At 46.6% G+C, this 72,089-nt stretch overlaps 2 protein-coding genes across 2 annotated transcripts in view; both read left to right on the forward strand.

The window, feature by feature from the left end:
* Positions 1-2,334: 2,334 nt before the first annotated feature.
* On the forward strand, positions 2,335-56,028 carry slc39a4 (solute carrier family 39 member 4). The gene is made up of 12 exons (XM_055665516.1): positions 2,335-4,333; positions 21,721-22,017; positions 28,386-28,596; positions 29,657-29,850; positions 34,229-34,406; positions 36,240-36,412; positions 37,542-37,679; positions 38,700-38,807; positions 43,142-43,184; positions 49,007-49,159; positions 50,176-50,363; positions 51,637-56,028. The coding sequence occupies exons 1-12, from the start codon at positions 4,112-4,114 to the stop codon at positions 51,766-51,768; spliced, it is 2,037 nt and encodes a 678-aa protein (XP_055521491.1). The 5' UTR covers positions 2,335-4,111; the 3' UTR covers positions 51,769-56,028.
* A 10,787-nt stretch (positions 56,029-66,815) lies between these two features.
* cpsf1 (cleavage and polyadenylation specific factor 1) overlaps positions 66,816-72,089 on the forward strand; it is an 86,980-nt gene continuing 81,706 nt past the window's right edge. Inside the window, exons 1-2 of the mRNA XM_055665526.1 lie at positions 66,816-66,988; positions 71,334-71,487. Of these exons, the coding sequence (XP_055521501.1) occupies positions 71,344-71,487 (144 nt within the window). The 5' untranslated portion in view covers positions 66,816-66,988; positions 71,334-71,343. The remainder of the gene's footprint in view (positions 66,989-71,333; positions 71,488-72,089) is intronic.

Genomic DNA, 72,089 nt, shown 5'->3' on the forward strand with positions numbered 1-72,089 from the left:
AATATTCATACTGCTGGGATGTAAGCTGCCCAAGCAAAATATGAGGTGCTGTTCCTCCATTTTGCGCTGATGTCAGTGTTGGAATGGTAGGAGGAGTTAAAGTGTTTAGCAACCAGGAGATCAGGTAGGTTTAGTCGGACTGAGCGGAGGTGTCCAGCGACACTCCCCTGCGCTTGGTCTCACCGATCTATAGGAGTCTACACCTGGAACAGCGAATACATAGATGAGGTTGGAGGAGGTGCAAGTGAACCTCTGCCTCACCTGGAAAGACTGTCAGGGTCCTCGGACGGAGTCGAGGGGGAGGTATAGGGGGCAGTTGTTGCATCTCCTGCGGTTGGAGGGGAAGGTACTTGGGGAGGGGTGGTTTCGGTGGGAAGGGACGAGTTGACCAGGGAATTGCGGAGGGGGCGATCTCTGCAGAAAACGGGAAGGGGTGGAGATGAGGAGATGTGGCTAGTTGGAAGTGATAGGTTGAATAAGTTAGGTCTTTATTCTCTGGAGCGCAGAAGGTTAAGGGGGGGACCTGATAGAGGTCTTTAAAATGATGAGAGGGATGGACAGAGTTGATGTGGACAAGCTTTTCCCTTTGAGAATAGGGAAGATTCAAACAAGAGGACATGACTCCAGAATTAAGGGACAGAAGTTTAGGGGTAATATGAGGGGGAACTTCTTTACGCAGAGAGTGGTAGCGGTGTGGAATGAGCTCCCAGTGGAAGTGGTGGAGGCAGGTTCATTGGTATCATTTAAAAATAAATTGGATAGGCATATGGATGAGAAGGGAATGGAGGGTTATGGTATGAGTGCAGGCAGGTGGGACTAAGGGGGAAAAAAAATTTGTTCGGCACGGACTTGTAGGGCCGAGATGGCCTGTTTCCGTGCTGTAATTGTTATATGGTTATATGGGTTAAGTGGCGAAAATGTTGGAGGATTATGTGTTGTATGCGACGGCTGATGGGGTGGTAGGTGAGGACTAGGGGGACTCCAGCCCTGTTATGACTGGGAGGAGGGGGGAGCAAGAGCGGAGCTGCCGGATATCGGGAGACTCTAATGAGAGCCTCATCTATGATGGAAGAGGGGAACCCCCGTTCCCTAAAGAATGAGGACATCTTCGATGACCTGGTCGTAAATCCTCATCTCGGTCGCAGATGCAACGTAGAGGGAGGAATTGGGAGCAGGGAATAGAGTCTTTGCAGGACGCAGGGTGGGAAGAAGTGTAGTCGGATAGCCGTGGGAGTCAGTGGGTTTGTAATAGACGTCAGTTGATAGTCTGTTTCCTGTGATGGAGACGGTGAGATCAAGAAACGATAGGGAGATGTCAGAGATGGGTTGAACCCCATACTCTGGTGAAGCATGAGATTGTGTTCCTCCAATTTGCGTATTGGGGGAACAGCATCTCATATTTTGCTAGTCAGCGTGGACTCGGTGAACTGAAGAGGATGTTTCCATGCGGCATTACCTTATTAAACTAAATTAGAATATGCTGGATGAAGCAGGGGTTAGATTATGGAACAGTGCAGCACAGGAACAGGCCCTCTGGCCTGCCATGTCTGTGAAAGTTAAACTCATGTCCTCTGCCTTCACGTGATCAATACCCCAGCCTATCCATATGCCTAAGCTAAAAGCCTATTAAATGTCCCTATTGTATTGGCCATCAGCCCTGGCAAAGCGTTCCAAGAACTCCGTGTAAAAAACTTGCTCCACACATCTTATTTTAACATTCCCCCTCTCACCTGAAAGGTTCTGCTGCCGATGCCTCTGTCATTTTATAAACCTCTATCAGGTTTCCCCCTCAAACTCTGACAGTCCGGGGAAAACAATCCAAGTTTCCCCCACAAACTCCTTCTGCAGTTGTACAGAGCCCTAGTGAGAACACACCTGGAGTATTGTGTGCAGTTTTGGTCCCCTAATTTGAGGAAGGACATTCTTGCTATTGAGGGAGTGCAGCGTAGGTTTACAAGGTTAATTCCCGGGATGGGGGGCACTCTCATATGCTGAGAGAATGGAGCAGCTGGGCTTGTACACTCTGGAATTTAGAAGGATGAGAGGGGATCTCATTGAGACATATAAGATTGTTAAGGGTTTGGAAAGGAAACATGTTCCCGGTGTTGGGGGAGTCCAGAACCAGGGGCCGCAGTTTAAGAATAAGGGGTAAACCATTTAGAACGGAGACGAGGAAACACTTTTTCTCACAGAGAGTGGTGAGTGTGGAATTCTCTGCCTGTCTGTGGAGGCAGGTTCTCTGGATGCTTTCAAGAGAGAGCTAGATAGGGCTCTTAAAAATAGCAGAGTCAGGATATACAGGGAGAAGGCAGGAATGGGGTACTGTTGGGGATGATCAGCCATGATCACATTGAATGGCGATGTTGGCTCGAAGGGCCGAATGGCCTATTCCTGCACCTATTGTGTATTGTTTATTGTCTATTTGTCCAACTTCCCCTTCTAACTTACAGCATCTAATCCAGGCAGCATCCTGGTGAACCTCCTCTGCACCCTCTTCAATGCCTCCACATCCTTCCTGCAATGGGGTGACCAAAACTGCGCGCAATACTCTAAATGTGGTCCAACCAAACATCCCATGAAGCTGCAACATGACTTTGTGCCTCTTTTACCCAATGCCCTGACTGATGATGTTAAGCATACCGAATGTAAGCTCTTTACCACTCTACTGGTGTTGCCACTTTCAGGGGGTTATTAACTTTGGCCACAATGACCCCTCTGGAAAGAGAAACAGTTTGACCTTCCTCAACACTCGTTCGGTTGCAAGGTTTTAAATAGCTGTGCCAGTTCAGAGGAAGGCTCCCAAGCATGAAACAATAAGTGGTTCCACTTTCCACATACGCGGCCTGACAGCTGAGTTCATTCAGCATGCCCCGAAGCTAGCAGCATTGAAAAACAAAACTCTTCTGTGGTCGTTTCAGATTCCACCATCATTGTTTTTCGCGTTGTCAGTGCAACCTGCAATTTCCAGCCTGTATCCGATCCCCGCCGGAGTCCCGGATTCCAGATTAACCCACCTCTGAAGGCCTCCAAAGTTAACCGGAAATATTTGGATGAGCCCTGAGGCTTAATTATTAACCTTACTGTAGTACACAAAACCATGAGGGGCATGGATAACGTGATAACGCTCACAGTCTTTTTCTCAGGGTAGAGGATTCTAAAAACGAGATGGCACCGGCTTAAGGTGAGAGGAGAGAGATTGAAGAGGGAGCTCAGGGGGCAACTTTTTCACACTTTTTCAGGGTAGGCCCATAGCTGGAATGAGCTGCTAGTGGAAGCTACAGAAGCAGATACAATCACGACTCTCTATAGATGTGTGGACGGGAAAGGGTTCATTTGGATATAAGCTAAATGCATGCAAATGCGACTAGCCCAGAACGCCGTGCTGATCAGCATGTTCAAGGTTTTATAAAACAATGAACAATAATCAAAACAAAAATCTGCACCAAGTAAAAACTGAAGTGATGGACGATAATGAGAAGGAAGGTCACCACCAACAAAGGGGGAAAGAATCACGAGTGCTTTATTGTTATGTGCAGCTGGAGTGGAACAATGGGGTTCTCACTTGAATGAAGACGGCTATTTGAACCAATACAAGTGTAGCTACGAGTGTAAGTGGACATAATCCAGGGGAAGGATGTTTGACATGGCATTGTTTGGTGCTTTCCCATGTTTTTGGTTATGAAAGGGACGGATAAGGTTCGGCGTGTACGTCGGTGAAGCCCTTTCACGGTGGGTGTCGTTTTTCTCTTTTTGGAAACATATGTTTACTGTCCTCCTCGACCTGTTGGGAGTTAAAATGAAATGGCTCATAGTCAAGGTGAGCATGTTCACCTCCAAGGGCCGTAGAACTGGTTCTGTGTCAATCAAAAAGCGAGATTAGCAAACCTGGGAGTTTCCTGTAAGTTGTGAATGGTTTGACATCATTAATCTTTCCCGAGCCAATCAAGAGCAAGGAGGAGGGAGGGGGGCCATTTGCCACTTGGTTAGATATAAAAATCATCAGCTTAAACCAGCAGCCCATTTGAAACTCTTTGCCTCAGGATCTGGTCTGGAAGACTTTGAGTGAAGTTGTGTTGGAGAGATTCTTTTCCTCTTTTTATTCATTTGCTGCATGATGACTGGGCTGTTTGCTCTGCTCCCTGTGCTCCTGGCTGCCCTGAAGCTGGCTGCTTCGCAAGGAGACGAATCTCCCTCTGTTACTGGGCAGGAGCTCTTCAGAAGAGTGGTGGACCTTCTAGTGCCAGGGGAGGACATCCTGACTGAGACGGCAGTCACCTCTTTACTAAGTGTCTTGGAGAACCGTGTGCAGTGTTCCGAGGTGCCGTGTGAAAAGGTAAAAGCAAAGCTTTCCGATCACTGTGTTTTAGGGACAAACTCCACTGCAGACTGCTGGTGCCACCTGAAGGCCACTCAAAGCACTCACTTTGCTATTTGGTTAGTTTTAAATTAAAAAAGCGACTGAGAATATAATCACCTAGTATATGTGTTCTGTAATGGTGTGGATTAAGATTCTGCAACTCAAATCCTCCTGTTGTGATTTATGAATGAATGTTAACATATTCTGGAGATGGGAACTGTTCAGATCCATTGAGTGCAGAAACAAGAGGAGTTAAAGAAGGCAAAAATCTATTCCGGAACTTTGCTTCCTTTGTTTCAGCTAAAGAATTACATTTTCCTAAATGGCTATGTTGGGCTTAGTTCATTGCCACACAATATTAATTGACTGACTGCTGGTGTGGGTGGAGGGTTGGGGCAACTGGGGAGTTGCACCATTTTGGACGTTTGGACGATGTTGAACGTTAGTACCTCCAACAATGTAAAGCACTTTGGTCAACGAGAGTTGTTTTTTAAATGTACTATAGAAATAAAAGTGACTTGACTTGAGTTGAAGAAGGTTCGTAGGAGGACCTGCTGGAAAGGGGAACAAAGCACAGAATGACAGAGGAATTCAGCGGGTCAGGCAGCATCCCTTCAAAATCAGAAGAAGGGTCCCGACCCGAAAAGTCGTCTGCCTATTCTCTCCGCAGATGCTGCCTGACCCACTGACATTGTGAATTATTAATAACCCATTATCTGTTATTTGCACTTTATCAGTTTATTTATTCATGTGTGTATATATTTATATTATGGTATATGGACACACTGATCTGTTTTGTAGTAAATGCCTACTATGTTCTGTGTGCTGAAGCAAAGCAAGAATTTCATTGTCCTATACAGGGACACATGACAATAAACTCACTTGAACTTGAACTTTTGCTCAATGCTTAAGATAGAACTGCAGATGCTAGAAAAATCAAAGGCAGACAAAAATGCTGGAGAAACTCAGCGGGTGAGGTAGCATCTATGTAGAAGAAGGAATAGGCGATGTTTCGGGTCGAGACCCTTCTTCAGACCAGACCAGGCTATTAGTACCAGTCTGAAGAAGGGTCTCGACCCGAAACGTCGCCTATTTCTTGGCACCATAGATGCTGCCTCACCTGCTGAGTTTCTCCGGCAGTTTTGTCTGCCTTTGTGTTTTGCATCGGCAATCTCTTGTGTGAACATTTTACTGCTAGTATCGTGTCACGAATGAAGGACCATAGATCGACAAAAAAACTAGAGGAGCTGGTGTTGTTCTCCTTGCAACTGATTTCAAAGAGATTTTACTGATCAGGACGAGGTCTCAGAGTAAGATAAGGAATGATCTTTCTTGTGGAAGGAAGGCCGGTGAAGAGAAAACACAAGTTTAAAATAATTTTCACAGAAATGAACCAGTCGAGACCTATTTCTGCAGTGAGTCTAGAATAGGCTTTCTGAAAGTGTAAGATCATAGAGAATTAAAGCAAAGAAACAGGCCCTTCGAGACTGAACCTAGTTAGTTTAAATCACATTGTCCATCAACTACACAGCTACACAGTCGTAGGGAGAAGGTGCGCATTCTACAAAGGTAACTGTGGAGGTTGGGATCAGTCCAAGGACACCGGAGCTTTGAAATAGCAGCACTACTGTGAAACGTTGTTTGTCTTCTCCGAGAGCTTACTATGACCTTTCTGCATGTTGGTACTGTGTCATTGTTTATCTTTTTCTAAAATATCGAGAGTTCAAAGGCATTTTGTACCAGGAAGGCATTTCGACACATTAGTTCGCTGACAAATCGTCCATTGCACCCAAGTTTAACAAAGGGAACATTTTTAAAAGAACAGCGAGTGGCCACAGAACTGTGATTCATTGCAAATTACTAAACAACAACTGAAGAACTCAACAGGAAAGGAATGCAATTCTTCCACAATGTTAAGAAAGTATTTGGCCAGTACCAATCGTTAATCAAATAGATTGGAGAGAGGAGGAAAGCTTTGATGGGGGGAGGAGAGCCTGGAAGTTACGGATGAAGCTGCAATTCTCAGCCCTGAGAGATCCAGGAGCAAAAGCTGAAAAAAAAACATACCCAAAGTGCTGCGTCAGGTAGCGTCTCTGTAGGGAAATGGGGAGGCGACATTTTGGGACGGGACCCTTTCTCAATCTGACGTTTCCCTCCATAAAAGCTGGCTGGCATCATTCGGCACTTTGTGTATTTTGCGCAAGATTCCAATATCTGCAGTCTCTCTTTTGCTTCCATTCTACCGACTAAGAACAAGCAGAATGTGAGCAAAATTTAATGGGGAAGGGCAAGTTTTATTGTTACTCAGTTGTGGGGGGCTGGAAGGCACCGCCAGGGGTAGTGGTGGAGACGGACGAAATAAGTGGCGTTTAAGAGGCTTTTGGATATGTAGGGAATGGAGGGATATGGATCATGTGTAGGTGGAGGAGACATCATGTTCGGTGTGGACATTGTGGGCCGAAGGGCCTGTTCCTGTCCAGTACTGTTCCATGAAAGGAACCATTTTATCCACTGAAAACAAGTTAAAAGTACGTATGTGATCAAACTTATTTGTTCTGAAGGATGCGACGCCTTTTGTTCACTCACAAATCTTCACAAACATGGAGGGAGTCCATTAATGAGTTGAGAAAGCAGCAATGGAAAGCCTAGCAAATAAGCGATGCAATACTTACTTACTTACTGCCTATGATGCCCCCTGGCATGTAGGGCAGCAACGAAGATCCTCCACTACTGTGTGTTCCGGGATAGCTTCTGGACACTACCCCAGGTCAAGTCCATTGTTTTCATTTCCTCCTCTACAGTTCGAGACCAGGTGGTTTTGGGTCTCCCTCTTTTCCTTTTCCCTTCCGGTGTCCAGTGCAGGGCTATTCTAGCGATGCTGTCTGGTTCTCTTCCTTTTGGATTTCACCATTGACATTCATCGTAGCATCTGTCGATAGCCCTGGAAGTCCATCACGCCCAGTAGTGTCGATTCCTTCAGTTGCTGTTTCCGTAACATATTTGTTATACGAGACAGGGTTGTTAGCCCTGTGCTCAACCTCCAACCTGGAAGACCAGTGGATCGCTCTTTGTCTCGCCTCGACCCTTCGATCTGTCCACCACGGGAGACCCTAACAGGAGATGAACTGTCTGCGAGGCTGCTGCTGGCATAGCTCTAGGGTCACTGAGAGACACACAAGCTCCCCGACCACGACAAGGTTGCAATCCAACGGGGACGCAAAAGGATCACGTAATTAAAGACACAAAGTGCTAGAGTAGCTCAGCGGATCAGGTAGCATCTCTGGAGGACATGGACAGGTGATGTTTCGGATTGTGACCCCCTCTTCAGATTGATGAGAATCAGTCTGAAGATGGGTCCTGACCCAAAACATCGCCTGTCTATTGAGAGGTGCTGCCTGATCTGCTGAGTTACTCCAACATTTTGTGTTTTCCTTTGTAAACCAGCACCAGCAATTCCTTGCACCTGCATCATGTGATTTGATCGTGCTGGGTCTTGGAGCAGTTTCTGGTTCAAATCCATGGCAACAAATCAGCAAAAAACAATTTGTCAAAACTCAGTTTGTCAAAATGCCAAAACCTGTCGTCAAAAGGTTAAGAAAATATTAATGTTTGCTTTTGAGCCTGGTGCCAATGATTGTGTGAACACCTTTCATAGTCTTGGCCACAATTTTAAACAGACAAAAATGCTGGAGAAACTCAGCGGGTGGGGCAGCATCTATGGAGCGAAGGAATAGGCGACGTTTCGGGTCGAGACCTTTCTTCAGACTGATGTCGGGGCAGTGAGAGAGGAGGTTGGGGGCGGGAAAAAGAAAGGAAGAGGCAGAGACAGTGGGCTTGTGGGAGAGCTGGGAAGGGTAGGGGAAGGAGGGAGAAAGCAAGGACTACCTGTAATTGGAGAAGTCAATGTTCATACCGCTGGGGTGTAAACTATCCAAGCGAAATATAAGATGCTGTTTTCCTCCAATTTACGGTGGGACTCACTCTGGCAATGGAGGAGGCCCAGGCCAAACTGGGAGGTTTGGAATCGGAGCTGGAATTCCACGAGATACAAGATGCGCAGGCAAGTCCAGAGAAAACAAACCTGGCGTGGTAACGGGTCTGGGTTATGACGTGGTATTACAGAGGGGGGGGGCAGTGAGAGAGGAAGTTGCTAAACTGTCTTCGGAGAGAGGAGGAGAACATCTTCAAAGTAGACATCCCTTGAGGAGATCTCGCAGTGGAGTAGACGAAATGTTTAAGAAAGAACTCCAGATGCTGGAAAAATCAAAGGTATAAGAAAGAACTGACTCACCCGCTGAGTTTCTCCAGCATTTTTGTCTACCTTCGATTTTTCCAGCATCTGGAGTTCTTTCTTAAACATTTCGTCTACTCCACTGCGAGATCTCCTCAAGGGATGTCTACTTTGAAGATGTTCTCCTCCTCTCTCCAAAGACAGTTTAGCAACCTCCTCTCCCACTGCCCCCCCTCTGTGATTCCCCCTTCCCACCAACTCTACGGCCACATCGTAACCCAGACCCGTTACCACACTACGTTTGTTTTCCCGGCACTTGCCTGCGCCTCCATCTTGGATTCCAGCTCCGGTTCCAGACCTCCCAGTTCGGCCTGGGCCTCCTCTATTGCCAGAGTGAGGCCCACTGCAAATTGGAGGAACAGCACCTCATATTTTGCTTGGGTAGTTTACACCCCAGCAGTATGAACATTGACCTCCAATTTCAGGTAGTCCTTGCTTTCTCCCTCCTTCCCCTCCCCTTCCCAGCTCTCCCACAGCCTACTGTCTCCACCTCTTCCATTCTTTTTCCCCGCCCACCCCCCCCCCCCCACATCAGTCTGAAGAAAGATTTTGACCTGAAACGTCAACTATTCCTTCGCTCCATAAATGCTGCCTCACCCGCTGAGTTTCTCCAGCAATTTTAAACAGTGTGATCATTCTTCTGCTGTGATGTCATCTTTGAGAGACGATTAGAGTGATCAAGAAATCCAGCAGAGTCCTGAGCAAAGATCCTGCCCAAGATTCCAGCATCTGCAGCATGCCGCCTACATTAGAGGATATTAGCTACAGCGAGAGGTGGGACCAACTGGGATTGTTTTCTCTGGAACGTCGGAGGTTGAGGGGCAGACCTGACAGAAGTATTTAAAATAGTGGTGAGTGGAGGGAAGTTTAAAGTAGATGTGTGGGGCAAGTATGTTTATCCAGAGAGTGGTGTGTGCCTCGAACGTGCTGCCAGGGTTAATCGTAGAGAAATATGCAATGGCTTTTAGATATGCAGGGAATGGAGGGACCACCAGGGGCGCCGGGAGATGGCAGCCCTGCTGGCAGTCCGTTCGTTTTTTCATCTTTTGTTATTTTTGGCGTCTGTGAAGAGTTTGTTTTAATGTATTTGTTTTATATTGGGGAGAGGGTCGGGGGAAACTTTTTTTCAAGTTCTTACCTTCCCGGAGATGTGATTGATTTTGGATCACATTCTCCGGGCTCTGCGGCCTACCATCGCTGGAGCTGGGAGCCGCCTCGGACTGTCGTGAGCTCCACCGCGGGGCGCGGACTTAACATCGGAGCGGATCCCTTGCCTGGGATCGCTCCCACCGCGGCCTGCGGACTTGCCATCAAGGGCCGAGTCGGGAGTTCCTACGCCGCAGAAGGCTCGACCAGCCCTGACGCGAGGTTTGATCGCCCGGTGCGGGGGAGCTGACATCCCCCCGGTACGGGAGCAGAACGCCTCGACGCGGAGGGCCTGAACGCCGCCGGCTACAGGAATCAAGACCGTCCCGTCATCGGAGGGCTCGGGGCACACGACCGAGGAAGAACTAAGGGAAGGACTTGAACTTTATTTCGCCTTCCATCACAGTGAGAAATGTGTGTAGGAGTCACTGTGGTGGATGTTCATGTTAAAATGTGTTTTTGAGTGATCTGTTGCTTATAATTATATGACTGACCTGGCCAATGAAATTCCTCGTATTCTGATTTTGATTCTGATTCGGATTCTGATATGGATCATGTGCAGGCAGAGGAGATTAGTTCAACTTGGCATCATTTTTGGCATAGGCATGGTACCGAAGGGCCTGTTCCTGTGCTGTACTGTTCTATGTTGTGTCCCCAATGCTTCTTATGCACACAAAGTTGCCCAGTTTAATGATCATAAAAAAAACTGCAGTCATGGAAGAAATTGGACCCTGGCAGAGATATCTGTAAATTGAAAGCCACGAGTGAGGTCCCGGAAGCCTGATGAGTGGATACTGTTACAAAAGGCTGCAAGAAAAATCTTGGGGACAAGAGACCACTAAACACACTATCAGTGGCGGGCAGGTTACTGGAGGACATTTTGAGAGATGGGATCGACATACATTTGGAAAAGCAAGGACTGGCTGGGCATAGTCAGTATGGCTGTGTGTGGTAAATTATATCTCACCAATTTGATTGTGCTTTTTGAGGAGATGACCAAGAAGATTGAGACAATGTCTCCATCGACTTTAGCAAGGCCTTGGACAAGGTTCTTCACAGCATGTTAGTCTGGAAGATTAGATCAGATAAGAAACAGGATGAGCTGGCCAAATTATTTTCGCTGATTGTACACACAGGACAATAAATTAAACTATCAAATGGATCCAAAATTGGCTTGAAGGTAGGAAACAGAGGGTGATTGTGGATGATTGTTTTTATAGATGGTTGCTTTTCAGACTGGAGATCTATTAAGAGTGGTATACAGTGATCAGTTTTGGGTTCACTATTGTTCATTATTATATTAACAATTTGGATGTAAATGTTGGGAGCAGGTTTCGAGGTAACATAAGTAATGAATGTACAGCGGAGAATGAAGATGATTATCTCAAGTCAACTAGAGAGGGTGCTGAAAGGTTTTACAGAGGATGTTACGAGGGCTGGAGGGTTTAAAGAGAGGTTGGGTGGGCCGGGTCTTTTTCCTTGAAGTGTGGAAGGTCGAGAAGTGAACTTAGAGATAAAATGTCACAAAGGACAGAAATAAGGTGAACAGCTCCGGCCTTTTTCCCCAGGGTAGGGGATCATACACTGGAGCATAGGTTAAAGGTTAAAGGTGACGGGGGAAAGATTTCAAAGAGGCCTGAGGGACAGTAACATTAATGTTCGGCACCCTTCTTCAGATTGGACTTGTAGAAGGGTCCTGACCTGAAATGTTGTCCATCAATTTCCCTCCACGGATGCTGCCTGACCTGCTGAGTTCCTTCAGCACTTTGTTTTTTGCTTGGCTGCAATCAAATCTCTTAAGTCCAGAGGATAAGGATTGCCTAAGTATAAAGGATAAGTGTAAAGGATTGCCTCCTGGCCCCTGCCTCACCCCTCCTTCCCTCTTATAGAGGTATACAAAATCACGAGTGGAATAGATCGGGTAGATGCACAGAGTCTCTTGCCCAGAGTAGGGGAATCGAGGACCAGAGGTTCAAGGTGAAGGGGAAAAGATTTAATAGGAATCCGAGCGGCAACTTTTTCACACAAAGGGTGGTGGGTGTATGGAACAAGCTGCCAGAGGAGGTAGTTGAGGCTGGGACTATCCCAACATTTAAGAAACAGTTAAACAGGTACATGGATAGGATAGGTTTGGAGGGATATGGACCAAGCGCAGGCAAGTGGGACTAGTGTAGCTGGGATACCGTCTGCCGGTCATGCACCCGCGGGCATAAAACCAACTACTGCACTGCTCAGTACATGAGATGTCACACCTGCGGAGGGATCGGACATCTTTCCAGATCCTCCGACTGCCCGGGAAATACCCAACAGCGGCCCACGTCTCCGACAACATGACCGGCTAATTAGACAAAAGTCCGGGGACCTGGAGCCGTGACGTCCGTGACGTTGAGATGACCGCATTACCGCTGCCTGAGCCAGTGGACGGCGACTTTGACGTATTCTGACGCATTGACGCCGTTATTGAGTCGACGTGTGAATGGGGGCCAGATGTGCAGCATCAACAATGTGGACGTTGAGTTCAAACTTGACTCTGGAGCTCAAGTGGACATCCTGCCAGAGCACTTGTTCAGAAAGACTGGTCTTGCCTTACTGAACACGAACGTGACACTGAGGTCATACTCTGGACATACAATGAAACCCGTGGGGCAGGCAAAGGGGAACGTTAAATTAGGTAAGAAGGAATAAAGGGTTGTCTTTCAAATAGTGAGGGGGAATGTGAAACCTGTGGTGCGTGGGTCTCAAAAGGAAGCACGAAGTCCAGTGTTTTCAGAGGCACCTTTAATTATGTTCCTCCCGGTTGTAGGGAAGACCAAACAAGAGAAAGATGGCACCCAAACCCCTGCCTTTAAACCCTCTGGCTAAGGGCCGCCTCCGGACTGAACCATTCCCGTGCCGAGGGGTTCGACAGTATGATGGCACGACCCTTGGGAGCCGCCACAGGACCTCCCCCCCAGAACCAGAGGCACAAAACGCACCGGCGGGCGCACGACCCGGCCGCCCGCGTGCGGAAGTCAGCAGATCGTGGGGCTTGCGGGGGCATAGGTGGCGGGACGGGTCGAGGGAATGGTCGAGGGACCGGCGGGAGGACAGGTGGAGTGACAGGCGGAGGGAGTCGTGAGGGGGGGCGCCCTCGAGGCCGAGGTTGGGCAACCAGCACCGGTTGGTCAATGTCCAGGTGCGCCGGCTTCAAACGGTCAATCGACACGGCCTCCGGCCGGCCCCCCATGTCCAGGACAAAAGTCGACTGCCCGTGTTCCAGCACCCGGAACGGGCCCTCGTACGGCCTCTGGAGTGGCGTCCGGTGGGCATCACGGCGCAGGAAGACATACGGGCAGTCCGTGAGGGCCAATGGTACGTGTGGGCGAAATGTCCCATGGCGGGACGTTGGGACGGGTGTGAGCCTGCCAACTCGCTCGCGAAGGCGTTGAAGGGTGGAGGAGGGCGTTCCCTGTTGCTCCGGCGCCGACGGCACGAACTCCCCGGGCACTGTGAGTGTCGACCCATACACCAGCTCCACCGATGATGAGGCCAAGTCCTCTTTGGGAGCGGTCCGGATGCCCAGCATGACCCACGGCAACTCGTCCATCCAGTCCGGGCCGGAGAGTCGTGCCTTCAATGCCGCCTTTAGCTGCCGGTGGAACCTCTCCACCAGACCGTTAGCCTGCGGGTGGTAAGCCGTGGTGTGGTGCAGCTGCACCCCCAGCGTGCGAGCCATGGCTGACCACAGCTCGGAGGTGAACTGTGGCCCCCGGTCGGAGGAGATGTGCGCCGGCACCCCGAAGCGAGCAATCCAGTGCGCGGACAACGCACGAGCACACGTAGCCGTTGAAGTATCAGCCAGCGGAATGGCCTCCGGCCACCGCGTGAAGCGGTCCACCATTGTAAGAAGGTGGGTGATGCCCCGGGACGGCGGGAGAGGCCCTACAATGTCTATGTGGAGATGGTCGAACCGCCGGTGAGGTAGACCAAACTCCTGGAGAGGTGCGCGGACATGGCGCTGGATTTTTGCCGTCTGGCACGGAATGCAGGTGCGAGCCTAATGGGCAACCTGCTTGCGCAGACCGTGCCACATGAAGCGAGCTGCCACCAGTGCCGTTGTCGCCCGGATTGATGGGTGAGCCAGTCCGTGGATGACCTCGAACACTCTCCAGCGCCAGGTGGCAGTGACGATGGGGCGCGGCTGACCGGACAACACATCGCACAGGATTGTCACTCCCCCAGGACCGAGAGGGACATCCGCAAGGCGGAGGCCGGAGATGGCAGTCCGGTAGGCGGGCACCTCATCGTCCGTGAGCTGTGCCGCCGCCAGAGCAGAATAGTCCATTCCGGGCGCCACCTCGAACACGGCATTTATAGCAGGGCGGGACAATGCGTCGGCCACCCGGTTCTCTTTCCCCTCGATGTAGCGGATAGATGTTGTATACTCCGATATGTAGGCCAATTGCCGCTGCTGTCGTGCGGACCAGGAGTCGGAAACCTTCGCCAGGGCGAAAGTGAGCGGCTTGTGGTCCGTGTAGGCGGTGAACGGGCAGCCCTCCAGGAAGTAGCGAAAATGGCGCACTGCCAGGTACAGAGCCAGGAGCTCGCGATCGAACGCGCTGTATTTCGTCTGCGCACGGTTGAGGTGCCGGCTGAAGAAGGCCAGGGGCCGCCAACCTCCGCCCGTCAGTTGCTCCAGCACAGCACCAGCCGCCGACTCCGAGGCGTCCACAGTGAGAGCAGTCGGGGCATCTTCCCGCGGGTGCACCAGCAGCACGGCCCGAGCAAGGGCCTCCTTCGCGCCGTCAAAAGCTGCCTCCGCCTCGTGGGTCCATTCAACGTTCTTGTGCTGCCCACCCACCAGAAGTTGATACAGGGGCCGCATGATGTGGGCCACGGATGGCACGAAACGATGGTAAAACGCCACCATGCCGACAAACTCCTGCAGGCCACGCACCGTGCGTGGGCGGGGAAACCGACGGATGGCGTCGTCAGGCAGGGTAACCACGCCTTGCGCAGTCACGGGGTGGCCGAGGAAGTCAATCTCGGTTACGCTAAAAAATACCAAAAAGAAAGAAAAAACGAACAGACTGTCGGCAGGGCTGCCATCTCCCCGGTGCCCCTGGTAGTCTATTTTTATGGACCGATTGCGGGCAGGTGGGACTCTATGGTCACTCTATGACCCTAACAAAAACTCAGCCGATGCTGGAATCTGAAACAAAACAAGATGCTGAAAATGCTCAGCTGGTCAGACAGCAGCTGTGGATAGGGAGAGAGGGAGAGAGAAAGTGTTGAATATCTCAGATGAATGACCTTTCCACAGACTGGGTGAAGTCTGAAATCAAATATGTTTTATGTAACAGCGAAGGGAGCGTTATGTGGAACATAATGCAACATTATGTGTGAATCAGGTTGGAGATTAAGAGACACTAAAGTGGTGATAGTGCCAGTTCAGAAAGGGTGGGACAGCAATAAACCTTTACTATATCTCGTAGCTGGCAATATCATATTCAGCGTTTTTATTACAAAATTCACCGTGGTTGCTCAGTTATGAGGAAGAGAAAATTAGTCATTCACCCATGAATAGGTCTCACATAGCACTGTAAAAGACTGCGACCCTTTGTGTGGTGGGAACTAGGGCGAGAGGGTGTGTTGAAATAGAAGATAATAGAGGCAGGAAATACTTAGACCTTATCTGATCTGATCGGCGGTTGTCATAAGTTTCTTCACACGGAGATTTGTGAGTCTGTGGAATTCTCTGCCCCAGGGCGGTGGAGGCCGGTTCTCTGGATACTTTCAAGAGAGAGCTAGATAGGGCTCTTAAAGATAGCGGAGTCATTGGGATATGGGGAGAAGGCAGGAACGGGGTACTGATTGTGGATGATTAGTCAGATTGATCCCTGGGATGGCGGGACTGTCATATGAGGAAAGATTTGAAAAGACTAGGCTTGTATTCACTGGAGTTTAGAAGAATGAGGGGGGATCTTATAGAAACTTATAAGATTATAAAAGGACTGGACAAGCTAGATGCAGGAAAAATGTTCCCAATGCTGGGCGAGTCCAGAACCAGGGGCCACAGTCTTAGAATAAAGGGGAGGCCATTGAAGACTGAGGTGAGAAAAAACGTTTTCACCCAGAGAGTTGTGAATTTGTGGAATTCTCTGACACAGAGGGCAGTGGAGGCCAACTCACTAGATGGATTTAAGAGAGAGTTAGATAGAGCTCTAGGGGCTAGTGGAATCAAGGGATATGGGGAGAAGGCAGGCACGGGTTATTGATTGGGCACGATCAGCCATGATCACAATGAATGGCGTTGCTGGCTCGAAGGGCCAAATGGCCTCCTCCTGCACCTATTTTCTATGTTTCTATGATCACATTGAATGGCGGTGCTGGCTTGAAGTGCCGAATTGCCTACTCCTGCACCTATTGTCTATTGTCTAACCAGGCTTGTCTTCAATGCTCTCATTTTCCTCACCTGTATCTTCTCCATCATTTACCAGGCTTTATTCTACCCCTCTCTCACCCCCCCCCCCCCCCCCCCCACCACAACCACCACCTCGATTATTCTGAGAAGGGCTCCAACCCAAAAACCTCTGCGTGTTCTCCAGAGGTGCTGCCTGACCTGCTGAGTTACTCCAGCACTTTGTGTCTTTTCTTTATAAACCAGAAATCTGCAGTTCCTTGTGTCTACTTCTTCAAACAGGAGGGGGCCGTTTCGGCATGTGGGATCCGAAGTCTTTCCTCTTTCCATATTTTTGCCCCTTGATTCAACCAGACAGTGTCAATTGTTGATGACGAGCATGCAGGCAGAGGAGTTTAGTGTAACTTGGCATCATGTGCCACAACTTGGCACTGGTGCAGACACTGTGGACCAAAGGGCCTGTCCCCGAGCTGTACTATTCTACATTCTCTCCATATTGGCAAAACCAAACATTTATGGAGAAGCAAGTATGGAGGTGCTTGACAAGGTTGAAAGGACCTGTTTTGAGGACAACAGATCTGTATCAAACTGCCAGGTTTAACCGCAATCAGTCTGAAGAAGGGTGCCAACCCAAATGTTTGTCTGCCCATTCCCTCCACAGACGCCGCCTGACCTGTTAAGTTCCTCCGGCACTTTGTATTTTGCTCAAGATTTTAGCACCTTCAGTGTGTCTGAGACCCGCATCAACGTTTCCTTGTGTTGCTGCCACATGTATAGTATTCTTCTCATTACACAACATGTGCACTCACTGTAAAAAGATCAATTGTCTTGTATGAGCATTGACTTCTCCAGTTATAGGTAACTACATGACCTCCCCCCTTGACCCATATACCCCCACTTCTCCCCCCTCCCCCCCCTCCCCCTCTGTGTCTTGCACCTATCTTTCTCCTCTGACTCCACCCACATTCCTTCCGCTAGCTTCACAATTTGCAACTCTTCAATCCATTTGTCTCACATCTTTTGCCTTTTCATCTCTGGCCTCTTGCCCAGTCGTTGGCCTATCAAAAAGCCCTCCTCACCTGCCAGGCCATCTCCTGCCCCTCCTCTCTTCCAGCTTTCTTCCTCCCCACCCCCACAATCTGTCCGGAGAAGGGTTCCCTGTCTGAAGAAGGGTTTCGGCCCGAAACGTCGCCTATTCCCTTCGCTCCATAGATGCTGCTGCACCCGCTGAGTTTCTCCAGCACTTTTGTGTACCTTCCCTGTCTACGTTTGCCAGAGATGCTGCCTGACTTGCTGGAGTTTAGAAGGATGAGAGGGTATCTCATTGAAACATATAAGATTGTTAAGGGTTTGGACACACTAGAGGCAGGGAACATGTTTCCGATGTTGGGGGAGTCCAGAACCAGGGCCACAGTTTAAGAATAAGGAGTAAGCCATTTAGAACGGAGAAGAGGAAACACTTTTTGTTAGAGAGTGGTGAGTCTGTGGAATTTCCTGCCTCAGAGGGCGGTGGAGGCAGGTTCTCGGGATGCTTTCAAGAGAGAGCTAGATAGGGCTCTTAAAAATAGTGGCGTCAGGGGATATGGGGAGAAGGTAGGAACGGGGTACTGATTGAAGATGATCAGCCATGATCACATTGAATGGCGGTGCTGGCTCGAGGGGCCAAATGGCCTACTCCTGCATCTATTGTCTATTGTCTATTGAGTTACTCCAGCACTTTTTATGTTTTTATTTGCCTCACTTGGTTACCACCCCAAGTCTGCATGGTGTCAGCAGAGAAAATTTACGACATAGGTCGGACATTGAGTCTAACAGGCAGAACCTTGTGTCTGGCAAACAGCTGTTCGGTACACAGTTCTTTGACGACAGAGTATAAAGGTATTGCATTCGTGTCCACGAGACCAAGGTCTGCCTTGGCAAGTTCGTTATGGTTCTTCAATATAACACCCGCACGGGATTAGTGATATCATCAGTTCCAGGGACTCGATAAAAGTTATACAACGTCGTTTTATTCTGCAGTGTTGCTGATTCCCCCAAGTTGAAGCTCATTCGCAAGAGATATGGTTCAAAAGATTTATTAGCCGAACTCTGTAACTTGCGAGTGAACCTTATGTGACCCGAACCATGCACTAAAAGATTTAGGTAATTACTGAATTGGTGGCAGCAATGAATGAGCTTATGGGAATCTGCTAACTTCCTTCACTGATTAATGTCTAACTAACTTTGTGGTCTATAGCAATTTGACTTTGTGGGTTTCAAACCGACTAAAACAAAGTCAATAAACTGAAGTAAAAAAGTTATGTTGTCATAAACAATTCTTTACCTTGGCAACTGTGAAAGGTACCGGCAATGTTTGATCGAATGGGTTCCCTTCAGTGACGATCGTACTAGTCTGTAGTCTTCCTGTAAATATACTTTAGGCAGCAGGGATGGAGCAAGTTGATAGCAGGAGTCGCAAGAGACTCTCACTGCTGGAATCCTGAAAATTCAAAGAAAGCCAGCCTTTAACAATACAATAGAACTTTATTCATCCCCGGAGGGAAACTGGTCTGCCAACAGTCAGAACACACAACAAGGTACGCAAAAAACCTGAAATTGAAATTAAATTAAAAGTGAAAAAAACGAAAAAGACAAGCGACTGTTGGCTGGCTGCCATGTGCACAGCGCCTTAACCGAACACAACAAACACACAAACGCAGATTTATCCCCATGCAAGAGGATTCTAAACCGAGAGTGCTCCCCACCTCCCCCACACCGGGTTCTCCCACCATCCCTCACGGCGGTCTCCCCCACGCCAGGTCCTCATTGTCTGCCCCGCCCACCCCTCACGCTCATCGATCGCTGATCGCTGGTTGATCGGGAGGCCCCACAGCCGCCGAGGCTCCTGATGCTGCTGAGGCTCCTGTTGCCGCTGAGGCTCCTGCTGCTGCTGAGGCTCCTGCTGCTGGCGTGGCTCCTGTTGCTGCTGAGGCTCCTGCTGCTGTCGAGGCTCCTGTTGCCGCTGAGGCTCCTGTTGCCGCTGAGGCTCCTGCTGCTGCTGAGGCTCCTGTTGCCGCCGAGGCTCCTGTTGCCGCTGAGGCTCCTGCTGCTGCCGAGGCACCTGATGCCGCTGAGGCCGCACTGCCGGGTCTTGGAACTTGGAACTTCAATTTTTAACGCTTGCAGTAATCTTTTAGTATCTATCCCTGCTGTTATTTACCAACAAGTGAATTTACTGTGGTGAAATATCTCAAAAAACCTCTACTTAAGACAGATGCAAGAGACTGCCGATACTGTAACCTGGTGCAAAACACAAAGTTCTGGAAGAACTCAGCGGGTCAAGCAGCATCTGTGGAAGGAACGGGCAGACGACGTTTTGGTGCAGGACTTTTCTGCGGATGGCTGATGTGGCTTAGTCATTGAGTCATGCCGCTCAGAAACGGGCCCTTTAGCCCACCATGTCCATACTGAAAATCAAACATTCTTCTACACTAATCCCATTTGCCAGCCCTTGGCAATTCAAGTGCTTATCTAATCAATGTTGTGGGAAGCTTTGTCTCCATTTCCCCCTCAGGCAGTGTGTTCTCGATTCCAATCCTGGGGTTGAAGGTGGGGGTGGGGATGGGGATTAAATTCTTTGTTTGTTCTCCCTGTAACTCATTAAACTCATGGAATTCTTTACCCAACAGCAGCGGAAATACATGAGCATAAAGAATTCTGTTCATTACAACCTTCCCAAAAACAGTCAGGCTACAAGTGAGGGCTTTGCAGCCCAACTCTCGATCAAGATAAAAAAACAAAGTATGCACACACGGGTAGTAATACACACTCACAAAGAGGCGTATGGACATACCCACACATATTTAGCATCATGGAGTTATACTGTGCGTAACCAGGCCCTTTGACCCAACTGTGTCGGAAAGAACTGCAGATGCTGGTTTAAATCGAAGGTAGACACACAACTCAGCAGGACTGAGAAGGAATGGGTGACGTTTCGGGTCAAGACCCTTCTTCAGACTGATGTGACCCGAAATGTCACCCATTCCTTCTCTCCAGAGATTCTGCCTGTCCCGCTGAGTTACTCCGGCATTTTGTGTCTACCTTTGGCCCAACATGTCCAAACCTGACAAAGATGTCCCATCTAAGCCAGTCCCCATTTGGCCCTGTCTCCCCCTAAACGTTTCCTACCCGTGTACCTGTCCAAGTCCATTTTAAATGTTGTTATTGTACCTTCCTCAAACATCTCTTCTGGCAGCTGGCAGCTACTCACCGCCCTTGGTGTGGAAAGGTTGCCCCTCAGGTTCTTATTAAATCTTTCCCCTCTCACCTGAAACCTATGGCCTCTCGTTCTCTGTACCATGGGGGGAAAAGTGTGCATTTACCCTACTCATTCCCTTCATGAATTTATACATCTCTATATGATCACCCACAGCTGCTGTCTCTAGAATCTGATAAGATTCTTCAAAGGTTTCATTTACAGTAAAGGTCTGTTCCCTCACCATCAAGGCTTTGGTGGTGCTGGCCAAAGATCCTATAGCAGAGCTTTGGTGCTGGCCAGCCAGATATCCCACACTATTGGATATTACTCCAATTAATGGCCCGCACACACTTTTATTTCACTTTTTGAACATTACTGTGAATCTGGTGAGTTTAAAAGCTGGAGTAACTCAGCGGACAGGCAGCACCTCTGGAGAGAAGGAATGGGTGACGTTTCGGCTTGAGACCCGTCTTCAGACATAGACTTCAAACTTTAAAGGGAGTCCACATAAGGGCATCACACACCAGCTACCTTGTTCCCGAGTCTCTGCGTATCAGACACGGGGCCAGCTCAAACACACACCAGCTCACACACACACCAGCTCACACACACACGCCAGCACCCACAGCACACAGACCAGCTCCAGCACACACCAGCTCACACACACCAGACCTGATGGTCTGAACTAGAGGGCACCATACTCAGAACTAATCAACACACAAACACACACACCCATACACACCAACACACACACACACACCCCTACACACACACACCAACACCCCTACACACCAACACACACAACTACACGCACATACATACGCACAGACACACACAGGCCCCCTACACACACAAACACACACCCCTACACACCAACACACACACACAGGCACAGGCACATGCACACATGCGCACACACACACTCACACACACACAAAAGTGTGCATTCACCCTATTCATTCCCTTCATGAATTGATACACCTCTATATGATCACCCACAGCTGCTGTCTCTAGAATCTGATAAGATTCTTCGAGTTTCATTTACAGTAAAGGTCTGATATTCCCTCACCATCAAGCCTCATGGCTTCGGAGGTTCTGTTTCGTTCGCGGTCTCCTGTGACTGGGTGGGTTTTGCCCGGGGTGCTCCGGTTTCCTCCCATGTCTTAAAGCCCGGCGCATTGGTAGGGTAAATGGCCACATACATATATATATATATATTGGAGATGACAATTTCACTTTTGAAAAATCATTTATTAACAATTCTTTTCCACCTCTTTTCTCCTAATCAGTGTTTTTCAGCTGATGATATTTTTGAATTTGGTGGGAAGAACAGCAGCAACAACAACAGAACACTGACATCGGATGACTTTTTTCGTGTTGCTCCCGGCTTGCTGCTTTTCCTGAGTGACCCACAGAGAGTGTGCCAGGACATACAGTCCAACAAGTGGGTGGAAGAAACAATGGTGTTTGCAGAACATCTACTTAGGGCAAATGAAACAAGCCAAATCCATGAGCTCACCTCTCACCAGGTGGAAGATGTGCTGCAGAAAGTACAAAAGAACTATCTGACAGTGGCCAAGGGTCAGGTAGGTAGGATCTAGTACTTGGCACTTTCTCTGTTCCTCGCCATTCAATTGTGTTTTATCAGCATAACCTCGAACTCTGCACCACACTAAACTAATTAGCCACTGCAACCAGAGTGAGGCAACCAACAAAGATTAGGTGTATCAAAATCACGAGGGGAATAGATAGGATTATTGTGTGGAGTCTTTGTCCCAGGGTAAGGAAACCAAGAAATAGGGGGCATGGGTTCAAAGTGAGAGAGGTAGGGTTTAACCAGAACCTGAGGAGCAACGTTTCCAGACAGAGTGGAGTTATATGGAACAAGCTGACAGAGGAGGTAGTTGAGGCAGGTACAATAGCAGTTGAAGCCATTTGGACAGGAACATGGTTGGGAAAGGTTAAGAGGGATGTAGGCCACATGCAGGTAAATGGGACTGGTTTAGATGGGGCATCTTGGTCAGCATGGATGAGTTGGGCCAAAGGGCCTGTTATGACTCTAGTATTTTACGAGAGGGAGAAAGCTCATCAATTAACTAAGTGTAACTGTGGTGTGGTGGATAGAGCTGCTGCCTCATGGCTTCAGAGGCTCTGTTTCCATCGCAATCTCCTGTGACTGCGTGGGTTTTTCCCGGGGTGCTCCAGTTTCCTCCCACGTCTTAAAGCTCGGCGCATTGGTAGGGTAAATGGCCACAGGTTGGATACACTATACGCCATATGTGCACGAATTTGGGGAGTTGATGGGAATGTAGGGAGAAATAGGCTGCAGGGAAAACTAGTAGGGATTGGGATAAACTCTGTGATTCAGTATAGTGTCGAAGAGCTGAAAAATCTACATATGACAATCAAACACTCTTAAAGCCCTGTCATAGAAACATAGAAATTAGGTGCAGGAGTAGGCCATTCGGCCCTTCGAGCCTGCACCGTCATTCAATATGATCATGGCTGATCATCCAACTCAGTATCCCGTACCTGCCTTCTCTCCATACCCTCTGATCCCCTTAGCCACAAGGGCCACATCTAACTCCCTCTTAAATATAGCCAATGAACTGGGCCTCGACTACCCTCTGCGGCAGAGAGTTCCAGAGATTCACCACTCTCTGTGTGAAAAAAGCTCTTCTCATCTCGGTTTTAAAGGATTTCCCCCCTTATCCTTAAGCTGTGACCCCTTGTCCTGGACTTCCCCAACATCGGGAACAATCTTCCTGCATCTAGCCTGTCCAACCCCTTAAGAATTTTGTAAGTTTCTATAAGATCCCCTCTCAATCTCCAAAATTCTAGAGAGTATAAACCAAGTCTATCCAGTCTTTCTTCATAAGACAGTCCTGACATCCCAGGAATCTTTACTGCCTGCTGCACCTGCATGCTTACTTTCAATGACTGGTGTACCATGACACCCAGGTCTCGTTGCATCTCCCCTTTTCCTAGTCGGCCACCATTTAGATAATAGTCTGCTTTCCTGTTTTTGCCACCAAAATGGATAACCTCACATTTATCCACATTATACTGCATCTGCCAAACATTTGCCCACTCACCCAGCCTATCCAAGTCACCTTGCAGTCTCCTGGCATCCTCTTCACAGCTAACACTGCCCCCCAGCTTAGTGTCATCCGCAAACTTGGAGATATTGCCTTCAATTCCCTCATCTAGATCATTAATATATATTGTAATATATATTATACTGTCCCACGGTACGAGTTCATTCCAAGAGTTCTCCCGAGTTTTTAAAAAATCAAACTTGTGGTAAGCACGGAGAATGAACGTAGCGGGTACGTCGGAGCTCGGGGACGTCTCTTAGCGGCTCGTATCGCTAACGGCAGGTACTCGGGAAGACTCGCTAACGGCAGGTAAGCACGGGAAGACTCGTGAAGATTTTTCAACATGTTGAAAAATGGCCACGAGAGCCCCGAGTACCGACGAGTGGCCATTACCGTAAATCTCCGAGTAAACCTCGACCCAAAACGTCACCCTCGCCACGTTCTCCAGAGATGCTGCCTGACCTGCCTTTATACTCCAGCACTTTGTGTGTTGTAGACCCGCACCCGCAGTTCCTTGTTTCTCCAAACACAAGTGCAACAGGCAGCGTAAAGAGACAAAATACCAGAATGCAGAATACAATGTGATAGCATTACAGAGACAGTGCAGGTAAAAAACTGTAAAATCTGCATTGAGGTAGGTTGGAAGATCAATGACACATGCTAGCTTTGTGGTTGCTTAGTGGCAGGCACCATGGCCTCTCTCATTTACAACTCCTCCTCCAGAATTCACTTTACTAGCATTATTTGTTCCTCCTTCACCATGCGCTATTTCTCCCCTTTTGACATTTAACGTCTCCTATTCTCCACCTTATCAGCCCTTCACTTTTATTTCCTCCACCCATTGTATCTGCATTGTAAATCTTGCTTATCTCCATCCAGCCTTTCCAAGCAGCCATGAGAAGTCGTTGACCTGAAACCTTCACCCTGCTTTTCAGCTGCTGTCTGACATGCTGAGCATTTCTTTCCAGCATGTTTCTTTTTTGCTTTTAATTCAAAATTAATCCCTTATATAAAATTGTTAAGGGTTTGGACACGCTAGAGGCAGGAAACATGTTCCCTACGTTGGGGGAGTCCAGAACCAGGGGCCACAGTTTAAGAATAAAGGGTAGGCCATTTAGAACGGAGATGAGGAAACACTTTTTCTCACAGAGTTGTGAGTCTGTGGAATTCTCTGCCTCAGAGGGCGGTGGAGGCAGGTACTCTGGATACTTTCAAGAGAGAGCTAGATAGGGCTCTTAATGATAGCGGAGTCAGGGGATATGGGGAGAAGGCAGGAACGGGGTACTAAATGGGGATGATCAGCCATGATCACATTGAATGGCGGTGCTGGCCTGAAGGGCCGAATGGCCTACTCCTGCACCTACTGTCTATTGTCTATTGGCTATGATTTGCTGGGAATTGCATTATTGTTACATTACCTGAGTACGAGGCATACATGTTTCTATGGAGAGGCATTTAAGAGGATTTTCGATAGGCGCATGGATATGCAGAGAATGGAGGGGTTTGGAATCTGTCTGATCAGATTAATAGAACATCGATGTAGAACAGTGCAGCACAAGAACAAGCCCTTCAGCCCATAATTCTGTACCCAACTTGACACCAAGACCAACTCGTATTACACATAATACATAGAAACCTAGTAAATAGGTGCAGGAGTAGGCCATTCGGCCCTTCGAGCCCTGCACCGCCATTCAATATGATCATGGCTGATCATCCAACTCAGTATCCTGTACCTGCCTTCTCTCCACACCCCCTGATCCCATTAGCCCAAAAGGCCACATCTAACTCCCTCTTAAATATAGCCAATGAACTGGCCTCAACTACCTTTTGTGGCAGAGAATTCCACAGATTCACCACTCTCTGCGTGAAAAATGTTTTTCTCATCTCGGTCCTAAAAGATTTCCCCCTTATCCTTAAACTGTGACCCCTTGTTCTGGAGTTCCACAACATCGGGAACAATCTTCCTGCATCTAGCCTGTCCAACCCTTAAGAATTTTGTAAGTTTCTATAAGATCCCACCTCAATCTTCTAAATTCTAGCGAGTAAGATCCCACCTCAATCTTCTAAATTCTAGTGAGAAAGCCGAGTCTATCCAGTCTTCCAGTCTTTCTTCATATGAAAGTCCTGACATCCCAGGAATCAGTCTGGTGAACCTTCATTATCTTCACAATCCATATCCCTCCATTCCTTGCATATACGTATGACAATCCAAAATCCTGTTAAATGCCACTGCCCCAACCACAAACCCAGGCAGCGTGTTCCATGCACCCACCACCTTCTATGTAAAAAAAACTGCCCCGCACATTTCCTTTAAGCCCTGCCCCCCTCACCTTCTCCAATATTTGATTTTTTTCCCATGCTGTGAAATAGATTCTGACTGTCTACCCTAGCTATGCCTCTCATAATTTTACACGCATTACTTCCATCAGATCTCCCCTCAATCTCCATCATTCCAGTGAAGGCAATCCAAGTCTGTCCAACCTCTCCCTGTAGCTGATATCCCCCCTCCCCCCCCCAATGCAAGCAACATTCTGATCAAATCAGTGTACGGGCATCGTAAACAAAGTTATTCACTGTATCTCGGAAAACACGACAATAATGAACTAATACCTACAATGAACCAATGCCAAGTAAAAAAGATGTTTTGTAAGCGGATGGGTTATTGATCACGCAGATGCCATTGACCTGAATAGTACAAAAAGTTGGATCAGGTTCATCACCATTGCATTTGCTAGACAGGTCATGTACCTGAAGTAGGGCAAAAAATAAATGTCATAATTTTAATCCAGGGAAATGTCCATACTAATTTGTCAAGATGCAAATCAATTTGATCTATCATAAGGTCATAGTTGAGTTCCAGAACTAGGCCAACCGGCCCATCAAGTCCACTCTGCCATTCAATCATGGGTGATCTTCTCTCTCCATTTCCTGACTTCGCCCCATGAGCCCTGACACATGTACTAATCTACAATCTATCAGCCTGTGGCAAATAATTCCACAGATTCCTCTGACTAAAGAAATTCTTCCTCGTCTCTTTCTTAAAGGACCAACCTTTAATTCTGAGGCTATGATCTCTAATCCTAGACTCTCCCACCAGTGGAAATATGCTCTCCACATCCACACTATCCAAGCCTTTCACTGTTCGCTAGGTTTCAATGAGGTCCCCCCTCATCCTTCTCAATTCCAACCAGTAGAGGACCAGTGTCGTTAAACGCTCATCATATGCTAACCCACTCATTCCTGGAATCATTCTTGTAAAACTCCTCTGGACCCTCTCCTCAGATATGGTGCCCAAAATTGCTCCAAATGCGGCCTGACCAGCAACTTATAGTGCCTCAGCGTTACATCTCTGTTTTTGTATGCAAGCCCTCTTGAAATAAATGCTAGCATTGCGTTTGCTTTCATTACTACTGATTTGACTTGCAGATTTTAGGAGTGCTGCACCAGCACCAGCACTCCCAGGTCCCTTTGCACCTCCGATTTCTGGATTCTCTCCCCATTTAGAAAATAGTCTACAACTTTATTCCTACTACCAAAATGCATGACTCCACACTTTGCCATACTATATTCCATCTGCCACTTCTCTGCCCACTCTCCCAACCTGTCCCAAGTCCTTCTGCAGAGTCCCTGCTTTCTCTACACTACCTGCCCCTCCACCAATTTTTGTATCATCTGCAAACTTGGCCACAAAGCCTCCAACCCCCTCATCCAAATGACTAATATACAATGTGAAGAGCAGTGGCCCCAGCACCGAGCCCTGCGGAACTGCGCTAGTCTCTGCCTTCTGCCATCCAGCCAACCTGATATCCATGCCAGTATCTGCCCTTTGATACCGTGGGCTCTCATCTTCCTCAGCAGCCTCACGTGTGGAAACTTATCAAAAACTTTCTGAAAATCTAGGTAAACAACGTCCACTGACTCTCCTTTGTCTGTCCTGTGATTTACTTCTGCAGAGAAGAATTCCAGCAGATATACGTCATCAAGATCTCCCTTTCACATGCTGACTTTGGCCTATTTAATCATGATCTTCTACGTATTCTGTAACCTCGTCCTTCATAATGCACTCTAAATTCTTACCAACCACTGAAGCCAGACTAACCGGCCAATAGTTCCCACTATTCTGCTTTGCTCCCTTCTTGTGCAGTCGAGTAATATTGGCAATTGTCCAATCGTCTGGAACCACTCCTGACTCTAGTGATGTATATTGTGAGTGCTGCACAGAGGCCCATTTGGCCCTTCCTGTTCATGATGGCATTGTTCGTTGCAACTCACCCTAACCCCAACCCTAAAAGCCCTGTCCCACTCTATGAGTTAATTCCAAGAGTTCTCCTGAGTTTGCCCTGATTCGAACTAGGAGATTTACGGTAATGGCCGCTTGTGGGTACTCGGGGCTCTCATGGACATTTTTCAACATGTTGAAAAATCTTCACGAGTCTTCCCGAGCTTATCTGCTGTTAGCGAGTCTTCCCGAGTACCTGCCGTTAGCGTTACGAGCCGCTAAGAGACGTCCCTGAGCTCCGACGTACCCGCCACGTTCATTCTCTGTGCTTACCACGAGTTTGATTTTTTTTTAAACTCGGGAGAGCACTTGAATGAACTTGTATCGTGGGACAGGGCCATAACCCTGTTCAGAGCAACTCACCACCGCCACCCACTGGCCCTTTCTCCATCGGATGCAATTCTTGTACATCTATTCGATTCTCTTTTAGTATCAGTGATAAGACGATGGAGAAAGGGAACACTAGAAACTGTTGGGAAAGGTTTGGGGAGAAAACATGAACGAGGAAGAAGTATAGGCTGTTAGAAGGTGTTTAGTTACTAGATATGTTTGATAATTAATTTCTTTTAACCTCCAGCCCTGTGTCAACTCAACTCAAATCTTAGAAGAGTATGAATTGGTGTCCAACGGAATGGCAGGAATTAATGTTGGCCACTTTTCTGCTGTAGTCCTTTACCACGTCTTACGAGGCGACTGCATCCTCCAGCACCTATTGCCAGGGCCTGAGTACTTCCTTAACTTTATCTTTCACATGTACCATAATGAATCTCGGAACTTCACCAGAACAGGTAAGGAAAACATTCTCTATTCTGCTTTTCTTTCGCTAGTGGCCTGAGTAGAGGCATTGGGCAGGGAGACTAGAGCTGGGGATGCAACTGCAACTTGGGTTTATCGCAGTAAAAGCGGACATCTTCATTTTCACATTGCAGTGCAGACTTCTGCAATGTCCATGAGAGGCAAGATCAGGAGTAGACTCTTCAGCCCATTGAGACCTGCTGCTGTTCAATAAAATGATGGCTGCGACAACATTTCTGAGGTCCATCTTCGTGCCCTGTCCTTTCCTTTCGTCACTGATTAGAAATCCACCTCGGGACTCCCCCATCTTCTCGACATTCACTCTGTCTTGATCCCAGGAAAGAAGGAGGCAGCAGAAAGTGGTGGACATTGCCTGGTCCATTGCAGTAACTGACTTCCCCACTGTCAAAGGAATCTACAGGAGGTGCTACTTCACAAAAGCAACGGAAATCATCTAAGACCCATACCACCCTGGTCACATTCTCTTTCCAGTAGAACTTACACGAGGCTGAGATCCATGACCTCCTTGAGTAGCTTCTTCCCAGCAATCATTTGGCTCCTGAACCATCCAGCATAACACTAAACACTACCATACCACAGCACCAAACCACTATGGGCATTGCATTACCAAGGTTGGACTGATTACTTGTTTAAAAAGGAAATGCAGATGCTGGAAAATTGAAGGTAGACAAAAGTGCTGGAGAAACTCTGCGGGTGCAGCAACATCGAAGGAAATGGGCAACATTTCGGGCCGTAACCCTTAAAGCGGCAGCATCTATAGAGCAGAGGAAACAGGCAACGTTTCGGGCTGAAACCCTTAGCGGCAGCATCTATGGAGCGAAGGAAATTGACAACATTTCGGGCTGAAACTTGTTTACTTTGTCTTGCATTATCATGGTCTAGTTTACCAAAGAACAATTGGAATTGTTTTGTACATTTGTGGGGATGGGGAAAATTTCACAGTGTGGGCTTGGTGGGAGGAACAGGAATTCTGAATCAAGTGGTGGACGGTGGAACTACATAAATGCCAAGGCTTCCTCCTTTCATTTTCAGAACTTGAAGACTTGATGAGTAAAATTGGTTTAGCTCATGATAACCATGAAGATCCAGACCACGAGCATAGTGAAGGTCACGGGCAAGAGAGTGAGAGTGAACAAGGTCATGAACACGAGGAAGAGCTTGACCATAGTTCCCATCGGCTGGCAAATCATAACCCGGAGGAGAAGGAGAATACTACCTGGAACATGGTAATGTTACACACCTTACAGCAATTCTCTTTTATCAATTGTTACTGACCGACCCTCAGGACATCCAGCCTGCGCTGCATCAGGGTTCCATGATATGATATCACGTCCTATTGAAACCAGGCTTATCAGGGAAACCCCTGGCTCAACTGGTTTCACAATGTGGAATGATCAAGTTCCAGTGGTATGGTCCCTGAGCCAAGTCAATAAAGGCTGTTGCAATTGGTTTCACTACCCCTGGGTTCAAGCGATGAAACCTAGGGCAGGATTTCCAATGTGTTCACAACACAACAACTCTTCCTTGGTTTCCACATGTAGAAATTACAATCAATGCAGACTACTGTACTTACGAGCTGGTGTAAGTAGAAATTAAAATGAAAAGTGTGAAGTTAATTGTTTGGCAGGGGCAAAAAAAAATTGCCTTTTTAAATAGTGCAAAATGATATGCAGAGGGGTCTGTGTGCACTGGTTACTGAAACACGTGTAATCAGGCAGGCACAGCAAGCATTAGAAAGGCAATTAGTTGAAAGGAAGCACAAACACAAAGTGTTGGGGCAACTCAGTGGGTCAGGCAACATATGTGGAGGGAATGGACAGATGGAGCTTTAGGTTGGGATCCTTCTTCAGACTGGTGGAGGTAAGATGAGAAAGCTAGAAAAGAGAGGTGGGGGGAAGGTGCAGGATAAAGCCAGGCAAGTGAAAGGTGGATATAGGTAAAGAGGGGGGGGGGGGGGGGGGGGGGGGGGGGGGGGGGGGTAGGGGGGATAGGGCTTTGCCAGATGGATGGAATTAGTGACAAAGATCAGAGGTAAAATGGTGACGAAAGTGTGTCAGGTAAGCAGAGAGGAGGAGTGAAATGTAAAGCTGGAGGGAGGGATGTGTAAAGACAGGATATATCAGATACATGATAAGGAAATAACACTGAGTGCAAGGTAAAGCCAGTAAAGTCCGATCAAAGATAGTCTGAGGATCTCCGATGAGGTACAGTAGATAGTACTTCAGGACTGCTCTGGTTGCAGAAGGATGGTTCCGTCTCAACATAACAGCTGGGAATAGCAGTGAACGTTTCACGTTGATGGTTTTTTCATCAGAATCCTTCCTGAACTGTTAATTCTATTCCTCTCTCCACAGATGCTGCCTGACTTGCTGAGTTCTTCCAGCATTTATTTTATTTTTTATTTCCCTGCGTGAAATGATTTCATAGATAAATGATTTCAGGCGTACTTGGTTCAAGTGGGAGATGTTCACTGCCCAAAATGTTTAACATTTTAATAACCTGGTAGTTGAGTCAGGTAAAGTTGAGTTAGGATCTATACAGAATATAAAACAGTGTAGCATTGGTACAGGTCCATGATGTCCTTGCCAAACATGATGGCAAGCTAAATTATTCTCCTCTGCCTGCACATCATCCCTATCCCTCTATATCCGTATGTCTATCTACCTGGAACCCAAAGAACCAACGGTAGACAAAAGTGCTGGAGAAACTCAGCGGGTGCAGCAGCATCTATGGAGCGAAGGTCCGTAGATGCTGCTGCACCCGCTGAGTTCCTCCAGCACTTTTGTCTACCTTCGATTTTCCAGCATCTGCAGTTCCTTCTTAAACTCAAAGAACCAATATCTGACCACCAGAGGGCACCGCTGTACTATAATGTGGTTTTGTAGATTGAAGAGGAAGAGTATTTCGGGCAGAAATATTTGCTAAAGCTTTTATCTTATTTGGAGAACCAAAACGAGTGGGTGCCATATATAGTTCAGCTCTACAGAAATAACTGAAATTAATGTCAGGACAAACAGAATCAGAAAATAAGAACCCCGACCGCGGGTGAACAACAAAGAGCAAGGAAGCTGTCTGAACTTTGGTGCCTTCCCTCACAGTGGGAAACGTTGATTCCGCTGTGTGGGGATGTTTATGTTAAATTCTATCGTGTGTTGTGTTCTTTTTTTATTCGTACGGCTGTATGGCAGGCACGTGCCGTGAGTAATTACTCAAGGTAGGCAGTCAGCCGGCTTTAAAAAAAAACATAAACGCACATGCGCAGATTGTTCTCTCCGTAAAATATAAAAATAAAGGCAGTAACAATTCAATTTGCCCAATGCTTCCAAGTCTCCTTTATTCTGAATTACTGAATGGGTGGGGGGGTGAAGGATGATGGCAGGTGGAGAGATGGTGGGAAAAACGGGAGCATAGGGAAAAGTTGAATCAGTTGTCATCTAATTGAATGACAACACTTGTTCTTGGTTCTTGGTCCTCCAAAATATTCCAAATGGAATTTAAACTGGCGGTGGTGTTCAAGGGACCAATTGGGGGGAGAGTTCCTTTCAAGAGAGTCTGTGCCAGGCGTAAAGTTGCGGGGAGGGCAGGAGTGTTGAGAAGGAGGGAGTCGGGGATAATGCCAGTAACTCACCCACTCACCGCTGCCGTGGCGCTTCGGGTGCGGAGCAACCACGTTGCAGCCGGGGATAGAAGCAGCTTGGGTGGCTGCGAGCGGCCGCCGGGAGCCGACAGCAGAACAGGCCGCCACTTCAGTGCCTTCTGCCGGCCCGCTCACCTCTGGCAGTGCTCTCCGTCTGAACATCTCTCACCTGCCGCTCGCTCATGTCAGCCGCTTCCCGCAAATCCTTAAACTCCCACAGCCGAGTAACCTCAATCGCTGTCGGAATTTAAGGATCAGTGAAAGGAACTCTGTCCCCCACCCCCACACCCCAGGAAATATGGTATTTAAAAACATAAACACAAAATGTACTTACCACATTATCGGTACACGAACTCCATTCTTCTCTCTTTGTTTCCTAAGATACACTTAAAATAATGACAATCCATATTTGAAAACCCCGCCAAGAAACCAGCGCTGAAATAGAATTTTAGCTGCCTTCAGCCCCGCTTGAAATTGACAGCTTCAGGCAGCGCTGACGGCACGTGGGCTGCACAGACCTTCAAGGGTTACAAGTGCTGCGGATGAAAGGCACGGAGAATTATGCCTACCTAAGAGATCGGTCTCTTAGATAGGCATAATTCTCCCATGCCGTTACTATTTATATTTAGTAATTACCATTTTATAATTTTAGTCAGGGTAGGCAGTGCCTACCTTTCCCACCCTGACGGCACGTGCCTGCTGTATGGTAACCCAAATTTCACTGTAGCAATTGGTGCATGTGACAATAAATGTAAACTTGAACTTGAACTTGAGCCATAGTCATAGAGGGATACAGCCTGGAAACAGGCCCGTCATAGGGTGATACAATGTGGAAACAGGCCCGTCATACAATGTGGAAACAGGCCCTTTGACCCAACTTGCCCACACCGGCCAGCATGCACCAGCTACACGTCCCACTTGCGTGCGCTTGATCCATATCCCCCCAAATCTGTCCTATCCATGTACCTGTCTAAAAGCTTCTTAAATGTTCAGCCTCAACTACCTCCTCTGGCAGCTTGTTCCATACATCCAACACCCTTTGTATGAAAAAGTTACCTCTCAGATTCCTATTAAATCTTTCCCCCTTCACCTTGAACCTATGTCATCCTTGATTCCCCTTCTCTGGGCAAGAGACCCTGTGCGGTTACCCAATCCTCCCATGATTTTTTACACCTCAATAAGATTATCCCTCACCCTCCTGCACTCCAAGGAATAGGGTCCCAGCCTACCCAACCTCTGCCAATAGCTCAGGCCCTCTAGCCCTGGCAACAAACTTGTAAATCTTCTCTGTACCCTTTCCAGCTTGACAGCATCTCTCCTATAACATGGTGCCCAGGTCTGAACGCAATACTCTAAATGCGGCCTCACCAATGTCTTATACAACTGCAACATGACCTCCCAACTTCTATACTCAGTACAACTGCAACATGACCTCCATACTTCTATATTCAAGAATAATCAAACTGATATTCTTTCACTGCACATCTCGTATGTGCATGTGACAAATAAACTTGACTTGACTTGACTTGATACATTCAAAGGGAATAAAAGAATTGGATACACACGAGAGTGCAGATGCTGAAATTGTGAGTAAAAAAAACAAACTGCTGGAGGAACTGAGCAGGTCAGGTAGAATCTGTGGATGAAATGGGCTAATAATGGTTAGAGTAGAGACACTTTTTCATTCTGAAGAAGGGGCCTGTCTCTCTCCATTACTCTACAAAGATGCTACCTGATTCTAATGTCTTCCGCTAAAATAGTTGTTTGAGTGGATGAAGAGCACACACACGTGTATTCTGGTAATGAATCTACAATAAGGAGCAAAATTGCTAAATTAATGCTGTGCTTCATTATTTCCTAATTGTAGCAGCAACGCTACTAGGCCCTTGTGCCTCTAAGTTTTATTTAGAATGTTGATTGAAATGTCTAACAGCAGGGTTCTCTTCTTTTCCCTTTTCGCTCTGTAGAAATGTTTTAGCTCCAGTGAAATAATGATCATCCATCAGATTGCAGCCAACGGCATGATTTCCCAGAGTGATTTTGTTCAGCTGAGCCCTGCATTAATCCAGCAACTTGTGAGTGGAGCCTGCACCAGAACACACCCAGGCACAGACCAGCAGCAGTTTCAGCTGACCACTGCTGAAAGTAAGCCCTCCAGCAAATGACTGTAACTTTTCTCATCAATGTCACATGTGTATGTGATAGACATCTTGGTGTGACCAATGACTCAGGTTTAGAGAGTTTGGGTCAAGTCTTGCTTTAGATCCCAAAGCATGTAATCTAATTCAATACTTATGGAGTTCTGCATTGTTCGAGATGCCATTTTTCTGAAGAGATGAGATGCTTAAAACTAAGATGCTGTAGCACTCTCTGATGGAGATTCCATGATAATATTTGCTCAGATACATGGATAAGAAAGGGATATGGACCAAACGTGGGCAAACAGTCGTAGCTTAGATGGGGCATCTCGGTTGGTATGGTCAGGTTGAGCCGAAAGGCTTGTTTCTCTTTTGTTTGACTCTATGACTATCATTTCCAAACAATAGGATGAGGGCCCTCTCTGCTTATTGCTTCATCAAGACAGTTTTATGTTGACACAAGAGGCTGCAGATGCTGGTTCACAAAAAAGGCACAGTGCTGGAGTAACTCAGTGAGACAGGCAGCATCTCTGCAGGACATGAAGAGACGATGTTTCAGACCTTCTCCACCTTACTACAATCAGTCTGAAGAAGAATCTCCATCCAAAACGTCACCTATTCTCATCCTTCAGAGATGCTGCTAGACCTGCTGAGTTACCCCAAGTCTTTTTAAGAATTGGGTGTTAACGGAATAAGCGACAAAGACGAGAGACAAACGGGTGGCAGATAAGGAGTGAACTGTAAAGCCGGGGAGAGGGATGAGGAAAGAGGGGGGGATAAAGTTGACAATAGACAAAAGATAATAGGTGCAGGAGTAGGCCATTCGGCTCTTCGAGCCAACACCGCCATTCAATGGTGATTATCCCCAAACCAGTACACACGTTCCTGCCTCTCCCCATATCTCCTGACTCTGCTATCGTTAAGAGCCCTATCTAGCTCTCCCTTGAAAACATCCAGAGAACCGGCCTCCACAGGCAGAGAATTCCACAGACTCGCAACTCGCTGTGTGAAAAAGTGTTTCCTCATCTCCGTTCTAAATGGCTTACCCCTTATTCGTAAACTGAGGCCCCTGGTTCTGGACTCCCCCAACATCGGGAACATGTTTCCTGCCTCTAGAGTGTCCAAACCCTTAATAATCTTATATGTTTCAATAAGATTCCCTCTCATCCTTCTAAACTCCAGAGTGTACAAGCCCAGCCGCTCCATTCTCTCAGCATATGACAGTCCCGCCATCCCGGGAATTAACCTTGTGAGCCTACACTGCACACCCTCAATAGCAAGAATGTCTTTCCTCAAATTTGGAGACCAAAACTGCACACAATACTTCAGGTGTGGTCTCACTAGGGCCCTGTACAACTGTAGATGGACCTTTTTGCTCCAATACTCAACCGAGGTATGAAAGAGGGGGTAGTAATTGTGTTATAACTTGAAACTGGGTAATTCAATGTTCATACTGTTGGGAGTTAAAATGTTCAGCAACCGGGAGATCCAGTGGACCATGGCATACCGAATGCAAGTATTCGGTACTCCAAGACCGAATGCATAGACCTGGTTTATGCTTCGTCTCGCCGAGACTAGTACAGGAGGCCACATTGGGAAAATCGGATGTAGTAGATGAGGTTGGAAGAGGTGCAGGTGAACCTCGGCCTCACTAAAAAGTGTTTTGGAACATCTTGGATGGGATGTAAAGTGATACGAGGTTGGAAAAACTGAATAAAAAGAGAAAAGAATACCTTGACAGGAAAGAGTACCCTGGAAAGAGAGAATTACACTCTCAAAGGTGCTAATAATCACTTTTAACCTTTGTGAATTGTTAATTTTCCAAATTCATATTTTCCAGGATTTATTTATGGATCAATTGCAACGTTGCTTGTCAGCCTTTGTGCAGTGGTTGGGATTGTGGTCGTTCTGTTCACCAGCTGTACCACTGCTTACCAGTATGTCATACAGGCATTTGTAAGTCTGGCTGTGGGGTCACTCACTGGTGATGCTGTGCTGCATCTTATACCCACGGTGAGAGCATTGGAAATTAAACCTCTCCTAACCATTCCTATCTATTTACACTTTCACTCTATCTATTTGTGTTGCACTTTCAGGAGGCCATGGGTTTTCTCCTGTCTAAAGAAGGGTCTCGACCCGAAACGTTGCCTATTTTCTTGACCCGCTGAGTTACTCCAGCACTTTGTGTCCACCTTCTGTACAGTTCTATGCAGTAAAATAATACATGGGCATACTGATATTCTCTGGCATGTTGATATCAAAGAAGGCAAGGTGTTTGGGCGCTTAAAGAATATTAAAATCGATAGGCCCCCAGGGCTTGATGGGATCTCTCCCCGGTTATTGAGAGTCAAGAGATGAGATTGCTGCGGTTTTGTTTAGATTATTAACAAATAAATCTTTAGATTATTAGCGACAGTGCTATTTTTTGGCAATACTTGGCAGTACAGCGTACCAGTACCTCTAAAAGGTAAAATAAAAGAATTTCACACTTTTAGAAGTTTTAATGCTACAAAAAGATTACTAAAATTAAAATAATGAAGGTATATCAATTGAGTTAGACAGTCGGGCCCGTAAACAGTTTAAGCAGCTTATAGGATGATGATCTGCCACAGCCACAACAGCAAGGAACAATATGCTGACTGGCACCTCTATGTCAAAAATGCACATCTAGAAAAAACAAGTCCATGGTCTTCAGTAATTGGGAGTTTGTTGGAAATGTCTTTACTCAGTGAGTCTCTAGATTGTGCAACTCTACCTCAATGAACTGTCATTAAATGCATAAGTGAAAGGGAAAGGGCCTGTCCCACGGGCGTCATTTGCGCGTAATTTACGCTGCATCATTTATGCCTCATGCCGCACACGTGATGTGCGCATGATGCGTGGTGACGTAGGCAGTGATGCGCGGCCACGCGCGAGCCTCAGGATTTTGGGATATACCAAACCTTTGCGCGCCATCTGCGTGGCACGTAAATGACGTCCAAGTGGGACAGGCCCTTAAGGCCAAAGGAGAAGTGTGAAGTAGCAATTGAAGGAATTAGATAATGAAGGGCAAAAGAGGATAGTGGTAAACACACACAATGGCCTAATGGGTTGAATGGCCTGTTCTTTCTAAAGATATGTTTTCTTTGCCTGTTTCTTTCAGTTTCTTGGTTTACACTCTCACGGCCATGGTGTTCAACACTCGGCACCCACTCACATCTGGAAGCTGGTGGCTGTTCTTGGAGGCATCTATATATTCTTTGTGATGGAAAAGCTATTTGGAATATTAATCAAAGATGATGTAAGTCGCTTTATTTTTTAAAAGTACTTTTAAACTGAGTAAAGAGAAACAACCTCACCAACACTTCCACTCTTCCATATCTTTGCACGATGTGTACTGCCATCAGGTACATTTTATTTAATCACTTTAAGAAGTTTAAAAAAAAAACACTTTCCATTTTTTCAAGGCCAGCTCCTCACGCCTGAACGCCTGCCAAGCCATTGTAGAATATAGCTGCAAGTATTGGTGTAGACTTAACATGGAGCTGAGAATGTATCATTCCCCAAAGGACATTTGTGACCACCTGGGCTTTTGCAAAAAGATTGACTGCTTTATGTTCACTTTCTATTTCTAGATGGTTAAACTTAAACTCATATTTTACTGCTTCAGTAGCATCATTACAACATCACTAATATGACGCAGATCATTACTGAAAGGCAAAACTACATACAGGGTGGAAGTAGACAAGAAATGTTGGAGAAACTCAGCGGGTGAGGCAGCATCTATGGAGAGAAGGAATTGGTGACGTTTCGGGTCGAGACCCTTCTTCAGATTGAAGAAGGGTCTTGACCCGAAACGTCACCAATGCCTTCTCTCCATAGATGCTGCCTCACCCACTAAGTGTTTTTTGTCTACCTTCGATTTTTCCAGCATCTGCAGTTCTTTCTTATAAATACAGGGTGGAAATGATTCAGCTTGATCTGGGATCTGAAGAGTAAACATCGGATGTTCGGAGAGAAGCTGGAGAGTTTTCCTGGGTATTTCCTACTTTCTTATTCGCACTCTCTCTCTCTCTCATGATTCACCAGGGCAGTTATTGCCATATTATATTCAGGGACGTCTCGCATCTTTTCCTCATTCCCTCTTTTCTCTCTGTTGATGTCCAGTGGGTGGGACAACGTCCTAATAACTAGGGAATGCATCAGTTGAGTCCGTGCTATGTGAGAGGGCAGCCAAGTACTTGCTTCAGGTGGGAGGGGAGGGGAAGGGAGAAGGAACCTATAGTGGAAAATATCATAGCAGCGTGCACATTTTCTACAGGATGAAATGGAGCATCACCATTGCGATCATGAGTTGGCAATTCAAGCATTCAAAAAGAATCAGAAGAACGAGCAGAAGAACAAACAGACTGCATCACAGGTTGAATTGGTAAGTGTTACACATGAAACCAGGCTTTATCTGTGTAGTTTCCCAGCCTCCCTTTCTCTTATTCTCTCTCGGGTGAATTTTACTCCTTGATCAGCTAAGAAATTGGGTAAAAAATGTGTCAGAAGGTTACGTGTTGAAATCTTCCTTTCACCACTTTGTGCACCACAGTGGTGCAGCCACTGGAACTGCTGCCTCTCAGCGCCTGGGTTCGATCCTGACCTCGGTTGCTTCCTGTGTGGAGTTTGCATGATCTCCTGTGATCACGTGGGTCTCCTCCATGGTGCTCTAGTTTCCTCCCACATCCCAAAGACTTGCAAGTTTGTAGATCTCTGTAAAAAAAAATGCCCCTAGTGTGAAGGAAGTGAATACGAAATTTGGAATAACATTGAACAACGTGAATGGATAATGATGGTCGGCATGGACATGGTGGACCAAAGGGCCTGTTTCAATGCTGCATCTCTAAACTAAACCAGTGATGGCACATATTACCTGCATCTAAAGAACTAGACTATTGATCTGGGGATAGACACCAAATGCTGGAGAAACTCAGGCAGAATCTCTGGAGAGAAGGAACGGGTGAGGTTTTGGGTCGAGACCCTTCTTCAGACTGATGTCAGGGAGTGGGAGGTTCATAGATAAGGAAATGTGTAGATAAGGAAGTGTAAGGTGTGAAAACTGGATAGAGAGAATGGAGATCAAGGAAAATGTAGAATAGATCATTGTTCTCACCGTCTCCATCGCAGGAAACAGACTATTGACTGACATTTACTACAAATATACTGACTCCCATAGCTATCAAGACTACACTTCTTCCCACCCTGCTTCCTGTAAAGACTATCCCCTATTCCCAATTCCTCCGTCTACGCCGCAACTGAGCTCAGGATGAGGTGTTCCATACTAGGACATCCGAGATGTCCTCATTCTTTAGGGAACGGGGGTTCCCCTCTTCCATTATAGATGAGACTCTCACTAGGGTCTTCTCGATATCCCGCAGCTCCGCTCTTACTCCCCCTTCTACCGTTCGTAACAAGGACAGAGTCCCTCTTGTCCTCACCTTCCACCCCATCAGCCGTCGCATACGGCATATAATCCTCCGACATTTTCGCCACCTCCAACGGGATCCCAGCACTAGCCACATCTTCCCATCTCCACCCCTTTCTGCTTTCCGCAGAGACCGACCCCTCCGAAACTCCCTAGGCAACTCGTCCCTTCCCACCCAAACCGCCCCCTCCCTAGGTACTTTCCCCTGCAACCGCAGGAGATGCAACACCTGTCCCTTTACCTTCCCCCTCGACTGTATATAAGGACCCCGACAATCTTTCCAGGTGAGGCAGAGGTTCACTTGCACCCCCTCCAACCTCATCTACTGTATCCGCTGTTCCAGGTGTCAAGCGCAGGCTCGGCAATCGTTTCGCTGAACACATCCGCTCAGTCTGTCTTAAGCTTCCTGATCTCCCGGTGGCTCAGCACTTCATCTCCTCCTCACATTTCCAATCCGACCTTTCGGTCCTGGGCCTCCTCCCAGCGCAAATTGGAGGAACCTCATATTTCACTTGGGTAGCTTACACCCCAGCGGTATGAACATTGACTTCACTAACTTCAGATAGTCCTTGCTTTCTCTCTCCATCCCCTTCCCAGTTCTCCCACTAGTCTTACTGTCTCTGCCTACATTCTATCTTTGTCCAGCTCCCTCCCCGGACATCAGTCTGAAGAAGGGTCTCGACCCTAAACGTCGCCCATTCCTTCTCTCCATAGATGCTGCCTCACCCGCTGACTTACTCCAACATTTTGTGTCTACCTTCGATTTAAACCAGCATCTGCAGTTCTTTCTTACACATAGATCATTGTTAGTTGGGAGATGGTAACAACAAAGCAAACAGAAATAAAATGTAGTTGGCGACAGTAAAGGGCAAGTCCCACTTCGCCGTCATTTGCGCGCCATTTACGCGACCTCATTGTCGCGTTGAGATGCACGGGTAGCGTGTGGGCCGCGCGGGACGGTCGCATGGAGAAGCGCGGAGGGGTATGGAGATGCGCGCGGTATTGCGCGGCGCTCCAGGATTTTGTAGGGCACAAAATCTTCGCGTGTCTCTGGCGTGACGTATCGCGTACACACGAGGACGTATTGTGGTCGCACGCTGACGTCTTGACCTCGTACGTGTAGTGCGTGGTGATGCGTGATTACGTCACCAAGCGCCGCCGCACGCTGCCCATACGCAGTCGGCCCGCCTTTTACGCGTCATGGATATAAGCGCGCACGATTTAAAAATTTGCAGAGTTTCGGAGAGAAAACTACGTGGTGAACACCAAAATATGCTAAACCGGAAAGTGCAAAAGTGAATTGATGCTTCACTTGCAATGACTGCTTGGGTCCCTGGATTGTGGGTAAGGAAGAGGTTAAAAAGACAAATGTATCTCCTACAGCTGGACGAACAAATGACATGAGAAGGGGTGCAGTTGGTAGAAATAGAAGAGCAAACCAGATAAGTGATACAAATTGCTGGAGTAACTCAGTGGGACCGGCAGCTTCTCTGGAGAGAAGCAATGGGTGACGTTACGGGTCGAGACCCTTCTTCAGACTGAAGAAGAGTCTCGACCCGAAACATCATCCATTCGTTCTCTCCAGAGATGGTGCCTGTTCCACCGCTTTACTCCAGCATTTTGTGTTTATCTTTTTTGAATAGAGGCATTACATCTGCAGTTTTCCAATTGCTAGCACCACTCAAGAAACTGGAACATTTTAGAAAATCACCATAAATATCATAAACTGGGTATTCAAATGACGTCATGCGTTCCAGACAGCTGTGCTGACGGATGAAGACACACGATGACATCCGCGACAGTCGCTCGTCAGTCACTACCGACTTTAAGTGGGACAGACCCTTAAGACTGGTCAGAGAACTGGGAAGGGGGGGGGGAGGGGATGGGGGAACTGGGGACAGGACTTTAACTTCGATAACAGCAGCTGAATAAATAGGGAATGAAAAGTGAGCATCAGTGTTTGACCCATCTGGTTTGCTGGCTTCCTTAAGGGAAGGAAATCTGAAAAGATGTGACTCCAGACATTGATGAGATTGCCTCTCAATTCAGGATGCAAGTAGGATTACAGGCAATACAGTAAATGCCACTGACATCTTTGTCGTGCAAGAATCAGGATTAAAAATAAACAAGAAGGGTTTCGGCCCGAAACGTTGCCTATTTCTTTCGCTCCATAGATGCTGCTGCACCCGCTGAGTTTCTCCAGCTTTTTTGTCTACCTTAAAAATAAACAACCTCCTTCAGGACTGGAGAGTTTTTTTTAGTTTTTAGTTTTCGTTTTTGGGATACAACGCAGGAGCAGGCCCTTCGGCCCATTGAATCCGCATCGACCAGTGATCCCCGCACACTAACACTATCCTAGGGTATCTATTTTATGTTGAATTGAATTGAATTGAATTTCCTTTATTGTCATTCAGACCTTACGGTCTGAACGAAATGTTCTGGAGTTTCTGACATATGTAGAAATACATATTTCTACGTATTAGAACTATGTAATGAACCACAAACAGAAAAATCCTTATTTTCAACATGTGGCAATCAACTGACCTTGAAACCTTGAAACCGAAAAATAGGCTGTCGCCACATGGTGGTGGTGTGATGCCTGTATTGTCCTGAGCGGCCTCCTCAAGTGTCGTTGCTTATTTGTTGTCGCCACTGGATTTGGAAATATTCAAAACCTCTCACCAACAGTGGGCTTGACGTTGCCTGTTTTCTCCTGTCGTAGGTGCTGTTGTAGGTTGTTGTAGGTTGTCGCCAGGATGACGCCAGGTGACGTTGGCTGTTGCTGGGTCATGACCTCGGCAAATTCCATTGGCAACAACCTACGTCATCCCACTTCAACCAGCGACAGCTCCGGCCTCAAGAGAAGTCTTCAGTTGTCTTCATTTGTCGTCGACAGGGTCGTAGCTTGTCGTAGTTTGTCGCTGGTGCAGGTAGGTTGGCTTCGGGTGTCGTAGGTTGTTGCCTGGTTGGTCAAAGGTTGTCGCGGGTGTGGTCGCAGGCAGACACCCCAAGTGGCGAGGAATTGTGTCGCTGGTTGACGTAGCTTGTCGTCGACATTGTCGTGGGGCGGGTGCATTTCCGGCGTAACACCACGACATTGACTGTCGCCACAGTTGCTTAAAGAATCGCCTATTTGGGACAGGCCCTTTACCTCCCTTGTGCACATGGATAGGAACTGGGCATGGGCAAATGGACCAGCTTGTACGGGTTAGGCCATTTCCATGCTGTATGACTCTGACTATTCTTGGATTTGCTTCAGATATTAATCACCACTTTATTGTACCCATGCCTAGGTGTCCTCTGAAGTGTCCTTCGAAGGTGTACGTCCCAGGAAAGGTTAGTTTGCCGACAAAATCTACCCTAAGGATGTATTGTAATTTTGTTGGATTGGGCGGGCCTTGGTCTAAATTTCCTTCCCCTTACAGCCATGTTACTGGAATTTCTCTGCTGATGTGGTGGTATTACAAAGGACGTCATTAAGCTGGAGAGGGAACAGAAAAGATTAACAAGTGTGTTTCAAGGACTGGAGAGCATGAGCTGTAAGGAGAGACCTTATTTTTAAGGCCGAGATAGGTAGCTTCTAGATTAGTACGGGAGTCAGGGGTTATGGGGAGAAGGCATGAGAATGGGGTTAGGAGGGAGATAGATAGGCATGATTGAATGGCAGAGTAGACTTGAATGGCCTAATTCTACTCCTATCACTTAATGACCTTGTGAGTGGATAGGCCGGGATGTTTTACTGGAGCGTCGGAGGCTGCGAGATGACCTTATAGAGGTTTAGGAAATCATGAGAGGTATAGGTAAAAGGTCAAAGGAGTCTAAAACTTGAGGGCATAGACTATAGACAATAGGTGCAGGAGGAGGCCATTCGGCCCTTCAAGCCTGCAACGCTATTCAATGTGATCATGGCTGATTATCCCCAATCTGTACCCCGTTCCTGCCTTCTCCCCATATCCCCTGACTCCGCTATCTTTAAGAGCCCTATCTAGCTCTCTCTGGAAAGTATCCAGAGAACCGGCCTCCACCGCCCTCTGAGGCAGAGAATTCCAAAGACCACAACTCTCTGTGAGAAAGAGTGTTTCCTCATCTCCGTTCTAAATGGCTTACCCCTTATTTTTAAACTGTGGCCCCTGGTTCTGGACTCCCTCAACATCGGGAACATGTTTCCTGCCTCTAGCGTGTCCAATCCCTTAATAATCATATGTTTCAATGAGATATCCTCTCATCCTTCTAAATTCCAGAGTGTACAAGCCCAGCCGCTCCATTCTCTCAGCATATGACAGTCCCGCCATCCCGGGAATTAACTTTGTAAACCTACGCTGCACTCCCTCAATAGCATAGATTTAATCTGGGAGAATGATTTAAGAGGGACCTGAGGGGTAATTTTCTCACATGGAGGATGGCAGATATGAGCTACTAGACGCAGTAGTTGAGGCAGATATAATAACAACATTTAAAATCCATTAAGAAGGGCACATGAACAGGAAACATTTAGAGGGACATGGATCAAATGCAGGCAAGATCTTGGGTAAACATCTTGATTGACATGGATGTTGAGCTGAAGGGCCTATTCCTGTGTTGTATAACTCTATGATGCTAATCTATATATACTTATGTTGAGGCAGAGGAAATTTTGATTGATTGATCTAACATTGATCACGGAATATTGCACTCATTTTCACAAATAATCAATTGTTGAAGAAAACGATGTGAAATTTACTGCACTGAAAGTCATTCATTCTCCCTATTCTGTAATTAATTCAACAGTTTTTAACAGGCAATGGGAGTGTTTTAACAGGCAATGGGAAGAGAAAAAGTGTTAAAACAAATGTAGGTCCCTTGCAGAGAAAAAGGATTGATATGTGAACAAGGAGAGACCAATTGAAAAGATTAGTTAAAAGAAATGTAGGTCCCTTGCAGTCACTAACATGAAACAGTGAAATTGATCATGGGGACAAACAAGGACATGGCAGACCAATTGAATAACTACTTTGGTTCTGTCTTCACTAAGGAAGACATAAATAATCTGCCGGAAATAGCAGGGGACCGGGGGTCAAATGAGATGGGGGATCTGAGTGAAATCCAGGTTAGCCGGGAAGTGGTGTTAGGTAAATTGAATGGATTAAAGGCCGATAAATCCCCAGGGCCAGATAGGCTGCATCCCAGAGTACTTAAGGAAGTAGCCCCAGAAATAGTGGATGCATTAGTGATAATTTTTCAAAACTCTTTAGATTCTGGAGTAGTTCCTGAGGATTGGAGGGTAGCTAATGTAACCCCACTTTTTAAAAAGGGAGAGAGAAAACGGGGAATTACAGACCAGTTAGTCTAACATCGGTAGTGGGGAAACTGCTAGAATCAGTTATTAAAGATGGGATAGCAGCATATTTGGAAAGTGGTGAAATCATTGGACAAAGTCAGCATGGATTTATGAAAGGTAAATCATGTCTGACGAATCTTATAGACTTTTTCGAGGATGTAACTAGTAGAGTGGATAAGGGAGAACCAGTGGATGTGTTATATCTGAACTTCCAGAAGGCATTCGACAAGGTCCCACATGCGAAATTAGTATACAAACTTAAAGCACACGGTATTGGGGGTTCAGTATTGATGTGTATAGAGAACTGGCTGGCAGACAGGAAGCAAAGAGTAGGAGTGAACGGGTCCTTTTCACAATGGCAGGCAGTGACTAGTGGGGTACCGCAAGGCTCAGTTCTGGGACCCCAGCTATTTACGATATATATTAATGATTTGGACGAGGGAATTGAATGCAACATCTCCAAGTTTGCGGATGACATGAAGCTGGGGGGCAGTGTTAGCTGTGAGGAGGATGCTAGGAGGCTGCAAGGTGACTTGGATAGGCTGGGTGAGTGGGAAAATGCATGGCAGATGCAGTATAATGTGGATAAATGTGAGGTTATCCACTTTGGTGGCAAAAACAGGAAAGTAGATTATTATCTGAATGGTGGCGGATTAGGAAAGGTGGAGATGCAACAAGACCTGGGTGTCATGGTACACCAGTCATTAAAAGTAGGCATGCAAGTGCAGCAGGCAGTGAAGAAGGCGAATGGTATGTTAGCATTCATAGCAAAAGGATTTGAGTATAGGAGCAGGGAGGTTCTACTGCAGTTGTACAGTGCCTTGGTGAGATCACACATGGAGTATTGCGTACAGTTTTGGTCTCCTAATCTGAGGAAATACATTCTTGCCATAGAGGGAGTACAGAGAAGGTTCACCAGACTGATTCATGGGATGTCAGGACTTTCATATGAAGAAGGACTGGATAGACTCGGTTTGTACTCGCTAGAATTTAGAAGATTGAGGGGGATCTTATAGAAACTTACAAAATTCTTAAGGGGTTGGACAGGCTAGATGCAGGAAGATTGTTCCCGATGTTGGGGAAGTTCAGAACAAGGGGTCACAGTTTAAGGATAAGGGGGAAATCTTTTAGGACCGAGATGAGGAAAACCTTTTTCACACAGAGAGTGGTGAATCACTGGAATTCTCTGCCGCAGAAGGTAGTTGAGGCCAGTTCATTGGCTATATTTAAGAGGGAGTTAGATGTGGCCCTTGTGGCTAAAGGGATCAGGGGGTGTGGAGAGAAGGCAGGAACAGGATACCGAGTTGGATGATCAGCCATGATCATATTGAATGGCGGTGGAAGCTCGAAGGGCCGAATGGCCCACTCCTGCACCTATTTTCTATGTTTCTATGTTATGCCCTTGGTTGCAGGGTTGAAGACGTGTCTGAGTGAGTGCAGAACATTCTCAAGGAGGGTGAACAGCCAGAAATCATAGCGCACATTGGCACAAATGACATAGGTAGAAAAGGGGATGAGGACCTGCAGTGAATATTCGGAATGAATTAAATTGCAGGGGTTCGAAGGTAGTTATCTCTGGGCCACCACCATTCTTAGCGCCGCATGTGAGGGCAAGGAAAAGGATGCAGAAAGTTGTGACCATTGCCCAGTCCATCATCGGCTCTGACCTCCCCACCGTCGAAGGGATCTATCACAGTCACTGCCTCAAAAAGGCAGCCAACATCATCAAGGACCCACACCATCCTGGCCACACACTCATCTCTCCGCTACCATCGGGTAGAAGGTACAGGAGCCTGAAATCTATTACATGGTTCAGGAACAGCTACTTCCCCACAGCCATCAGGCTATTAAACTCGTCAACAAACAGACTCTGAACTGTAACAGCCTATTGCACTTTATCTGCTTATTTATGTGTATATTGAACTGAACTGTTCTGTATTTTTGTTTACAATACTCTGTTGTGCTGCAGCAAGCAAGAATGTCATGGTCCTATCTGGGACACATGACAGTAAAACTCTCTTGACTTGACTTGACGACTTGAATAGGAGGAAAGACAACTGAATGCATGGCATAAAGGTGGTGCAGGGATTCAGATTTTTGGATCATGGGGATTGCTTCTTGGGCAACAGTGACCCACACAAGAGGGATGGGTTGCATCTGACTAGGGTAGGACCAAATATTCTGGGAGACTTTGTTCGTTGGAGTGTAGGAGACTTGAAGGGTGATCTTTTTGTGGTGTATAAAATCATGAGCGTTATAGACAGCGTGAATGCACACAGTCTTCTAATCGCAGATCTAAGCTTGGGCACAACTACACATTCCTGACTGTACCCCTCAACCCTTGATTCTTGATAGTCCAAAAATCTATACCAGCATTGAATATATCCAAAAACTTAAAGGTGACTACGGACTGTCAAAGCCAACACAGCCAGACATAAAAACAGCTTTTTTCCACGAGCTGTAGCTCTACTCAACTGCCAAAAGTCTGTAGCCTCCTTTTGCTCTGGTATTTTATTTCATTCTTCACATGTTTAAATTATAATGTTTTATTCTTAATTGTCTACTGTATATTGGGTTGTTAATAATAATAATAGTAATAATAATAAATTGTATTTATGGGCGCCTTTCAAGAGTCTCAAGGACACCTTACAGGTGTCCTTAGCAGGTAGAGGAAAAACATGTAAGGGGAATGAAATAAATAGTCGAGACATGACTAGTACACAAAGTAAATACAGAATTCAATACAAAACACAGTATGAGGCAATTAATGCACAGATGAAAAGGGACGGCACGTGGGGCTAAGGATAGGCAGAGGTGAAGAGATGGGTCTTGAGGCGGGACTGGAAGATGGTGAGGGACACGGAATTGCGGATCAGTTGGGGGAGGGAGTTCCAGAGCCTGGGAGCTGCCCTGGAGAAGGCTCTGTCCCCAAAACTGCGGAGGTTGGACTTGTGGATGTAGAGGAGACCTGCTGATGTGGATCTGAGGGACCGTGAGGGTTGGTAGGGGGAGAGGAGGTCAGTGAGATATGAGCACCAAGGCAAATTCCTTGTATGTGTACATACTCGGATAATAAAATGTATTCAATTCAGTTCAATTCAATTTATGGAACACTGTTTTGTGTGAGACTTTGAACCAACCTTGAGAAGATAATGAGGAAACAACTCGACTTTGATAACAAAGTTGAAAAAACTTTCCTTCCTCCTAGAAGCTCCACAGATTCCTCCAAACGAATACTGAGAATACCAGTAGACATCGTTAAATTCACCCCAAACCACCAAGTACATTGTTCTCCATAGCATCTCTCCAAAACAATACTAGCAATTGTATTGGAGAGATGTTTTGGAGAGATTGCAAGCGTAGTTTCATCATTAAAGTAGTGGAAGACTACTGGATGCTTTGACCCTGCTTCACCATCAAACTACCTTGGTGCCGTTTTCCTGCGTTATACCCATATCCCTTGATTCCTTTAACATCCACTGATCTCTATTTTGAAATCTCAATAACTCCAGGCCCTCCAGAGTAGAGAATTACAGTGATTTATTGCCCTCTGTGTGACGAAATGGAAATAAATAGAATAAGATAGAATATTTGTATTGAAGAAAATAGTGAGGAAGTATATCTGAACGTTTAAGAAGGAAATGCAGATGCTGGAAAATCGAAGGTAGGCAAAAATGCTGGAGAAACTCAGCGTGTGAGGCTGCATCTATGGAGCGAAGGAAATAGGTAACATTTCGGGGCGAAACCCTTCTTTAGACTGATGAGGTTATATCTGAACATTTTGTTTTGACGAGTGTAACACAACATACAAAGTGAATGTTCAACTTCCTTTTCCCTACAGGTTTGCGAGTGCTGCCATACATGATAGTGATTGGCGACGGTATCCATAACTTTGCAGATGGGCTGGCTTTAGGAGCAGCTTTCTCCGTCTCCTGGAAATCTGGCCTTGCCACAACACTTGCAGTTTTATGTCACGAACTCCCTCATGAAATGGGTAAGATTTGATTTTGCTGCTTAGTACTTGATTTGCTGCAGTCTGCTATATTATGGCATTGGATACATTTACCCTGCACCACATGATACCCAAACAATGAGAGCCATTTGATTTGACTTGGTTTTTCTATGCAGAAAACCCTCCACCAGAGAGTTATTTTGGGCTCCTTTGTTTGTGATTCACATATTTAAATGTTACATTGAAATGGATATGCGGGGATAATCATGTGCTCTTTTAGAAACGATTCAGCATGAGAAATTAAAACAAAAACTCAAGTACTCTTTGTAAGGTTCAATTTATTTTTTATTAGGGTTACCTAGTAAGGAGCATGTTCTCAGTTACAGCTGAAATAGCATTCTGGAATCGTCATACCAAAAATGGAATAGTCAATATGCGAGTGCATCGGACAGCACAGTGGCGCAGCAGGTAGAGCTGCTGCCTCGCAGCGCCAGATCCCCAAGTTCGATCTTCACCTTGGATGCCAATTGTGTGTGGAGTTTGCACTTTCTTTCTGTGACCGCATGGATTTCCTCCATCTGCTCCGGTTTTCCTCCCACATCCTAAAGACGCACAGGTTTGTGTAGGTTAATTGGCCTCTGTAAAGTGCCCCTAGTGTGTAGGGAATGGATGCAAAGGTGGGATAACATAGAACTAGTGTGAACGGGTGAGTGATGGTTAGCGTGGACTAGATGGGCCGAAGGGCCTGCTTCCACGATTAATCTCTAAGAAAAATACTTCATTGCTTTTCTAACATCCTTAGGTATTCCATTAAAATGACCAAAGGATTATACCATTAGTGATCTCACGCCATAACATTGAATAGTGCAGCATAGGAATATGCCCTTAGGCTCACAATGTCTGTGCTGAACATGAGGCCAAATTAATCGCATCTACCTGCATGTGATCCATATTCCTCCATTCTCTGCATATCTATGTGCCTATTGAAATGTTATTGATACTCCTTAGACTCTCCTGATAACAGTAATGAGATGGTTTTCTCTTGTCTTGTACATTAGGTGATTTTGCAGTTCTGCTGCATTGTGGAATTTCTGTGAAGAAATCTATCATCTTGAACTTTGGCAGTGCCTTGACTGCATTTATTGGACTCTACATATCATTAGGAGTTGCGACAGATGAACAAGTGCAAGAATGGATCTTCACATTAGCAGCAGGGTTCTTCCTATATGTGGCTCTTGCAAATATGGTGCGTATATCTTTATGTATTAACGGTTACCAAACATGATGTCAAATTATGCAGGGCCTTCACCGATATTCCGGCAACTGATGCCTCCTTTAATTTGGACAAAATTACGAGAGTGCTCTTGCAGTAAGTCAACACGAAAATGCGGTGCCCTAGGCCGGGTAAGGCGGCCGATCTCAATCTCATTGTGACTTCCGTGCCGACCAGCGGGTCGAATTTGCCGCCTGTGGGCGTGGATCTGGAACCCTGACCCGACCGGAACCGGCAGATCCATTTCAGTAGCCAACTTCTGTGGCCTATCGGCGGGTCGAATTTGCAGCCTACTGCTGGGGCTCTGGAACTCCGGCCCAGCCAGAGCCAGCAGATCCATTCCCATAGCTGACTTCCACGGCCAACTTTGTGAGCGAGTATCTCATCTCTCCAAGGCCGTGAACTCTGTTGGTCTGGCAAAACAGATGATACAGCAAGGCTCTGGAACCAAACGGTCCGGAAAATCGGTGGTGGACTTGTACTAATTCCCTCTGCCTGCACGCTATCTCTATCCCGCCATTCCCTGCTAATGCACGTGCCTACCTAAAACCCTTTTAAAAACCACTATAATATCTGCTCCACTGCCATGCCTGGCAGTGCAGAAAAGTGCAGAATTACAAACCAACTGGGAAACAGAAAGGGTGCACAACATTTTTTCCCACTGTTGGACTGAGGCATTGCTGGCTAATTGACTTTAATTATAAAATGCAAGGTACTCACAAGATGTCAAAGCTATGAGACACAGGGGATAAAAGATGTGATCCGAGGAAGCATGCCCAGGTGCAAACAATTCTTGTATTGGAATGATAACAGGGAATACATAGAAAATAGGTGCAGGAGGAGGCCATTCGGCCCTTCGAGCCAGTACCGCCATTCATTGTGATCATGGCTGATCGTCCCCAAACCCGTGCCTGCCTTCTCCCCATATCCCTTGATTCCACCAGCCCCTGGAGCTCTATCTAACTCTCACTTAAATCCATCCAGTGATTTGGCCTCCACTGCCCTCTATAGCAGGGAAATTCACAAATTCACAACTCTCTGGGTGAAAAGGTTTTTTTCTCACCTCAGTCTTAAATGGCCTCCCCTTTATTCTAAGACTGCGGCCCCTGGTTCTGGACTCGCCCAACATTGGGAACATTTTTCTTTCCACTGCCAGCTCATCATGTAATAACATATCATGTTCGACCATTGAACAAATAACCTTGCTGGAAAAAAGAATGACAATTTCTTCTTTCTTTTCCTTTAGCTTCCAGAGATGTTGCGAGCAAAGAGCAAAAATCCCTGGATTCTATTCCTTCTGCAAAATGTGGGATTATTCGTTGGCTGGGCCATTTTACTTTTGTTGTCACTCTATGAAGAGCAAATTCAATTTGGATAGAGCACAATTTTTCTGCTCTGAATATTTTCTGTTGGGGCAGTTTATGCAGATCTTTATTTTAATCTTCACTGCGGGACAGTGGGCTGTAATTAAAAAGATGATGGTGGAAGTTATCTATTGAGAAATGTTTGATCAGGCTAGCCAATATATTGCAATTTTAAGAGGTACGTGAGGATACGCTTGGTCCCCAGAAGCCACCCATCTTTCAATTTTGAGGCCTCATGAAGGAAGAAATAAACAAATAAATAACACCAAGACTTTATTAAACCGATTAGAGGATTTTGCATTGACTGAAACAAAAGTTATCCTCTCAAAAAATCTACATTCTAATGGTGCTTGGGTTACTATTGTTTACAATATGCACAGATGATTAAGAAATAGAGACTAAAACATAGATATATAATTTACTGGTGTTGCCAAAGGTGTAACGTGGGGTTTATAAATAATGTGGACAGAGAAGACCATACACTAAGGGAGTTGGATACAGTGGTCAGGGTCTGATACTATTTAACATGGGTAAATCAGAGAGATAGGGAAGTAAGTGGTAGCAAATGAAAATCGACGTTAATAAGTATGGTGATGGTATCCAGAGGTATTGTGGAGTGTGGCAGAAAAGTGAGAATGGTTGAAGTAACAAGGTAAGAGGAGGTGAACCACAGCATGTGTCAGGGAGGAAACAGCAAGGTGTACAGTCATGGATGCAGAAGTCAATTTGCAGAAATCATTCAACAATTTAAACAATGTAAATAAATTTGAGCAAAACACAAAGTGCTGGAGGAGCTCAGTGGGTCAGTTAGCATCTGTGGAGGGAATGGACAGATGGCGATTTGGGTCAGGACTCTTCTTCAGACTGAGTTCCATCTTCTCCAGTCTGAACCAGAAATGTCTGTCCATTCCCTCCACAGATGCTGCCTGACCCACAGATTTCCGCTATCACTGAGTTTCGATTAACGTTCCAGCAGCTGCCATTTCTTGCGTCTCCATGTGTCAATTAAACTCTGATAACATATATATGACAGATCATCCACCACTTTTGTTATGAAGGTAAGGTGATCTAAACATGTTGTTGAATTAGATTGGCTGTGATTTTTCATATGCAAGTACACATATGTAAAATTACAGTCAATCTGCTCCAACAAATGCATTCAGTGAGTAACTGAGGCAAATCTGTAATTTTGGTACATTATAATTTTGTAAATGAGTTAAATGATTCCAAACATTTTCCATTTGTCATTGCTTTTAAAAATTGAATAACATTTGACAAAATGTCAGCCTTGACTCAGCTGTAAGGCTTGGCTCTGGGTTGGAAAGATTGAACCCCTTGACACTGGATTCCTGAAGGCGAGACTTAGTTGGAACGTTGTGTTAAAGCAAAGCTGGTGAAGTGGTGCAAGACATTGGTACATCCTGTGATGTTACTGCTAACGTGGGTTGACCATGTTTACATAATACAATGATAACATTCATATCTTTGAGTCATTTCAACATCAAGTGGAGACTGCCACTGATGGAAGGGTTGACTTTGGGGGAGTCATTTAATTGAGTATCTGTGTGGTCTCACAAGTGGTACGAAAGACTGTTGAGGAAGTAAAATACAATTAATTCGATAAAGGTGGAATAAAAAGTCGGTAGTGATAATGATGAAAGAACCCGAATTAAAACCCATCCGTTTTAACAACATTGTTCAGTGGAGGAAGTTTGCCCTTGAACATCTGGTCTATCTATTAGACAAGAACCACAGCAAAGTGATTTAGACTAAACCTCCAGAAATCAGAGGTGCAAAAGGGACTTGAGAGTGCTGGTGCAGGATTCCCAAATAGTTCATCTGCAAGTCGAATCAGTAGTAAAGAAAGCAAACTCAATGCCAGCATTTATTCCAAGAGGACTTGTATACAAAAACAGGCACGCACACCCCCATCCACATTAACGGGACGGAGGTGGAACGTGTTTCTAGCTTCAGGTTCCTGGGAGTCAACATCTCCGATGACCTCTCTTGGACCCACAATACCTCTACTCTGATCAAGAAGGCTCATCAGCGTCTCTTCTTCCTGAGGAGACTGAAGAAGGTCCATCTGTCTCCTCAGATCCTGGTGAACTTCTACCGCTGCACCATCGAGAGCATCCTTACCAACTGCATCACAGTATGGTATGGCAACTGCTCTGTCTCCGACCGGAAGGCATTGCAGAGGGTGGTGAAAATTGCCCAACGCATCACCGGTTCCACGCTCCCCTCCATTGAGTCTGTCCAAAGCAAGCGCTGTCTGCGGAGGGCGCTCAGCATCGCCAAGGACTGCTCTCACCCCAACCATGGACTGTTTACCCTCCTACCATCCGGGAGGTGCTACAGGTCTCTCCGTTGCCGAACCAGCAAGTCGAGGAACAGCTTCTTTCCGGCGGCTGTCACTCTACTCAACAACGTACCTCGGTGACTGCCAATCACCACCCCCCCCCGGACACTTATTATTATTTATTCAAATCGTTTGCTATGTCGCTCTTCAAGGGAGATGCTACATGCATTTCGTTGCCTCTGTACTGTACACTGACAATGACAATTAAATTGAATCTGAATCTGAATCGGATGTTATATTGAGGCTCTATAAGGCGCTAGTAAGGCCTCATTTGGAATATTGTGAGCAATTTTGGGCACCATGGCTGAGGAAGGATGTGCTGGCTCTGGAGAGGGTCCAGAGGAGGTTTACAAGAATGATCCCAGGAATGAGAGGGTTAACCAACGATGAGCGTTTATCAGCACTGGGCCTGTACTCGCTGGAGTTTAGAAGAATGAAGGGGTCCTCATTGAAACATACAGAATAGTGAAAGGCCTGGATAGAGTGGTTATGGAGATGATGTTTCCATTAATGGAAGAGTCTAGGACTGGAGGTCATAGCCTCAGAATTAAAGGACGTTGTATTAGGAAGGAGATGGAGAGAAATGTATTTAGTCAGAGAGGGTGATGAATCTGTGGAATTCTTTGCCACAGAAGGCTGTGGAGGCCAATCAGTGGATATTTTTGAGGCAGAGAGAGATTCTTGATTAGTACGGGTGTCAGATGTTATGGGGAGAAAGCAGGAGAGCGGGGTTAGGAGGGAGAGATAGATCAGCCATGATTGAATGGCGGAGTAGACTTGATGGGCTGAATGGCCTAATTCAACTCCTATTCCTTATGTCCTTATGACTTTGAACATACCTTCATTCATGAGTGGCATTAAAATTGCTTGGAAAGTTCTAGCCTGACAACATTGTGGGAGAACTATCAACACCTTTTCAAGGAGAGATGCATGTGGTTGATAAATTGATCTGATTTCATGAAGAAGTAGAAATAATGCTGCTTTTAGTTTCCATTATACTTTTAGCATGTTTCTCAGCATTACTCACCAACAGACAGAACCTGTATGCTAAGCCTTCAGATGACAATACAGAATTAAAAAATTCCCAAATAAATAATCTAAACAACCATTCCAAACTAAAACCACACCTAAAACGCCTTCACAAGGTAAGCATATTAATTAAGCTGACCATATGGGCAAATGATTTCAAAAGTTGGTGATTACTCATCTGATTTAGAAAGTGTAAATTTCATAACTGATGCCTTAATTGAGGGGTAAAAAATTACTTCTCTAATCATATGGGAAGGTTTAATTTACTTGAAACTATAAGGAAGAGGCGAAGGAGTGAGGTAATTCTCACCTTAAGCCTGCTGCACCAGTTTATAAAATTGCAGCTGACATAACCTCCCTGCTCCATCCCCATGCCTTTTGATTCCCTCGCAGTTTCACAGTTTTGTCAGTTTCCGTCGAATATATTTAATGACTGCCTTCATAAGTCTCGGAAAGAGTAAAGTCCAACATCTTTTCAGTATAGGGATCGCCTATTGTTTAATGCGGGAGAAGAAATTCCTCATATTCTTAAATTGGCAATCCCTATTCTGAAAAGATGCTCCTTAACCGCAATCTTCCTCAGCATCTACCTTATCAATTTCCCTCAAAAATGTGTCTTTCAATGAGCTTACCACTAATTCTTCTATATTCCAAAGAGTATAGGCAAATCTTTCTTTTTACATCCACGCCTTCATCTCAGGAGACAACCTAAGGAATCTACTCAGCACTGCTTTCATTGCAAGCACAACCTTCCTTAAATGATGTGAGCCATATCTATCTAGATATGTTGTTGTTTTTTGTTATTTACATTAGATTATTACTGTTTGCTATTTCAAAGTTTGTAATATTATTTCTCTACTTTAATAAACAATGTAATACAAGGCAGTTGTGTGTTCTTCCATTCAACAAACTGCATGGATTGAAGGCATTTGAAGGCAGCCTCTGCCTACAGTCTGTTTTTTTCATTGTTTTGTTATTTTTAGTCAGTTTAAAAGTGTTTTGGAGGTTTTCTTAGTCTTTTTATGTGGGGGAGAGGGGCAGGGTAAAGGGGGAACTGTTTCTCAGTCTCTTCCTGGCGAGGATGCGACTATTCTCCGAGTCGCATCTCCGCCCCCTCCTCGCGGCCTACTAACTGGATTGGTGCGGAGTGAGCAGTGCCTTACTGAGGATCGCTTGTTGAAGCTCCGGAGTGTTGGGCCTGCTGCTTCAACATTGTGGAGCTGTGGTGCGGAGCTTCCAGCTGCGGCCGGCGCTGACTTCAACATCGCGGAGTCCTGGTGGTCCCTTTGCCGACGGTGCCAGCGTGAATCTCCGCCCAGCACGGCCTGTGGACTTCGGGAGCCGCGGTCTCCGGTAGGAAGTGGCCGATTCGGAACTCCAAACCGCTGAGAGTGTTCTCCGTTCTGACGTCGGAGTTTCGATTATCCCGGCAAGAGGGCCTGAAACATCGGGGCTCCCGACCACTGGTGAACAAGGAGGAAGATGGCTGGACTTTATTGCCTTCCCTCGCAGTGGGAAAACGTTTATTCTGCTGTGTGGGGATGTCTATGTTAAATTCTATCGTGTGTTGTGTTCCTTTTTTATTCGTATGGCTGTATGGTAACCCAAATTTCACTGTACCAATTGGTGCATGTGACAATAAATGTACACTTGAACTTGAAGGATCAGTTTCAACAGTCACGTCAACTTATCCCAAACGTTAGTTTCCCCAAGCACCATTGTGTTCTGCCGTGCTCTTCTTCCTCCTATCTCAATATAGTGTTCTGCACACTGGCTCCCCATCTGTATCAGTCCCATTCCTTCTATCCAAAGATGTTGCCTGTCATGCTGAGTTACCCCAGCATTTTGTGTCCATCTTCAGTCAAACATACATTTTTCCACATTAAAACAAAACTGTGGGAAGAACGCAGCTAATTTAGGGAACGGGGTTTCCCCTCTTCCTTCACAAATGAGGCTCTCACTTGTGTCTCCTCGGTACCTCGCAGCTCCCCTCCTGCTCCCCCTCCCCCAAAACGTCACCCATTCCTTCTCTTCAGAGATGCTGCCTGTCCCGCTGAGTTACTTGAGCTTTTTGGGTCTATCTTGGGTTTAAACTAGCATCAGCAGTACCTTCTTACACCATACCTGAACCGTGCAAAAAAAATCCATCCGACATTCTCGGAGGCTAAACATACATACAATACAGTTTCCCCAAACCACAATTTTACCTCACACCCTTGTCACTCATGTGGCCCACTAGCATGGAATCCCTTCCCTTATTTGGCAATGTTACAACATTTTGAGATTTAAAAAATCAAGTCTGCAATTTATTCCATCAGATATAGCATAAAAAGAAGTTTAATTTGACACCTAATTCACTTTCCTATCTTCAGTATTTAAAAAGTCATGGCCATTTTCATACTTGTTCCCTATTGCTTTTCCATTGACTTAACTCAAAAGATGTGATCGAGGACAGTCAAAAGCCCATAACATTCTTAAAAATTAAGAGAACTGAATGAAATTTTCAGTTATTATAGATTGAAGCATTCTGAAACAAATATGAAACAACCTTACTTGGATGACCTGAAATTAAAGCATATAATTAGTTAGTTACCTAATTGTAGCTAATTACAAAATTGACTGTTGTGTGACAGAAATAATAATAAACATCCAGACTACTTTGAAAATTCAAATATGTGATGTTCTCAAGATCAGAACTTTAATATTATTGTATTATATGCTGCAAGTCCGTTATAGATAGGTAAATAATTTACAATTTCTAGCAAAAGACCAAGTCTTTATCAAGAAGATCAGCTGCTAGTTGGTACATTGGCATATCAAAATCAGTAGCATCATCATACTCGTCAGATTGCAACCAATAAGCAACTCTGTACACCTTGTTTTTCCTCAACTTTTCAATTTTGGCATTGTAAACTACAAGTGTTTGCTCTTGAAACCACACATGACATGCCTTTCTGCCCACTACTTTCCCCATTAAGAATGTCCTGTAGATCAGTGATTCCCAACCTGGGGCCATGGCAAATTTCAGGCAGGCCACAGAAAAAATTGGGGATTTAGGGGGCCACAAGTTCAATGAAGGGGGCCACTTTCTTTCCGCTAATAATGTCAGGGGGGGCTGCAGAAAAATTAAAGAGCCCAAGGGGGCCATGAACTAAAACAGGTTGGGAACCACTGCTGTAGATCATCACATTTGGAGTAGTCCAAATTCGGATAATCTCTGCGAAAGCTGTTTAAATCAGTCTCTTTCAATTTTTTTCCTAGTTTTTTCCTCTCTTTCGTGTCCCGAGCATGCTCCTTGCCTTTCTGTCGCTTGATGATTTCTGCTCTCAATTCCTTCTGTTTTTTTTTCCGTCTGTTCCTCTCCACTCTCCCCCATGTCACTGCCTTACAGAGCACCTCCTCCCCACGTTGCTCCTCGAGATTATCAAGGTAATTGACTGTTCTATTCTTGCAGGCCCGCATCCTACATGACAAATAACACGTGGTAGCATTGGGAGATTTCTGTTTCGATGAGCTAAACATCCCCATTGTCTCCTCCGCATCAATGTTGTGTGAACTTGCTGATGCAGTCTCCTCCTTCAGTTTCTCAGTTACATCAAGTCAAGTCAAGTCAAGTCAAGTTTATTTGTCACATACACATACGGGATGTGCAGTGAAATGAAAGTGGCAATGCTCGCGGACAAAGTTCAAAGTATTTACTATACTGCCTCTCCGACAGTGATGACAGCTTGAAGACAGCTTCACATCTTTGAACTGAACTGTGGGTGTACTGGTAGCTCCCCAAGTTTTGTCAATGTGGCGTCAAGATGTACCTCCTCACTGAAGAAATCTTCCTTTGCCAATATCTGCCTGGGTGGATTTTCTGTGGCTTCCTTTGGAGCAGCAATAACCCCTTTAACCACTTTGATGCCATCAACATGGTTGATCTGATTCTGGTTTGATGTGTAGAAGCGCTTCATCCAAGGCCCAGTCAGATATTTGCTAAGTGAGCCCAATATCTGAAGTTCTACTTTTGCTTCAGCCTGGGTGAAGTCATGGAGGATGGCGCTTTTCAAACCCCCCACAGGATGTTCCGCTATTCAGCAGGGCAACAAAGTCATCATAATGTTCTATGAGCTTGCCACAAATATGGTAAAGTATATACAATCTGTTGCCACGGTACCATGGGAGGACACCTCGGGGGATGTTCCTGTCATTCAAAAATGCAACAAATCCTTTTGGGTCCCCTTTTCCATTTTGTACCGAAGTTTGCTCATCTGCAGTATGGCATTTACTGTGAGACAGTCTTTCCCAAACAAGAATTGTCCTCTGGATTGTTTCTGCATTTTGAGGGCTGAGCGAACTGATGTTGCAATGGAGTCAAGAGGATGCAAGTGGCAATAGAGCTCATTCAAAGATTTACCCCACTCACTACTCACAATCCTAATAGCAGCATGATTAGCTGCACACCTGTCACTCATTGTGTTTAAAATATTGTCGATTATCTTTTGCCTGGTATCTTGAAAATCTGCTTGCTCATTGAAATAAGTGTAAGTTTTACACAAATTGTCAACTGTTTCGCAAATATGTTGTGCATAGTCCTCAGCAGTCCCACCAGCCAATTCATCGACTGCTGCAGAAAGACATTTGTCTGTGTTGGTGAAGTGCACACAGTTAATGTGGGTCTCTTTCCTGGGTGGTTGCATCAAAACCCACAGTCAAACCCTTTGTTGCTAGGATCATCTCTGCTGTTTGCAACTCAGCAATAGCTCCCAATTCTCGGGCCATAACTTCAACTGCACTGCGTCCAGGAACATGATCCAGATGAAGTCCACTCCGCTTCCAGAACTGGCTTATCAGGATTGGAATGTTTGCTGTGGGAGTTTTGTTTACAATATAGTCAAACACATGCATCCTTGTTGTTGAGGAGTAAGTTTTCTGGCCCACCTTTGACTTGACAATAGGTTTCAAAGGTTCCTTTATTAGTCACATACACCTAGGTGTAGTGAAATTCTTGTTGCCAATGCAGCACATAAAAAAAGAATACAAACATGACAATAATAAAGAACTTTAACATAAAAAACATCCCATTATGAGGGAAGGCACTATGTCCAGTCCCATCCCCATGTCCACCCATAGTCAGGCCTATTGAGGCCTCCGCAGTCGCCGCTACGGAGGCCCGATGTTCCAGGCCGTTCTCGCCGGGTGATGGTGCTCCGACGTCGGGAGCATCCTCTCAGCGTCTTGGGACACCTGGAACGGCCGCTTCATTACTCGAGACCGCGGCTTCTGAAGCCAACAAGGCCGCGCTGGATAGAGCTCCACTACTGGCGATCTCGTCGCAGGATCCCAGGCTTCCGGTGAAAAGTTCAGCGCCGCCACCCGCAGACCCGCAGCTCCGCGATGTTTTACTCAGCGGTCTTCAGCTCACCGGAGCTCCAGCGCGGCGACCCGGGCAAGGCATCGCCCGCTCCTCAATAGCGCTCCAGCACTGTGCCGCCGCCGAAACCGAGGTTCTGGGCAGTCCCCTCAGGAAACGCCGCTCCAGGCCCACTGGTAGGCCGCGAGGACGGGTCGACGGTGCAGCCCGGAGAAAAGCTGCCTCTCCGACCAGGTAGGGACCCTGAAAGATAGTTTCCCCCTTCCCCCACATAAAAAAAGACTAGAACTCCATCACAAAAACACTTTAACTAACTAAAAATAAAAAAAAGAGATGAAAAGACGGACAGCTGCAGGCTGGGCAGCCATACCATACAGGACGGCGCCCCCACTCCTGGCAGCCTGCAGAGTTTCGATTGTTTCTTTGAGGACAAGATTGTCAAATTCGAGGCGTCTCACATCCTCTTCCCTGTCCTTTAAATTTGCATGAACTTTTCTGTGCTGGTGAATTGAAACAGTTTTCCTCTTTTTCTTACTGCCACGAAACATCAGCAATTGTCTGTGTGCTTGTGTGTGCGTGCGTGCGTGTGTGTGTGTGTGTGCGCGCGCGCTCTCACAAGCTCTGCCTTGGTTTCAGCAAGCTCTCGTGCAAACGTTTTGCCACGTAATTTGGTTTTTAGTCCCTAAATCTTTCTGTCCTTTAAATCTATTTGGTTTCGCTCTCTCTTTAAGGCTTGAGATGATTGTCATCGGCCATGTCCTCAGTGTCTCGAAATGTGGGCACTTTGCTTTCAGCTGATGTGAAGGATTCAGGGTCTTGAGCACCAGGTGATGTATTGTATTGTATTGTATTCAAATTTATTGTCATTGTCTCAATTTGACAATGGAATTATATGATGGAATCTATCTGTATATTAAAACAATATATTCAGTGTGTATGTGTGTGTGTGTGTGGGCGCGCGCGCGCCAGATTCGGCCTTTGATTCTTTCCTATGCCAAAACAACTCCAAAATTCTCCGAGATTTTTCCCATTTCGCTAGCGGTTTCACTTTCACATTCATTCAATCATTCACTCCTCAAAACATTTGGACATTTTTATGTATACGTTTTTAAATAAAACCCCCCCCCCCCCCAACCACTCATTTAAAAATCTAAATCGGACTCACGAGCTGCTTTACGTCACAATGCCAACATGCCGACCTATCCAGGCCCACCTGCCTCCAGGCCCCTACCCCCCGCTGCTGTGGATTAAAGGCGCAGAGAGATGGAGAAAGCGCCGAGTGTGCGAGCCCATGGAGCTCAGAAATATCCAGAAAGTTCTGCAGAAGCCCGCCCACCGCAGACTTGCTCGAGGTCCACGCCCGTCCACCTCCTCGCTCGGGGTCCTCGGGTCGATCCCCGCCCAGCGCCTGGTGGTGAGGCTGTCCGCCGCCCAGTGCCTGGTGGGGAGGCTGCTGCCTGTGCAGGAGCAGAGCCTGGAGCTGGAGTGAGGGCCACACCTCTCTCCCCCTCTCCTCTCTCCTCCTCCCCCCTTTCCATATCCCTCTCCTCATTTAATTGTCTCACTCCCCCTCCCTCGCCCCCCGTTTTTCTGCCCTTCCCTACTCTCCCCAACCCCCTCCCCATTCATTCCCCCTTTCTCCCCTACCCCAACTCCCTCCTCCCCCACTGCACCTCTCCCCCCAAAGCCCCCGCTGGCGATGGCGATTGTCTCCATGCCCTCTTCTCCCCCCCTAAAGCCACGCCCACTCTGCCCTCGCACACCTCTTGGTATTAGAGCCCCCGCGTGCGCTCGCAGAGGTCCGCAACCATTCCAAGCCCCGGGGCGGTGATGTCAGCCCCCGCTCCTCCTCCAGGAGCTCTTCGACCCCGCAACTCGGGTTTTCGGAGAAGTCGCCGTTCGAGACCCTGAAAAGCGGTCTCCCTCCAGGACCCTCCCCCTCCCCCCCACCCCCCCAGACCCGCTCTCCCCCGACTCCCCGAGGTCGGCCCCGGCAGCCTCAGCGCTCCACCCCCCGCTCCACCCCCTCTGGACTCGGCCAGCTCCGCGATGGTGAGGTTCCCTCTTTCTCCCCCCCCAGAGTCCCCCACCCCTCTCCCCTGTTGGAGGCCGCTCCCTCTCCCCCCCCAACGACCACGGAGACCCCCAAGAAAAGGTCCCTCCCCAGGGAGAGATTTGTGTCCCCCTCCCTCCCCCCCACCCCACCCCCCCCCCACCCCCCTGCCCTCCCCCAACAAAAAAATAACAAAAACTACATAGAAACATAGACTAATAAAAACCCGGACCCCCTCTCTCCCACTTCCACCACACCCTACCTACCACCTCCCTACCTCTCTCTCCTCCCCCCTCCCTCCCTCCCCCCACCTCTCTCCCTCTCTCCCTCCCCCTCCCCCCCCTCCCTCCCCCCCACACCCTCCCCTCCCCCCCACCCTCCCCTCTCCCCCCCCCCTTCCCCTCTCCTCTCCATCCCCTCCCCCTCTCCCTCCTCCTCCTCCCTCCCCACCCCCTGCTTCCTCCACCTCCCCCTCCCTCTCTCCCCCTCTCCCCCCTCCCCCCCCCCACCCCCTTCCCCTCTCTCCCCTACCCTCTCTCCACCCTCCCCCCCTACACCTCTCCCTCCTCTCTCCCCATTCTTCCACTTCTCCTATCTCACCCCACCCCCCATCCCCTCTCCCCCTCCCCCCTTCCCCTCCCCCCTCCCACTTCCACCACCCCCCACTCTCCCCCCTCTCTCTCTCCCCCTCCCTCTCCCCCCCCTCACTCTCTCTCTTCCCCCCCCTCTCTCTCCCTCTCCCTCACTCTCTCTCCCTCCTCTCTATCTCCGCTCCGCTCCCACTATCTCCGTCCTATCTCCCCTCTCTCTCACATCCCTCTCTCTCACAACCCTTTCTCTCTCCCCCCCCACTCTCTCTCCCCTCTCTCCCCCCCCCCCCCCCCCCCCCCCCCCCCCCCCCCCCCCCTCCCCTCCTCCTCCCTCTCCCCCCCCCCTCTTCTCTCTCCCTCTCCCAATCTTCCCCCCCCCCACCTCCCACCTCTCTCCCTCCCCCCCCCCTCTGTGTTTGGGAGGTGGTTAGTGTGAGTGTGATGCCGCAGCCCCCCCCCGCAAACACGTGTTGGGGAAACAGACCCAACGGGTCTGCACTTGGTCTAGTGTCATCTAAAGAAATGTGTTGGCTGCCTTCTGGAGGTTTAAAAGTTTAATCACAAATTTTCATAAATGCTCCAAGTTCCTTGGGATTGGTGAGTTTTTTAAACTTAATCAAAGTCCTGTTAACGAGAGTCTTCACTCTTAACTTAACAGTACCAAATGAATAGCCTTCTGCACCCGACAAAGAGAAATGTGAACTCAACGATTTCTCTGTTTCAGACAGTCTTTTTCCAAACGAGGTTCACAAGTACAAGATGTGTCCATTTTTAAGATCCCTCTTAGACTCGGGCATGACAGAGAACTTCACTTCAAGTTGAACTCTAGCTATGCCTGTCTGGGTTTTTGGATTGACAATTTTGCATTTCTTCTTCGGAGACAACTGTTTATAATGTAAATTTAAAAAAACACTGAACAGCATTAACAGAAAGGTTATTATTTGCACTTTTAGAAAAAAAAGGTAGAAATGATAAAGTTAAACGCTTAAACAAATAGTAAATACCCAACAAGAAATTCATATACATCAGTTTCATCTAAATTCAATTACTAGATCTAAATATCTATCCATTTCTTAAGAAAAGGTTAACATTTTTAAATAGCCTAAGTGTCCAAATAACTTTCATACAATAATTCAAAATATAACGATTTTAAAATCTCATTGTCATGAATTTATAGGTCAAATGGAAGGAATTTAATGTTTAATTCCCTGTAAATTGATGGGCATTTAAATAATCTTGCGAGTGGGTTTTTGTGGAACTCGATCGATTGGAACGTTGCGGTTGCGGTGAATTTGAACCCCATATTGGCACGAAAAACACTGCCGGTTCGTATGGGGCCAAAATCACATTTTCGCCAAGTAAATTTTGATTAAAGTCAACCAAAGAAATAAGTTTATATGTAAAATAAACGACTTACCCAGTGTTTTGTCCCCTACTTCAGATCCGTCCCGTTGTAGGCGTTGATGGCATTAGAAGTAGCTTTTTATTTTAGTCCAGCGATTAAATTGTCCGCCAAAATTTTTTTTAAACTTCCAAGAACGGAAGTCCGGTCACTTGTTATTCAGCAGCTGGCAGCCCGAGGAAGTTCGCCTCCGACAGGCAGGAGTAAACAGCATTTAATCCCGCCCCCCGCCCCCCCCTCACTTCACTTTCATATCTCAAGTAATAAAAAAGTTATGGCCATTTTTCATACTCGGAAATTAGCATCTTGTTCCCTATTGATTTTCTATGGACATAACAAAAAAGCTGTGATCATGGACAGTCAAAAGCCCATAACCTTCTTAAAAATTAAGAGAACTGAATGAAATTTTCAGTTATCATAGATTGAACCATTCTGAAACAAATATAAAATAATCTTACTTGGAGGACCTGAAATTAAAGCATATAATTAGTTAGTTACCCAATTGTAGCTAATTTCAAACTTCAATTACTAGATCTAAACATCTATCCATTTCTTAATAAATGATTAACAGTTTTAAATAGCCTAAGTGTCCAAATAATATTCACAAATAATTCACAATAAAACATGATTTTTAAATCTCATTTACATCAATTTATAGGCCAAATGGAAGGAATTTAGTGTTCAATTGCTGTAAATTAAAGTCAATTTAAATCGGCTTTCTAGTGGGTTCCTGTGAACGCGCTGGTTTAGAACGTGCACATTGCAGTGGATTTGTGCCCTCAAATGCCCAGAAAAATACTGCGGGATATAAAGAGCCCAAAATGAACTATTCGCTATAGAAAACTTTATATACAGGGTTCTTAATGCATTTCGTTGTCTCTGTACTGCACACTGACAATGACGAATAAATTAATCATTTTTCATTTTTTTTCATTCTTCTGAAGAAGCCCCTTTTAATGTAAAAATAAGGTAATACCTTTAATTGTTTGCTTTATAAAACCCTGGGGCTGCGAGAGGTCGCGGGTTTAGAGAGTGATTTTTAAACTACTATAACTATTATACAAGGCCATAAAAACTAATAATACCTTTTGCGACGGGGTCTTTCAGCGATTTTCCGTTAATGATTTACTAGGCTGAACATTTTCGATTGCAACAGCCTAGTAAAAATCGCGTTTTAAACCCGCCCCCTCTAAACAGCGGCAAAATCACACACACGGGGCTGGGACAGATTCTCAACGACGATCCAGGTAGGTTTTGTAACATACCTACAATAGGCTGTCGCCACCCCCCACTTGGCATTGGCTACACCAAGCTTCAGTGCGTCCCTCAGCACGTAGTCCTGCCGTCGGCAGCGATATTTCGGATGTAGCCCGTAGTGCATATAATGACAACTGTAACTTTAAAACTGGTTACCATGATGGAATGATTTGTGTCGTGTGACATATCCTATATCTTTTCAGTTTTGTGAATATGTGTGGGTATGCGCAGTGTACTTTTGCACAATAAAGAAGACCCATACTGGCAAGAGCATGTACTGAAAACCTGTGTTTAAGAGGGAACTGCAGATGCTGGAGAATCGAAGGTTACACAAAAAAGCTGGAGAAACTCAGCGGGTGCAGCAGCATCTATGGAGCGAAGGAAATAGGCAACGTTTCGGGCTGAACTGAGTTGGATGATCAGCCATGATCATATTAAATGGCGGTGCAGGCTCGAAGGGCCGAATGGCCTACTCCTGCACCTAATTTCTATGTTTCTATGTTTCTAAACCCTTCTTCAGTCTGAAGAAGGGTTTCGGCCCGAAACGTTGCCTATTTCCTTCGCTCCATAGATGCTGCTGCACCCGCTGAGTTTCTCCAGCTTTTTTGTGTAACCTACTGAAAACCTGTGCTTTGTTTCTATCTACGTGCTGAAACTGTAAATGCCTTGCAGAGCCCTTTTTCTGTGTTGGCGACCGGCCACGTCTCGCCGCCGCGCTCCCGCCAAAAAGCCAACGGCCGCCCGCCCACGTGACGCTCGGGACATGCCCACGTGACGTCAGGGACAAGCTCACGTGACGCTCGGGACCTGCCCACCAGAGATCTTCGCTGCCCACGGACAGACCGCGTGACGTCAGGGACCCGCCCACCTGGTGCCAGCGACACGCCCACGTGACCGAGAGCGTAACGCCAGGGCCCCGCCCACGTGACAAAAACCCGCAGTCCTCCGAATCAAACTCCGAATGGCCGCGCACGCGCAGCGGCACGACAACGGCCGACGCGCGAGAGGCCTCCCCCGCCCGTCGACATCGCGAGAACCCGGCCTGCGCTCTTGTAATGGCGGCGCTGTGGGTGCGCTCCCAGTAACGTCCAACACGCTCGTCTCACCCTCCCCTCCCCTCCCCGTTGGGGAGGAATGAAGGAAGGCTCGCTCTGCGTGTGCTTAATGTAGCAGGCCCTGTTGGTAAGTGAGATGGGAGAATGCAGCGTGGGGATCATTTGCGGCGGAGGGGGAGGGGGGAGAAGATGACATGACATGCAACCGGCCTCCCCTCGGCATGGTGAGGGTCAGCTCGGTCACCACAGACAGAGGCCCTGCCCTGCTCCTGGATCTACAGACATGGACATGGATATCAGTCTGAAGAAGGGTCTCGAGCCGAAACGTCGCCTATTCCTTCTCTCCAGAGATGGCGAGTTTCTCCAGCATCTTGGACCTGAAATACATAGACGGGGGCATTGGTTTTGTCTTTTTTGCACTTATGTATATGTGTGTGTATATACACACACTCTGACATTTATTTTTCGTTTATCATATTGTTCACAGCGCAGTACGTTTACATATTCTGTTGTGCTGCTGCAAGTAAGAATTGCATTGTTTTATCTGGGACATTATGACAATGTTCTATTGTCTTGACTCTTTTCATCACATCAACCTGTCGGCCCCTGGATCACATTAAACCTGAGTGGCCACGTCCAGCATTAACTCCCAACAGTTAAGATTGGAGAGGAGAGAGAGCGATTTGGGGGGTGGGGTGGGGGGGGGATGTATTTGCCTACTATATTCTGTTGTGCTGAAGCAAAGCAAGAATTTAATTGTCCTATCTGGGACACATGACAAACTCTCGTGAATCTTGAATCTAGGTGGTGGAAATGTGTGAATTGGAGGGGAAGAATGGTGAAAGGGTTGGGGCGTTTTACATGAAATTGGAAATACAATGTTCATACCATTGGGTTGTTAGCTATGCAGCAAAATCTGACGTGCTGTTTTCTAGTTTGCGTATGGGCTCACTCAAGCAGTGAAGGAGGCCAATGACAGAAATATTAGCATGGGAATGAGAAGGGGAGATAAAATGGCTTGCAGCCGTTCGCTGCACTGTAGCATTGTAGTCACAAGCTAAACATCAAAATTCCAGCGAGTTTAGGATGAGGGAGGGCCTCATTGAAACATATCGAATAGTGAAAGGGTTGGATAGAGTGGATGTGGCGAGGTTGTTTCCACTAGGAGAGTCTAGGACTAGAGGTAATAGAATTAAACAACGTTCCTTTAAGAAGGAGAAGAGGAAGAATTTTTTTAGTCAGAGGGTGGTGAAGCTGTGGAATTCTTTGCCACTGGGCTGTGGAGGCTAAGTTAATGGATACGTTTAAGGCACAGATAGATAGATTCTTGATTAGAACGCATGTCAGGGGTTACATGGAGAAGGCAGGAGATGGGTGGTTGACAATGATTGGCATGGATGGGGGGGAGCTTATATGACTGTAGTTGCATCTGCTCCATATCAGGATCTGCTCTACATGATTTCAAAGTGATCATGATCGAGCATCATACCATTGTATCGATCATTATCTTGTATACTAGGGGGGGAGAGGGAGGAGGGGGGAGGAAAGGGGGGGGAGGAAAAGGGGGGGGGGGGGAAAGGAAAAGAACTGTCTCTGCCTCAGGTACACAAAAATGCTGGAGAAACTCAGCGGGTGCAACAGCATCTATGGTGCGAAGGAAATAGGCAACGTTTCGGGCCGAAACCCTTCTTCAGACTGATGGGGGGCTGGGTGGGGGTAGAAGAAAGGAAAAAGGAGGCGGAGGAACCTGAGGGCTGAGGGATGGGAGGAGACAGCCCGAAGGCTGAGGAAGGGGAGGAGACAGCAAGGGCTAACAAAATTGGGAAAATTCAATGTTCATGCCCGTAGGATGCAGACTCCCCAAGCAGAATATGAGGTGCTGTTCCTTCAATTTCCGATGTTGCTCGCTCTGGCCATGGAGGAGACCCAGGACAGAGAGGTCGGATGCGGAATGGGAGGGGGAGTTGAAGTGCTGAGCCACCGGGGGATCAGATTGGTTATTGCGGACTGAGCGGAGGTGTTCAGCCGTGCGGGGCTGGGGAACGATGAGGTTGGAGGCTCGGTCGGGCAGGGCGTGGGAGTTGATGAAGTCGGTGATGGTGCTAGAGATGGTGGCCTGGTGCTCGTCAGTGGGGTCATGGTCCAGGGGTAAGTAGGAGGAGGTGTCCGAGAGTTGGCGCGTGGCCTCAGCTTTGTAGAGATCGACGCGCCAGACTACCACGGCACCTCCCTTGTCGGCTGGTTTGATAACCCAATCTGGGTTGTTGCGGAGTGAGTCGATGGCAGTACGTTCGGGGGGGGAGAGATTGGAGTGAGACAGGGGAGTGGAGAAGTTGAGGCGGTTGATGTCGCGACGGCAGTTTGGATAAAGAGTTCTAAAGCCGGAGGGCCACGAGGGGGGTTCCACGAGAGGGGGTGCGTTAGACAGGAAAAGGGGTCATCAATGGGGGGGCGAGGACTCCTTTCCATGGAAGAACGCTGTGAGGCGGAGGCGACGGTAGAAGAGCTCCAAGTCGTGGTGGACGCTGAACTCATTGAGGTGGGGACGGAGGGGGACAAACCTCCAGTGGTTCACAAACCTCCAGTCTCCGCCTCAGAGGTGGCTCCTGAGATTTGGCAACTGATTTTGGTTTCTCAATGTCTTCCACGTTTAGGTTTTTTTTAGTTTAGAGATGCTGCACGGAAACAGGTCCTTTGGCCCACCGAGTCGGTGCCGACTAGCAATCCTACACACACTAGGGACGATTTAACATTTATGCCAAGCCAAATAACCTATAAATCTGTACGTCTTTGGAATGCATGAGGAAACCGGAGCACCTGGAGAAAACCCACGCAGGTCACAGGGAGAACGTACAAACACAGACAGCACCCGTAGTCGGAATCGATCCCGGGTCTCTGGCGCTGTAAGGCAGCAACTCTCTCACTGCACCACCGTGGAACTTCATTGTGGGCTGTTTTACATGGAATCTTGTTAGCATACCTTTGATTTACAAATGCTTGTGCAGCTCCTTTTTCGAATACTTCGGTAAATGAGCTCCGACTAACATGCCCTATTTGCACTAGTCTCGCCTGCCTGCATTTGGCATAAGTAGACACAAAATGCTGGAGTAACTCAGCTGGACAGGCAGCATCTCCGGAGAGAAGGAATGGGTGACACTTTGGGTTGAGACCGTTCTTCAGCCAAATGTGCATTTGGTGCATGTCCTTCTAAACCTATCCTATCAATGTACCTGTCTAAATGTTTTTGAAACATGGTGATAATCCCTCAACTACCATCATCTGGCAACTTGTTCCATAGACCTACCGCCTTTTGTGTTTAAATATAGTTGCTCCTCGGGTTCCCATTAAAGCTTCCTCCCCTCACCTGAAACATATGCCCTCTGATTCTTGACTCCCCAAGCAGTTGATGACCAAGTAGTCATTTGGATGAGCTGAGCATGCATGTGGGCGAGCAATGTATGCCGCTCGATAACTGAAGTTGGGGTGACCTTGGTTTTGGAGAGAAGGTGATGGAGTTTGCTCTTTCCCATTTGTCATGTAGATTTCAATAGAACAGTTGTTGAGATGTAGTAATTATGGTTGAGGATTTATTGCAGCTTTGCTTAATACTGTAAGTTCATGTCGTGGGATCAGAATTAAACCATTCGGCCAATCGAGTCTTCTCTGCCATTCAATCATGGCTGATCTATTTTTCCCTCTCAACCTCATTCTCCTGCCTTTTCCCCATAACCCATGACACCTTTACTAATCAAGAATCTGTCCGTCTCTGCCTCAAACACCCATTGACTTGGCCTCCACAGCCATCTGTTGCACTGAATTCCACAGATTCACCATCCTCTGACTGAAGAGGTCTGAACTAATTTAGTTTCTGGTTAAACTGATAGTCTCAGTATTAAGTGTCTGACCACTTACACTTCAAGAAAGTTGATAAGAAAACTTTTCAGAATATCAGCGGATGCCAGGATTAAATTGGGATGCACCTCATGAAATGGTTGCTTTGTCAAATAACAAGTGTATTGTCCTTCACATGGTTTCATGACAGTATTAAGCTTAAGCCTGAGACACAAGATTACCTCCAGATTCAGTGACAGTTTCTTCCCAGGCAACTGAAGGTGAGTTGCCAGGCAGCTGAACTGTTCTCTCACCAACTAGAGAGTATCCTGACCTTCCATCTACCTCATTGGACACCTCCAAACTATCTTTAATCGTACTTTATTGGACTTTATCTTGCATGAAACGCCTTGCCCTTTTTTGTGTAATTTAACACTTTGGACGGCTTGATTGTAATCATGTATGGTCTTTTCACTGAAAGCTTTTCACTGATCCTCGTTATACACAACGATAATAAACCAGACAATAGTGCAACCTGTTCAAAATATGTTATTTGAATGAGCTGGGAATACTTGATTTAGCCGGTGTCATTCAGGACTGAGAGCACGCAGTAATGGTTCTGGTATTTTGCTTGTTTGCAGGATTGACAGTATGTATGCAGTCTATCGCCAGGTGCATCCCCCGTCGGGGCTCGAGTTTGCCATCTACTGCAGCTTTTTTTCCAATGCAGAGCGAAATCTGGTGGTGGCTGGGACATCCCAGCTGCAGGTTTACAGACTGATTCACGATGCAGAGGTGAGCTAGCATGAACATTTAAAATATTGATTTTTTTTAAAAGGCCTATCATTTGTTCTATACTTTGCCCGAGATGTTTCCTACTGACAAGGGAATTAATGCAATATCCTCGAATGGCTTAATCAAGCAGTTAAACTGAAAGCAGATGACCTCATGAAGGGAGTTACAGATATACATCGAATATAAAGCAGTACAGCACCATGCGCTTCGGCCCACAATGTCTGTGTTAAACATGATGCTAAGATAAATTAATGTCATCTGCCTGGCACATTGATCCATATCCCTCCATTCCCTGTATGCTCCTATTTTCAATAGACATCATATTTGTCCTTCGGGGGTCGCTAGGTAGAAAACAAAAAGAAAAAGGAGAAGAGTGAAAGTTGTGGTGTAGAACTGTATATTAGTTTAGTTTATTGTCACGTGTACTGAGGTACAGTGAAAAGTGTTTTGTTGAATGCTAACCAGGCAGTGGAAAGACAATAATAATAAACTTTATTTTGGACTCAAGGTCTAGACAAGGGACAACATTACATAAAAATACATGATGCCATCAGTTTTCTCCACCTTATTTCTCACTTCAACCCATGCAACCTCACAGGACA

This window comes from Leucoraja erinacea, chromosome 2 (assembly GCF_028641065.1).
Source record: "Leucoraja erinacea ecotype New England chromosome 2, Leri_hhj_1, whole genome shotgun sequence".
Lineage (NCBI taxonomy): Eukaryota > Metazoa > Chordata > Chondrichthyes > Rajiformes > Rajidae > Leucoraja > Leucoraja erinaceus.

What these genes read in the sequence shown, in the direction of transcription:
- slc39a4 (XM_055665516.1), top strand. Translation starts at nt 4,112, where the DNA reads ATGATGACTGGGCTGTTTGCTCTGCTCCCTGTGCTCCTGGCTGCCCTG. An exon ending in CTGCATCACAGGTTGAATTG is followed by an intron (nt 38,808 to 43,141) that starts GTAAGTGTTACA and finishes ACCCATGCCTAG; the next exon opens with GTGTCCTCTGAAGTGTCCTT. An exon ending in ATGTGGCTCTTGCAAATATG is followed by an intron (nt 50,364 to 51,636) that starts GTGCGTATATCT and finishes CTTTTCCTTTAG; the next exon opens with CTTCCAGAGATGTTGCGAGC.